The sequence below is a fragment of the Helianthus annuus genome, chromosome 11 (genome assembly GCF_002127325.2).
Source record: "Helianthus annuus cultivar XRQ/B chromosome 11, HanXRQr2.0-SUNRISE, whole genome shotgun sequence".
In the NCBI taxonomy this organism is placed as follows: domain Eukaryota; kingdom Viridiplantae; phylum Streptophyta; class Magnoliopsida; order Asterales; family Asteraceae; genus Helianthus; species Helianthus annuus.
The window spans coordinates 41,529,745-41,601,833 of record NC_035443.2 but is presented as its reverse complement, the minus strand read 5'-3'; the positions used below and the strand labels follow the sequence as shown (position 1 = coordinate 41,601,833).

At 37.6% G+C, this 72,089-nt stretch overlaps 1 protein-coding gene and 3 long non-coding RNA genes across 48 annotated transcripts; 3 read left to right on the top strand and 1 right to left on the bottom strand.

Annotated features, from left to right (window-relative positions):
* Positions 1-20,956: 20,956 nt before the first annotated feature.
* Positions 20,957-22,438, top strand: LOC110890138. Its single transcript, XR_004871552.1, has 3 exons — positions 20,957-21,110; positions 21,659-21,892; positions 22,234-22,438. It is a non-coding gene; the product is annotated as an uncharacterized LOC110890138 (long non-coding RNA).
* Positions 22,439-23,222: 784 nt separating this feature from the next.
* On the top strand, positions 23,223-24,155 carry LOC118479276. Its single transcript, XR_002564232.2, has 3 exons — positions 23,223-23,445; positions 23,588-23,797; positions 23,956-24,155. It is a non-coding gene; the product is annotated as an uncharacterized LOC118479276 (long non-coding RNA).
* Positions 24,156-24,998: 843 nt separating this feature from the next.
* LOC110890139 lies at positions 24,999-34,992 on the top strand. 44 transcript variants are annotated; one of them, XR_004871518.1, is made up of 26 exons: positions 25,001-25,335; positions 25,433-25,518; positions 25,614-25,704; positions 25,962-26,056; positions 26,177-26,374; positions 26,455-26,775; positions 26,883-26,975; positions 27,217-27,369; positions 27,496-27,604; positions 27,694-27,820; positions 27,907-27,963; positions 28,247-28,320; positions 28,717-29,026; positions 29,149-29,352; positions 29,601-29,760; positions 29,851-30,560; positions 30,645-30,808; positions 30,907-30,990; positions 31,062-31,251; positions 31,341-31,374; positions 31,486-31,561; positions 32,108-32,341; positions 32,683-32,731; positions 33,870-34,011; positions 34,139-34,287; positions 34,428-34,992. It is a non-coding gene; the product is annotated as an uncharacterized LOC110890139 (long non-coding RNA). The 44 variants fall into 44 exon arrangements; XR_004871515.1 differs by having other exon boundaries at positions 25,000-25,335; positions 25,614-26,056; XR_004871528.1 differs by lacking the exon at positions 25,614-25,704.
* Positions 34,993-35,668: 676 nt separating this feature from the next.
* Positions 35,669-38,089, bottom strand: LOC110890140 (putative 4-hydroxy-4-methyl-2-oxoglutarate aldolase 3). 2 transcript variants are annotated; one of them, XM_022137707.2, is made up of 3 exons: positions 37,831-38,085; positions 37,382-37,384; positions 35,669-36,311 (listed from the first exon to the last, which is right to left on the bottom strand). In XM_022137707.2, the coding sequence occupies exon 3, from the start codon at positions 36,302-36,304 to the stop codon at positions 35,804-35,806; it is 501 nt and encodes a 166-aa protein (XP_021993399.1). In that variant the 5' UTR covers positions 36,305-36,311; positions 37,382-37,384; positions 37,831-38,085; the 3' UTR covers positions 35,669-35,803. The 2 variants fall into 2 exon arrangements, with proteins under 2 accessions (XP_021993399.1, XP_021993400.1); XM_022137708.2 differs by lacking the exon at positions 37,382-37,384 and having other exon boundaries at positions 37,831-38,089.
* Positions 38,090-72,089: the final 34,000 nt, after the last annotated feature.

Below are 72,089 nucleotides of genomic sequence, written 5' to 3'. Positions count from 1 at the left end.
AAACTTCTTAATAAAAAGTTAAACGAGTCAGTTTTTACTAATAAATTCATAACTAATAATACAGAAGTTATGGAACATGTTTTAACACTTAAATAACTTGGTAATTACTATAATAACATGTTTAAACATGTTCAACCCGACGATTTTGTTAGAGCTTATGAGATCGTTGATACTTGTGCTGGATTAGTTTAAATAGTAGTTTGTAGGTATTTTGAATGTTAAGGGGCTTATTATGTAATTGTCTAGAAGTAGTAATCCTGACTTGGTGTAGTTAAGATTCCAGCAAATTTATAAATTTGCTGGCAAGTCAGGAGTCCACTATAAATACCCCAAGCATTGTAACCTAGCTAAGCTTTTGGCTCTTTGATGAATATTAGTGTTGTTACCTTCTCTTGTTGATCTAGTGCTCAAATCTGATATCCAAGGTTGTTTATTGTTATATCTTATTGTTTGGATTCAATACAACACTTGTTGTATTCATTAATCCATTAGCTTCACCTTCATCTTTGTTTCTTCTTGACTTTACATAACTCAAACACCTAATCAATAGGTGTTGTGGGTTAAAACAACCAACCACTGTGATCCGGATACGTTTTGGGATCTACAATTTGGTATCAGAGCCTTTGTGCTCTTGGTTGTTGTGTTCTTGTTGAGATTTTTTCATTGTTTTGAAGGTTTTTCAAAGTTTCAAGGTTTTTCAAATTTTTGAGCTTAAAATGGATTGATTTGGTGTGTTTAATCGATAGGTTGTTGTTAATACTTGATTAGGGAGTCATTTTGGACATTTTGTTGCATCAAAACATGGTTTTTGAGCTGTTTTCGAGTGATTAGAGGGTTTTTGTTCGTGTTAAACCCTCTGTCCAGCGAACATAACTTGAAGACAGCAAAGAATATTTGAATACAGCGAAATTATTTTTTGAAGACAGCGAACTCAGCGTTGAATATAGCGAAATAAACCAAATCGTTGAGGATCTTATCGATAATCATTAATTTCGCCGACCACTATTCGAGCGAAATTGTTGATCATTAGCGAAATAGTGTCAATCGTCCCTTGAGCGATATTATCGAAGGCGACTTCGAGAACCGTGATAGCGAACCACAGCGTTCTTATCACGGTTATCGGTGAAATTAACCTAACATCTGTCTGTGTTTTGATTTGTCAGCGAAGTTACGTGATCGCTCGTGCAGGATTACATAACTCTCCAGCGAAGGTAGCGGATTAGCTAGCGAAGGTCTTCAATCATCATTGATCATCGGCGAAATTAAGTCTCCTGTCAGCGGATTTAAGATCTGATCAGCTCACATTTGTCTAAAACAAGCAAAGATGTCGCTAAATCAACTAAGTCCAATTGCTCAAGCGGAACTTGAAACTGGAACTACCACTCGCCCACCAAAGTTGAAAGGGGCGGAAGACTTTAGCACTTGGAAAACTCGCATTCAATCGTTCTTCGAGTACACGGACTGCAATCTGTGGCTCTCTGTTACCGCTGGACCTCACATTCCAACGGTAGTTCGAGGAGATGCAGTAGTTGCTAACAATGATGCTACTACCTTCACTGATGAAGATAAGGCTCTCATTCAACGTGATCGTCGCGCACACGCTGCTCTAACCATGGCTCTATCAACCAACGATTGCAACATGTTTAAAGAACACCGAACTGCAAATGCACTCTGGAATGCATTAATCGAGTACTATGAAGGAAATGAAGAACTGATCGAAAGCAAGAGAGATATGGTGCAGAAACAATACGACATGTTTTGCGGAGTTCGTGGAGAAAGTCTTTCTGATCACATTAGTCGCTTCTTGAACATGATGACCAAAATGAAGAAGGCAGGAAATCCTGTTACAAATCATGCTGCAATAAAGAAGCTGCTTGATTCACTCCCCAAGGAATGGAGTCTACAATGCATGATGATCAAGAAGGATTTCCTCAACAATCCTAATCCTGTCACTCTGTCAGATCTGATCAACACCCTAAGAGCCTTTGAAATGGATGTTAACAAAAGAGAAATGAACACTGCTGGATATCAACCTAAGTCAACTCAACCTTCAGCTGGATTGAAGAATGTGGCATTTCTCGCTTCAGGGGGCATCACTCCACAAGCTTCTGACTTAATTTACGCGAACGCTTCCGCAAGCGCATCAAAAGCCCCACAACTTGTTGAGAAGACCATCACTGTTGACACTCAAGCGTTGAAAGTATCCACTGAAAATGTGGCACTCTTCAACACATTTCTGAGCAGCTACGAAGCCCTAATGTCTGGGGAACTGAAAAAGGAGATGTTCACTGCTGAAGACATGTATCAGGTTGATCCAGATGATATGGAAGAAATGGATCTGAAATGGCAAATGGCCATGATCACTTTGAGGTTAAAGAAATTTCAAGACAAGACAGGCAAGCGTTTGGGTCTTGGAAAAGCTGGCTTTGACAAATCTAAGCTGAGGTGCTACAACTGCAAGAATCTAGGACACTTCAAGCGCGATTGTCCTCTGTTGAAAGAAGGAAACAGTGAAACTACTCCTGCTGTTAAGCAAATCACAGTTGAAGAGAACAAAAACAATGCGTCTCCCAGCACGCCAAAAGCTTTAGTCGTTGAAGACTATGATTGGAGTGAAGAAATCACTGAAGCAAAGGAGCAAGTTAACAAAGCCCTGATGGCCAAGATCTCAGGTGGATCATCTGCCAGGCAGTTTGAGAAGCAGACAGCTGGAATTCCGACTGGAGACAATGCTGCTGACAAGGGATTGAAAAGCATTCTTACTTCTGTGGAGAATTGTGATCAAGCAGAAAAGCATGTTGCTAAAGAAACATCTGAGAAAGGCAAGGATAAGGTCCAAGCAGCAGCCATGAAAGCAGACTCATCAAAAGAAAAGGCTGACAAGGACTTGGTAAATAGTATTCCACTTAGTTTTAAAGAAAAATTATGCTCACCAGCATGCGTTGATGTCGTGGCACATTACAAATTCTTAAACCTGGAATTTGAAAGGCAAAAAGACAAAGCTTTAAAATTTAACAACGAGCTTAAACAGAACGAGGCTGCATATCAAAGAAAGTTAAACTCAACTTTGGCTGAAATGCAAACCCTTAAAGAATTTGTGTTTAGAAAAGATTTTATCATTAATGATCTTACAGAAAGGTTAGAAAAAGCTTTGAACGAAAAGAACAAACTTCAAATTATAATAGATAAATGGAATGTCAGTCAAAAGGCCTTTACTGACATTAAAAATTGCCAACGACCAACGTTTGTGAAAGACGGGATTGGATATAAGGATAGGCACGGAAATGAAAGAAAACTCTTCTTTCCACCTCACAGTAAAAACTACGTGCCTATGCCGACTCCTCATCCCGAAAATAATCTCATAAATGAAAAGGCCTCAATTGAACAAAATGAATTTTATGAAAATGAGACAACCGCTAACTGTTAAAAGCAATGCAGATCCCATTGAGTGTAAAGAAGATGTGTGCGATGAGGATGGGGACTGCGGCGGGTCAAAAATAGGAATTGGATATTCAGGCGACAGTTATTCCACCGTTAACTGGTTCGTCTGGAATTGTTCTAAGAAAAACAATGTTAAGGATGAATGTAATAATTTAAGTAGGATGGATGACTGTAATGGCCAAGTGCCTAAATTTAAATCCTTGGATGACTGTAAGGGCCATGTGCCTACATTTGAGACCTGTGATCGTGAACCTTATGTGTCTGATTGTCATGATTTGAATTATGCGTGTTGTGATGATAAAGTTGCTTGTGAATCTCCTGTATTTGTGCCAGAATTAAAAAGGAATAGCTTTGGAAAATTCCTTACAAAGGAAATTCCCGAATTTATTCCTTCTAGAACAGGTATGACAGAATCAGAAAGGAGCGTCACTGAAAACCAAGATAAAGAAGATTCAAGCGTCACTACCACAGAAGACGAACAAACATCAGAAAGTTCAACTGAAGATCAAACAACTGGTGATGAAAGCTTCGAGTGTTCAAGTTATGAAGCAAGTGAAGAACAAAGTTCGAGCGAGGACAACACGTCTGAAAGCTCACTCGATTCAGACAGTGATGAAGAACATCAAGAAGATGAAAGCAGAGTGGACAAGAAAATGAAGAAAGCAGAAAGCTCAAGACTCTCATCACATACATCATCTTCTCACACCAAAAGACCCAGACATAAAAGATGCTTTCGCTGTGGTCATTTAGGACATACAGCGAAACATTGTAAAACCCAAAAGTTTCCTAAACCAGAGCATGATTTTATTACAAACGTCACACATCAACTAAATTATCTTAAGAAATCTGTTAAAAATCTGGTTGAGTCAACTGCGTATTTTTGGAAACAAAAAGAGGTCAAAGTTGGTCAAAACCACGATAGATTTGAAATGAAGCAGATCTGGGTTCCCAAATCAAACTAATTTGTATATTTGTATATTTGTGAATATCAGAATAAACTCCAGAAATGGCTTCGAATGCTCATGGAATACATCTGGCACGTCGACAGCGGATGCTCAAGACACATGACAGGGTTGAGGGAACTGTTGAAGAACTTCCGCTTTATTGATGGTGATTTCGTGTCTTTCGCTGGCGACGAAAAGGGAGGAAAGATTGTTGGAGCAGGAGATGTGGTGTCCGAAGCCCTCACGCTGGAAAATGTCAACTATGTTCCTGAGCTGTGCTATAATCTCATGAGTGTCTCTCAAGTGTGTGATAAAGGAATCTCGGTGCTGTTCAATGACATGGAATGCTTATTCCTGAAGCCCGGTTATGTTGTTCCTGCAGAAATGATCATGCTCACTGCTCCAAGACAGAACAACACATACGTGCTCAACATGAAAAATGCCAAGACAAATGACAACTTGACATGCTTAATTTCTAAAGCTTCAGAATCGGAGTCACTGCTTTGGCATAGACGACTAGGCCATGTTAATTTCAAAAATATGAATAAACTCTCTAAGTTGAACTTAGTTAGAGGTCTTCCAATTAAAGAATTTCCATTTTCTGAAAAATGTATTGCTTGCGCCCAGGGAAAGCAGCATAAGAAACCTCACAAGTCCAAAGCAGTGAACACGATTTCTGCACCACTTCAATTGTTGCACATGGATCTTTTCGGTCCTATCAGTGTTAAAAGTCTTGCTAAAAGCTCTTATTGTTTGGTTGTAACAGATGATTACTCTCGGTTTTCGTGGGTATATTTTCTTGAAGCAAAGAGCGAGACAGCTGAAGTGTTAAAATCATTCATTCCCCTGATTGAGAACGTGACCAAGCTGAAAGTGAAGTCTATAAGAAGCGACAACGGGTCTGAGTTCAAAAATCAGACCTTCATATCATTCTGTGCAGAAAAAGGAATTCATCTTCAATATAGTGCAGCCAGAACTCCCCAACAAAATGGAGTTGTTGAGCGCAAAAATAGAACGCTGATCGAAGCTTCCAATTATCTTCTGGGCAGAAGCAGTTAATACGACATGCTACGTTCTAAACAGGGTGCTCATCGTGAAACCTCATGGAAAGACAGCATATGAGCTTCTCTTCAAAAGAAAACCACTTATAGATTTCTTCAGACCATTCGGCTGTTCATGCACTCTTCTAAACACTCAAGAAAATCTCATCAAATTTGAAGCAGTGGGTGATATCTGCTACTTTATGGGGTATTCATCCACACAGAAGGCCTACCGTGTTTATAACAAACGAACAAAGATGGTGATTGAATCTTACTACGTGGACTTTCAAGAAGGAAATTACACCAACACTGGTAGTACTCCTGATTGGTTCTATGATGTGGGTGTGATCTTCAACAACTTTGAAATTCCGAAGATTGTACCAGACCCTGAGCCAGTCGAAGACACTCAAGTTGAACCATTGTTTGACTCATCTGACATTGGTTTGACTCCTTTCACCACCCACTTATCTCCATCATCCGCTGATCCGATTCTGGCTGTAAATGAAACATCTGGTGACACTTCGCCTGAGAACACCCAAGACAATGGTGCTTCTTCTTCACAGGCGAATGTGAATGAGCCAACTCAAGAAGATGATCCACCAGTGATTTACGTAGATGAACACTTCACCAACCTTCCGCAGCAGATTGAATCTCTGACAAATGCCGGATACAAGACAAATAGAAATCATCCTCTTGAAAACGTCATCGGCGCCGTAGAAGAAGGAGTACGTACACGCGGGCAGTCGTCAAGCATCAACAAAGGTCTCTTCGCAGCTTTTCTATCACAATCAGTTCCACGTGACATCGAAGACGCTATTCAAGACTCCAGCTGGGTTCAGGCAATGCAAGAAGAATTATCTCAATTCAGGAAGCTCAAAGTGTGGGAACTTGTAGATCTACCTGAAGGAAAGTTTCCAATTGGCACTAAATGGGTCTTTCGAAATAAGATGGATGATCGTGGGGTGGTTATCAAGAACAAGGCTCGATTAGTAGTGCAGGGTTTTCGACAAGAAGAAGGGATTGACTACGAAGAAGTCTTTGCTCCAGTCGCACGATTGGAGGCAATCAGAATATTCCTGGCATACGCCTCATATAGAAAGTTCAAAGTTTTTCAAATGGATGTTAAAAGTGCGTTTCTGTACGGGAAAGTAAAGGAAGAAGTTTACGTATGTCAGCCCCCAGGGTTCGAAGATCCACACTTTCCAGGTCGCCACTTCAAGCTAGATAAAGCACTCTATGGTCTTTATCAAGCTCCACGCGCGTGGTACGAGACTTTGTCCACTTATTTGTTGGAATGTGGATATACCAGAGGGAAGATCGACATGACCTTATTTACCAAGAAGATCGGAGAGGATGTAATGCTTGTGCAAATCTATGTCGACGATATCATCTTTGGGTCAACCAACGAGGCACTGTGCAGAGAATTCGAAACGGTGATGAAGGCGAAATTCGAGATGAGCATGATGGGAGAGCTGAATTTCTTCTTGGGGCTAGAAGTGAAACAAAAGGAGGATGGGATTCTTATTCATCAAGCAAAGTACATTCGAGATATTCTCATAAAGTACAACATGAACGACTGCAAAGTTGCAAGCACGCCATTCGCCTCTCAGACAGAACTCACTCTAGATCCTCAGGGAAAGCCAGTAAACAAATTCTTTTATCGCTCAATGATCGGTTCCCTGATGTACTTGACGGCCAGTAGACCAGACATCATGTGGGCAGTTTGTCTTTGTGCTCGTTTCCAAACAAATCCCAAGGAATCTCATGAAATTGCTGTAAAGCGCATCTTCCGCTATCTCAAAGGAACTCCGAAACTAGGTCTTTGGTATCCTAAAGATAGTAATTTTGATTTAATTGCATATTCTGACAGTGATCATGCAGGTTGCAAAGTAGATCGCAGGTCTGTATCAGGAGGATGTCAATTTCTGGGAAACCGTTTGATTTCATGGCAGAGCAAGAAGCAAACAACAGTATCCACCTCAACCGCTCAAGCAGAATACACCGCGGCCTACAGTTGCTGTTCACAAGTTCTTTGGATACAAAATCAGTTGCTGGATTACGGAATCAACATCATGAAGACTCCTATATTCATCGATAATGAAGCGTGTCTAGGAATTGTGAAGAATCCCATACACCACTCAAGAACAAAGCACATCGAAATTCGTATTCACGCAATTCGAGATGCTTATGAAAAGGGATACATTCAAGTGGTGCCAGTGGATACAACACAGCAACGGGCCGACATCTTCACGAAAGCCTTCGACAAAACTCGTTTCAACCAGTTGGTAACCTGGTTGGAGATGGTCAATTTCCTTGACTGGAAATGAATCTTGTGTTGATAAAAAAAAAAAAAAAAAAAAAACGTTTGTTGAAAGTAAAACAAGTATCGGAAAGCGTTGCTCACCAAAAAGATTTTCTTATTAAAATTTTATTTTCGGGAAAATGGACTCACAAAAATAAAGATTTTAGGGGGGGATATATTCAGAAAATCCAAACGATTGCTTATATCTGACTCCTGCGAGAGGAAGTGATAGAAAATTGCTAACACTCTGTCATTTCTTGCTATCACAGAAAACAAAAAGAAATCGGGGTACCAAGCAACGACATGTCGGTAGATTCAGCAACACCAACGAGTAAACTGCTGTTAGGGGGCAAAACATAATGTCTACACAAGAATTCTGGCTTTTCTCAGACATTACGCATCTCAGTGGGTAACACGTTGCGGCATATGGCTTAATGGTCTTGAATCTTGCGTTGATAGATTGCCAAAATCTGAGATTTCGGGTCTTTATATTGGTATTTCATTCGGGGGATATCATAGTTGTTCTTCTGTTGCATCCAGATACATGCTGACCTAGACGCTATGATATTCTTTTAATAATAAGTGCCTTAAAAAAAAAAGGGGCCAAACCCTTCCTAATAAGCGCCATTTTTGGCCAAAATCCATAATAAGCGTCATTTTTGGCCAGAATCCTTTGATAGATTAGTTTGGCAACTCTGCTGTACGGTGGTACTGACCTGTTAGCCGAACTGTCTGTCTCAGCCCTCGATAGCTCTTGGGATCTCTGTTGTACGGAAGTACAGACCTGATCTCCGTTCTATCGTTGAAGAGAATGAAGCCAATATACTCACCCGTTATGAGGAATCTTTGTGCATACCTTGATCGCGGGGGTATGTCCTGATGTGGGACTCACGAGGGCGTAATGATTCTATTTTCAATAGCTTGTGTGGGGGCCATCGAAGACTTGTCAATATTACCGAAAACATGATAAACACGCTCTCCGAAGGTATGTTGAAAGAAGGATGCATGGATTTAAGCGGACAAACATACTGATAGTCTTTCTTGTGCCCTGGTTAGTAACATAATAATAATAATATATAAAGAATTTGGCAAGTGTTGGCAATGTGATCTTCTGCAGGTAAGTTCGGTAAGCATCAGATATTTCAAGAAAATCTGAGTTAAATGGAGCCTCCCAGAGCAAGAATTTTGAAGTTCGGAGTCAAAATGGCCCAATTTTTAGCATTGTTGTAAATATCTCGAAATAAACAGCTCTTTAAATCAAAAATGGGCACGTTTTTCGAGAAAGTTGGAAATCATCAAGCTAAATTAGAAACGGTTTGAAAAAGGTACCATAGCGGCGGAATTAAGATACCAGCGAAATTACTATTTCGCTGGTTATCTGAATCCGTACATATATATACCTCTTTTAACCGCTTGTAAATTTTTCAAACTTTTCACCCAAACACTTTCGGTTTTTCATCTTCTCTGATTCAACATCAAACATCATCTCAAATCAACATAAGATTCACTTTCACTCAAGATCATCAGGTATGTGTCTCTCCATTATTCTGTTGGTGATTTCATGTTCTTATCGTTTGATCATCGGTTAAAGATTCAGCCTTTGTGTGGGTAATGAATGGGTTTTCGGTTGATTCTTGGGTTAATATAGAATTCTTCGGTTGGGTTAAAAAAAAATTCTCAAGTTGTTAGATAAGGTTAATGTTCATATCAGTGTTAAAATTCGACATATTTTGATTGTATAAAGTTTAGATTTGGGCAAAATCCACTAGCAATCAGTCGTTCTTGACCTGTTAGGAGGATTTTGAAAAAGGGTTTATCAAGAAATTTTTGAATACAGCGAATTTGCTGATGAATATGGCGAAGTCAGCGATTTTAGGTGGGAGAAGATCAAAAGCCTCGAACGCGAGTTCGAGCAACCAGCGGACGATCTATTTCGCTCGAGTAGCGATCTAGATCGATACCTTCGCTGGTAAATCCTTTTCGGACGACAAGAACTTGTACATCGTTTAAATTCGCCAGCGAAATAAAACCCTAATCAGAATGTGACTAACCGGATAGCTGGCGAATTTGGCGAAGACACGAGCTCGGTGCTTGAGCGATGATAGCGAAAATCACAAGTCTCGAATGCGAGTTCGAGCATCCAGCCACATAATCTAAATCGCCCGGATGTCGATACAGGTTATGGTCTTCGCTGGCAAGTCGTTTCCGAAACAAGACCTTGTCATCGCTATGTTCGCTAGCGAACTTAGACAATGATCTGGTATGTTGTCTCGATGACTAGGGTCAGCGAAGACATCTCTTGACCTGGTAGCGAAATTATCATGCATTTGATTTTTTTTAATTCTTTTAATTCTTTTAATATAATTATGTATATTTCTTGTAAATTCTATTCTATGCATAGTTTATCGGGTAATTACCCATTCTAACTTGCCTCGTTTTCCGTGTACTATGCAGTATGGTGAAGAATCTGGAATGGGATAAAACGCTAAAGCACAATCAAAGCATAAATCTAGATGAAGTGCCTACTGATTTTGAAGACGTAACCAGATGGGTACGTATCAGCAGGATCGGATACGCTGTGGAGACATCTGTTACAGTCTACCCCATACACATTCAAGACTTCTGGCAAAACGTGAAGCTGGAATCCATCAACAACAAACCAGGAATAGTTTCAACCGTTCGTAACAAGAGAGTGGAGGTGACTGAAGACAGAATTCGTCAGGTTCTAAGGTTTCAAGACAACAGTGAAGATCCGTTAAGTCTTAGTCAAGATGATGTCCTTGATGGTTTTAGAGGAATGGGCTATGTTGGAGACTTCCGCAATAAGAAAGAAATCAAGAGAGGTGGACTCACCCGAGATTGGAGATTTATCGTTCATGTGATCTCTATGAGTCTAGCTCATCGAAAAGGGGGATTTGATGGGTTAAACCTGGAATGGTCGGCGGCCATGTTGAATTTATGCCTCAATCAGAAGTTCAACTTCTCTGGCTTAATATTCAACTACATGCGCGAAAATGCAAACGGAGCTACGTGGGCGATGTACCCTAGATTCATTCAAATGCTTATCAACGATTAACACAAGGATCTTCCGAATGATGGAAACGTTTACAAGTTTCATGTCCCCACCAGCCGACAGTATACTGAAATAAAAACAAATGAATGGGTGCTGCTGCACGATTGGATGTACCGAGCTGAAAGAATACCAATTGTAAAGGCAGCTTATCAGAAGTACAAAGAGGGAGTTAAAGCAAAACAGCAGAGAGCTGCTCAGGCTCAGGCCAAAGCAGCTGCTAGAGAAGAACGAGGTAAAGGGAAAAGAAAAGAAAAACAACCTGCTGAAGGGGAACCGCCCAAGAAGAAAAAGACAACAGAAAGCTCTGAACGTTTAATGGGTGCAAGCATAAAGGCAGCTGAATCTGAAGAGCACCGTCAACACATCAAAGATTTAAAAGCAATTCATGCTATGCAAGAGAAGGAGAAAAGAGAGAAAAGTTTGAAGCGTAAAGAAATATCTCCCACTGAAAGGCCAGAAACGATACCTGAAGAGATTCAAACAATGAATGATTTTGTTGACACCATACTTGTTGATCCCGATGAAGCTCAAGCAAGTCAAGGCCCATCAAATGTGTCACCAGTAAAACCTACAAGGATTTCAAGGCCTCCGGTTGCTCCGCAAAGGCTCCGTCCCTTCCAAGACCTGTACGAGAAGTTAATCAAAGACTCCGGGCCTTCAGTGGCAAAAGAAATCTGCTTATTGAAAAATCAAGTGAATGATACCAACATCCTCAGGGAAAAGCTTAAAGACCAGAGGAAGAAAAACAAAGATATGACTGCGTACATGGCTAAGCAGTCCAAATTTATCAGATTCCAGCAAGCAGGGCTGGAGAAAATGTACAGGATGATGCGAGGGATGTGTGAGAAAATGAAAATAGAGCCAATGTTCATGTTCGACGAAATCTTTGACTTTGATGCTTTTATTGAAGAAGAAACTTCTCGAAAAGAAAAAGAAGCTGAAGCAAAGAAGAGGCGGTTAGAGTCAGTTGACAAAGTATCGGAAGGTGATGAAAGTGAGGAAGAAGCGATAGATCGGGACGATATGCCATCAAAGTTCCTTGAATGGGGGCTCGAGGATGAAGTTCTATACGAGCAAGCTAATGGAAAAACATTCGCTCCCGAGCATCCTGAATGGTTCAAAAAGGAACGAGAACGACTTCCTGATTTCCATCAAGTTATAAAAGTTGAAAAATCTGAGGCTACTGATAAGATTATCAGTTGGATGTATGATAATCTTAGAGGAATGTTCGTGGTAAAGAGACGCGGTGGAGTAATTCAGTACTTTGAAACTGGATTTGATCTTTTCTCTCTTCCAAGGTGGGATCTACGAGAACTTGGGCGTCTAGACTTACTAAACCATGAAGACAGAGGAATCAGGAGGGATTTTGAACGGATAATCGCCAAAGAATGTAACAAAGGTTCTCAGAATCACACTCCGCAGCGCCCTAGACGCAGAGTATCAAAAACCACCATCGATCCTGTTACTGGCAAAGGAAAAGTGACGTGGGTAATCAACCCAGCTAAAGTTGTCACTAGAGTTAAGCTTCCAGAAGAAATCCCTGTCGCTCTCAAGGATTTCAAGAAATGGTTTTACGATAGCAAAACCGGTGAAGCTGTGATCAGGTCGAATGAAAATGTAGATATTCGCATTCTGGATCCGATGGATGTGTTTAAGTTCGGGCTCTCAGATCTAACCATGTTGAACGCTAGCCATATTAATGTTGGAGCAGGCAATGCTAACCTGGAAGAGGCAGCGTTATTTCAACGAGCGGTAGAACGCGCCTGGAGATTGAAGAGAGAAATGCTTGATGTGGTAGATAAAATGGAGAAAAGAAAGGAAAAGGAACAAAAGAAGAAAGAATCGAGGAAGAAAAAGAAGCACGAGCAAACGAAGGAAGGAAGTTCTGTTTCAACAGCTGATCCAAGCACCACAACCTCACAAACAACACCAACACCTCCGGCCTCATCCACATATGAGGCCACTAAGGAGGACCAACCATCATGTGAAGCTAATGTTACTCAAGAAATTCCGGAAGCACCGACAGAGACCGTGGCACCACCAGAAATAATAGTTATTGAAGAAAATCAAACAGAGCCCAAAAAGCAAGCTACTGAGAATCCAGCGGTTACTACCGAAGAATGAGAAGACAAGTACGCAACGATCTAGGGGGGATATTGTTAGAGCTTATGAGATCGTTGATACTTGTGCTGGATTAGTTTAAATAGTAGTTTGTAGGTATTTTGAATGTTAAGGGGCTTATTATGTAATTGTCTAGAAGTAGTAATCCTGACTTGGTGTAGTTAAGATTCCAGCAAATTTATAAATTTGTTGGCAAGTCAGGAGTCCACTATAAATACCCCAAGCATTGTAACCTAGCTAAGCTTTTGGCTCTTTGATGAATATTAGTGTTGTTACCTTCTCTTGTTGATCTAGTGCTCAAATCTGATATCCAAGGTTGTTTATTGTTATATCTTATTGTTTGGATTCAATACAACACTTGTTGTATTCATTAATCCATTAGCTTCACCTTCATCTTTGTTTCTTCTTGACTTTACATAACTCAAACACCTAATCAATAGGTGTTGTGGGTTAAAACAACCAACCACTGTGATCCGGATACGTTTTGGGATCTACAGATTTGAGTATAGGCTCGATTCGGAACCGAAAGTCGTAAAAGTAGACTTTTGCTTTGACTTTCAGTTCTGACCCGATTTAGCTTAGTTTAGATATGCCTTAGGATTCCTTTAGGACCATGTTATAGGTTAGTATAACCCTCTGAGGTTATACAACTTGGATCCTTAGTTGTCCTATTCATTTACATGTTTCCGTTGTATGCCTAATTATTGACCGTTATGCCCTTTTGACCTTAAAACAAGAATTTTGAAAATGTGAGAGGACAATAATCTTTATTACTGATTTATAAACCTGTCCTTAAATTTTGACATTAGCTTGAGGTCTAGATTAGGAGTTATGCTCAATAGCGTAATTAGAAAGCTTTTTATTAATTAAACAGCGTAATTAGCATAAAGCCTATCTAAACCCAATTTTTGATACCAAACTTTGTACCTACTGATATAAAATAATATTTTAGGAATTTTGAAGATTTTTATTTATTTTTAGGCTGGGCATAACATAGGGTTCTAGCTTTGATTCGGTAATTGTCGGTTTTGCCCTTTTGGCCTATAAAATGAGTTTTACAAATCATTTTGATACCAAACCTTTTTCTACTAATCCTATATGATAAATAAAATATTTTAAGCCTTCTGGAATGATAAAAATAACAGCTTTTCTTACAAAACCCGGAAATCGCTTAAAACCGTCTTTTTACGCGTTTTAAACGCATAGTATGTATTAAAACTAATTTATTCATATAAGACTTTATACCTACTGATATTTTTAGTAAATTTTTATACGCTAACTGTAAGCAAAAGTTTTAAACTCGGATTTCCAGATTTGACCATTAAACCTTATGTGAAATTACCAAATTGCCCCTTAGGTGCATAGTTTGGTTATAAACAATAAATTTCACATATATGTAATACCCTACTGATATAACTTATTAAATTAAGTATTTCTACTGATCAAATCAGACCTGAACCTCAGATTTATATTTAATCTCTTTTATAGCCTTTAAAATGAACAAAATACCCCTACGGGGCATAATTTGAGTTTAAATCCAAATTGAGCATAATGGAAGGTATCTTACTGATATCACAACATATTTAAGGCATATTAACTTAGGAAACCTGTATATGACTCTTATGGTTACCCATTACGCATATTTCACATTCGGATCGGCTTATGTAACTAGTTTGCATAAATTGACCGAAACGGGTCAAACCTTATCATTTTTGCTTCAAAATCCAGAATGTGTTTAGTTTACCCATATTATATAAGTCTCCAAACTTGTCGGGTCTAAATCACATTCTATTCCGGTCTTCGCTTAATCATGCGTTTTGAACTGTAAACCTTTCCTTAAAACTAACCGATCTAAGTTACCACTTAAATAAGACCCGTTAGGAATCTAACAGGTTAATAAAACCTTCGTTCCAGATTAAGAGCCCCAATAGAGGTACTTGTGCTTGCTGATTAGGATATACGGCTGAGTATAAATTGCATTTTAAGCTCAGGTAAATACTCTTAACTTATTTTCCCTATACGGGCTTGGGATACGGTATTATAATAATACCGCTTGGTCGGGTATTGAATGTTTAATCGTATTGTGATTAGATTATTGAGGTAACCCGTTTTAATCTGTATTGTTTGAAATAAAAGCATTAGGGGTTAATGACTATGTCCCTGATATCCTTGGCATCATTATAATAAAATGGCCACGTCTTAAGCACGGGGTGTAGGCATACACCTGACAGTTGCATAAGGGAAACGGTATCTCACTCTCTTGTGGGCCTATACTTGTGGCGTGTCTGTTAATCTTGACTCGGTTTCTAACATCGGGCCCTGAACGTACAACGAACATGTAAATCTGTATACAAGATTATTTTAAGTTATTGTCCCAAGTTATAAAAAGATATTTGTGCCTTGTGCATTCAAATCAATTTTCTAAAACATTTTCAAAATGAGTCAGTTAATTGTATTTACCAGTATAAACTGACGTATTTTCCAAAAAGATTAAGTGACAGGTATTGTTCGTAATTGGCTGGGAGCTCAGGGCGTTAATAGGGAATCTTGCAAGTTCTAGATGCGTAAAGTCTGTTAAACAGTGTTTTCTTTCTGTTTTAAGATCCGCCTGTGGATCCATCTTACATTCCGTTGTAATATTTGATATTACTTTTGAATCGGTTTGTAATATATTTATCTTTTGCTTCCGCTGCGCATTAAATTGTGTTGTTTGACTATGACGATATCAACTACGTCACGATACTCCCCACCGGGCCCACCGGTAATACGTGGAAATATCGGGGGGTGACATAAGCTTTTGTAGTCATTGCTTTGCTTCGTTATTTTAACAATTTCAGTTATATATCAACATTTTATAAAATTCACTATTCAATTTTCTGTTTTTAGCATCTGCCATCAGATGTATCTTCTGCGTTGGATCTGCATACTGATAATCCTAAGCCTATCAATATCCAGAATCTCAAATGTGAAGTCAAGGAACTGTTTATAACATCTCAAAAAACCAATACTGGATTCAACTACGATGTTGTTGGATGGTCTTCTTGTCTGAGATTTTGCAATATTGCTTTTGGTGATAAACTTTCGTTAGAGTTTCACAAGTTTACTCAATTTCTGAAGTTAAAAAAAGTTGTGCATACCGTGACAAAGATTAAGTCCTCTTAGTTTCATGTCATGATTGTTTGTGGTTGTACATCTGGTTCGTCAGTGGTACTAGTTTTGCTTCTTAGACATGTTCTATATGTAGTTATGTCTATAAACAGCTTTCATTGTCAATGGGTGGGTGCTACTTTTCTTTGTGGATAGGACAATGGAAATACTCATATGTATTTTCTATATTAACTGATGATACATATTTATAGTTGTCTTTTACTTATAATAGATAACACGTTTTAGTACAATATCTATACATATATCTATATGTTCTATCAATCTGTTTTATGCATGGTTTTCTAACATCTGATACTTACTATCTATGCATCTGGCAAGTTCTGTTGGAGATAATTGATGACACTTTTTAGGAAAGTCTGTTGGAAAGCAACAGAAGTTTTTAACAGTTAATAGACAACAGTGGTTTGCTATCAACATAATGGAATTGCTGTTGAATAAATCTATTGACCATTAGTGCATATCAATTTTATAAGTCTGCACTAATTATTTTTTTACTCTCTGTTGAATACTAAATGAGATGTTGACCAAAAGTCTAACAGATGTTTACGAAAAGTCAAACAGTTGTTGACCAAAAATCAAACAGATGTTGACCAACAGTTAAATAGATGTTGACCAAAAGTCAAACAGATTTTGAACCACTAAGAATCATAGTTTTACCAACAGTGGTTTGACTTTGGTCAAACAGACTTTTTGAAAACAGTGGTTTCACTTTAAGCAATCATCAATGGAATTGGTCAACTTTATTTGCAAAAATTGGTTTTAACTTTATTTGAATTTAAATTACAAGTACTGTATATTTCTCATTCTTATTGCAAGAATTGCCTTTGATCTAAAGTTAATAAAATATAGTATCTCAGATGGTTTTGAAAACAGTGTTTTCACTTTAAGCTATCAATCTGGTAAGCTCTGTTGGAGATAATGGATAACATTTTTTAGGAAAGTCTGTTAGAAAGCAACTGAAGTTTTTAACAGTTAATAGACAACAGTAGTTTGCTATTAACATAATGGAATTGCTGTTGAATAAACCTATTGACCATTAGTGTATATAAATTTTATAAGTCTGCATGGTTTTCTAAGAAACGACCCGTGTTTGCACACAGGTCTTACCGCTAGTACTATATAATAAAAGAAACCAATTTTGGGACACTTGTCATTATATTAGGCAATGTATCTTATGGATAATTATTATTTAGTTTAATCTATTCTAATTTAATAGAGATAACCAACCTATTAAATATTATTTAGTTTAATCTCTTATGGATAATTATTATTTAGTTTAATTTTAATTTAATATAATTCATATTAATATAGCTTCAATATTTGTAGATGTAAATGTCTCACTAAGTGATATATATCTTAAATAATTCATATGAATATAGCTTTAATACTTGTAGATGTATATCTCGCTAAGTGATAGATAATTTATAATTCATGTAATTGTAGATAAGTAAGATGATTATTAGTTTAGTTATATTAATAAATTCTTGGCAAGATATACATGGAACAAGAATTACTTTTTTTTGTTAGTGGAACATACACAAATAATCATGTAACATGTCATTTTTTTTATAAAATAATCGTTTCATACTTATCTTATATAAACTAATATTAAATCTTAGCCTACTTTGAATTCGAAGTGTAATAAACGAGATTTTTAAAGATATAATATTTTATTATTTGGTATATAAAATTAGATTTATTCAAGCCGTGTAATACACATGGTTTTTTAGGGATATAAAATTTTAATTATTTACTATAAAGATTACATTCATTCAACCCGTATAATACACAGAGTTTTAAAAGATATAACTTTTTTATAATTTGGTATATGAAATTCGATTTAGTTAAGTATTCAACCCGTACAATACATGGTTTTTTAAAGATATAACTTTTATATTTAGTGTACAAAATTACATTTATCTAATCCGTGTAATACATAGGGTTCTTAAAGATATAATGTTTTTATTACTTAATATATAAAATTACTTTTATTCAACACGTGTAATAAATGAGATTTTAAAGATATATTATTTTATTATTTAGTATAAAAAATTACATTTATTTAATCTGTGTAATACACGGGGTTCTAACCTAGTTAATACATAAAACAATTTATACATACATATACTCTTTATCTTTCTCGCCCCTTTCTCTATCTCTCTTTTTCTAGATGTTCTCCACCACTGGATCAATGGGTCGTCAACCACCGAGAAGAGATGGAGCATCCACACTTGTCATATTCACCCCCCCCCCCAAACACACACACTACAACCTCTGACAACCACCAAAAGATCAGACCCTAACTCCACTTTTCAAAATAACATTAATTCGCAAAAAAACTCGAACAGATTACTTTTCAAAACCGAAAAAACATAAAGGTAACACACCTGCTTAACCTCTCCATGGCTTCATTACTCTGACCTTGGAATCAAAATCTCTAGATTTTATCTAAAAATTTTGAAACATATTGTTCATATCTTGATCAAAATCTGTTAAAATTCGAAAAAGAAAAAATCACACCATTGGTCCTTGTGGTTTCTGTCAAATTTCAATGTCGGGTACTAATAGTTTTTTTGTTGCAAAATCAGGTATTAACGTTTTAGTTTGTCACAATATTGAGTACTAAGGCCAAACCATGTTAAATTTTTTGTTAAGTCTTACTAAAATGTCCTCCGTGTTTGTGATTAATTATATTTGATCACATGGGACATTGTTAGAATTCTCAAATGTTGTTTTGTGAGTATTAAAAGTTTGATTTTTTTTTTAAATTCATACATAAACTCAGGGACTAAATTGTCAAGTTTTGGTAATTGTTTAAGAGCAAAAAACTCGCCCAGACTTTCTCCGTTTCCTCCGATCGTCCAAATCCGACAATTTCTGAATTTTTTAGCAACTCCCAAATCATTGAGATCTTCACGCTCTTTGACCCCGTTTGATATCGATTATCATTTGTTCAATCATTCCATAAATTGTTCGCGTATCATTCAACCCATATACAGTAGAAACTTGATAAATTAATACTCGATTATTTAATAAACTCTCTAAGATAATATTTTTTGCCGGTCCCGACTCGGGGATAGGGTGCTAAATTAAGAATTCGCTAAAATTATAAGATAATACATTTTTGATAATTTCTTTAGACCCCATATAAAATATAAATTAATAATTCCTTATATATAGCATATTACATGAATGATTTATGAAGGTTTCTTTAAAAATGACTCAATTGTCTTTTGTTTTTTGTTGAAATCAATTTCCCCTTGAATCTCGTCTCTAATTTTCCTTAGCATGGTAAGAACTTCTGGTGTTGTTTTCTCATAGCTCAACAAGAAATTGTTCAATGTGATTGCCGCTTTAATAGCTTCGTTTCGCGAAGGGGGCTCTTTTGTTTTTTGTTGAAATCAATTCCCCCTTGAATCTCGTCTCTAATTTTCCATAGTCCATGCTGAAATTGCAAGATTCATTGCATCTAATACATTTATTTTTGCTGGATTTGTAAACTAAGTATTCTACTATAAATTAATAAAATATTAATCTATATATATATATATAAACATGATAAATAAGGGGTGATGTGTCATGATATAAGGGCTTGGAAAATGATGTGGCATCACCATAGCACTCTAGAATTTGGTTTTGCCTCCAAAATTTCGGGTCTTTTTTTCTTTATATGGGCAGACAAGGGATCCGGATTTTGACCCGGGTATATATTGTTTCTAAACTCACGGCTTCTTCCCCACCACACAAACCCTAATTTCATTTTCAATTAGATTCCTCTCTGCCGTTTCTTCTCTACCTCTCTATTACGCTTCTGCATCTCTATCTCAAATCAATGACAAGATTTCATCTTCTTCCCTAAGATTCATCGGTTTTCATCTCTCAATTTAGGGTTTCGACTATATATTTCTTATAATCCGAAGAACACACAACCTTCATTTGCATCTAGGGTTTCTGTTTCTTCCATCATACATCTCCTTCTCATCATCCCTAAATCTTATTCCTGAAAGATCATCAATACCAAGGTATGATTCAGTTTTTTATCTATTGATCATCTTTATTCTTGATTAGATCTCTTTTTTTTTTGCATTCCTTTGATCTTATCAGATCATAGGTACGAATCGCTCCTCACCTCTAAAGTCGGCATCCGCTTGGTTTTACGATAAAGGTGAAACCGTCTTGAATAGCTCAGTTAATCGGCATTAACTAATAGCACTGTGCCCCATAATTGAACAAGCCTCCAAGCATTGGCTAATGGAGAAGGGTGTCGGGTATCAATTTTGTAAAAATACGAAGACATTAATAATCAAAACATTGATAAATATTGTTTACGATACTAAAGCACCAATATTTTCCTTAACAAAATTAGGTTTATGGAGTGTTGGATGTTCAAAGAGTTGCTGGAAACTTCCATATTTCAGTTCATGTTTTGAACATATATGTTGCACAGATGGTAAGTAAAACATGACATTTGGTCTGGTTTATAAATCATCATATAGTTACTTACCGTATGCTTTTCTGCAGATTTTTGAAGGAGCTACACATGTTAATGTCAGCCATGTGATTCATGATTTGTCGTTATGTCCATGGCTGCAGATAGATAATACGATTTTGTACAAGTGGATGTCACTCATGTTTGTTATTGAGCTTTTACCGTTCTGGATTTGAAATTGATAGGAGAATCGAAGATATTGCAAGATACTAATTTTAACAGGTCAATAATTTCTATTTTGTAGATTAAGAAAAGGTGAATTCGTTTGATTATATTTAAATATTGAAACATAATTTTTACAATTTTAACAAGTTCATCGTCTTTTATTTTTTTCGGCTAGCAAAGGTGAGTTTGCATGTCCTAATCTTGCGTTTCTTTTGTGTTTTTTTGGTTTCGGTATTTCATATTAACCATTTATGTGTTGCTTGCTTGAGGTTTTTGGTTTCTTATTCTCAGTGGTGATGATGTCGAGAAGTAGGAGAGAATTTGTGATGGATTGATTCGTATATTTGATCTATGGTTTTTGCGAAAGGTACCCTATAGATGATCAATTTGATCTATGGTTTTTGCTTTCTTGGTGGTTTTCTTATGTTTTGCGTTGTTTGAGATCATAAGTGATCTTTTTTTTTTAATTTGTAGGGTAACAAGAACCAACACAAAAATTAGTCCTTTTGATCGAACATAAACAAATTTCAGTCCTATCAATTTTTATTTGGCTAAATTGACTTATTTCTTTCTTTCTTATTACTTCATCCTATTGAGGCTGATACATCAGTTAGTTGCTATAACTAGAAATTGAGGCATACTGTTATTTAAAATATTAAAAATCCCTACTTAATAATTGGGCAAAGTGAGTGAGTGAGTGAGTGGGTTGGGTAATGGCTCAAAATGGATTTCGGTCATATGGGTGATATTTTAGTTTAGGTTGGCTTGTGTTCGGTCATATGGGTGTATGGATTGTCAGCAATGATCGGGGTTTTAATAGAGTTAAGTTCCATTTCTACTAAAATTGAGTCACATTACCGAACTAACATCCTTTTCAATTGTCACTGAATACTTAACATACTTTTTAACATGTAGATATGGTGAGATTGTTGATGTGAACCTGGTTAGAGATAAAGGCACAGGAAAATCGAAAGTGGTTTGATTTCATTTCTCTAGGGTTCTTAATTAATATTATTCATGGTTTAACTTTTTTTTATTTAAATTGTGCTGAACGTGCTCGAATTGCTCTTAACAAGATTCCAGGTATATATGTTCGTCATTGCTATTTGCCTGATGGTTCCATTCAGGCAGGACATCTTACATTTCCAGGTGATTGGTAATGTGTCGTTCAGAGGGGATGGGTAATGGGTTAAATGGATAGAGTTTTGAAAGATGCACATGTTTGGTAATGGGTCAAAGTATATTTGGGTTAAAATAATTTTTCATTGTGGGTTGAATTATGTATAATGAAAAAATGATGTTGAAAAATGAGATTTCATTGCTGGAAAATGGTAGTTAAAGTGCTGAAAAGCATGCTACAAATTGATGATGATATTGTTGGTTGATCAAAGCAACGTTATGTGTTTACAAACGAGTGTGTTTGATTAAAGCTTCTAAGTAATCCTATTACGTTTATTTAATATAACTCCGGTATTTTTGTTCCTTTGCAGGCTAACAAGAGATCTGGGCACTCCAAATAAGTGAGACAGGCAAGAGTATGTAAGACATCCGCAAACATCTTTTTCCGTACCTTATTTATGTATTATTTTTAATTCCCACTCACCGGATAATATTGCATTTAATTGAAGGGTGAAAGGCTCTTCTATGCACGAGTGCATACCAGTAAATGCTTTATTCTCAAAATCAAGTTTTTTACTTTTGACATTTTACATGATCCATCATGATTTGACCTTCGCTTTAGCAAATTTGACCGGTTTACTTGTACATGATTGGTCTAGGTTATATTTTATATCTAATAGGTCAAATGGGTATATTAATAAACATGTTAATGTGCAGAGTATGTGAATGGGTCAAAAATTGCCAAAAGTGTTCAACATTAGAAATAACAGATGAGTAATGGAAAAATGTAAATAGAGTATTCATATTTCACACTTGGTATTTTAAAAGTTAACTTTTGAACAAATGTGATTAGGTCAATGCAACCTGTTTTGACATATTACAAAATTTTGAAGAAAATATCAGGGGAAGATGGTCTTATTGCATCACCATTGGTTGTTTATATATACAGTTTAGAATAAACATTTTAATTTCAGTGTTCAATTGTTTATAATTTTCTCTTTTTAGTTGAAAATGTAGTGATGAGTTTTTAAATTCTATTATTTGCGCTTTCTTATTGATGTCACAAGGCGTTCAAGGACGCAAAAGTGCTACGCTTATCGCTGATGTAATTTTATAGTTTGGGTATCATGATTGACATAAGTTTTTCTTTTATTATTTATAGTTTCTCGAGCATTATCGTGAAGTCAGTATGCTGGACATAAAAGGAGCAGATGCGAATAAGGTTATTCTTGTAATTGGAATCATGACGCTTCATTCTTTTGGGGAAGAATCTGGAGTCGGGGTGTCTTTTGCTGGCTCAAAAGGTCTTTCTCAGGGTCTTTTGGTAACTTTAGTTCATGTTTTTTTTTTTGCAGCCCATTGTAGCAGTACCTTCTTTTATATGTGCTGATGCCTTTAACAAACTGCTGCCTTTCTGTACGGGTTTTGCAGCAGGGTGTATGATCTGGATAGTTGTTGCTGAGGTTCTCCGAATCCTTTGAAGATCGCTGATGTAATTTTCGCACTTGGATCTTTTGTGATGGCAGCTGCACCCGATCCATACATGTCTATATTCGGTCGTTTATTAGTCGGGCTGGGTGTCGGTATAGCTTCATGACCCTTAACACTTATATCTCATGAATCGTTATTTATTCAGAATGTTAGAGATGCCCTTTTTCAAAATATCTTTTTTTTTAGTTTTTCATTAAATCCTACATTAATATTATTACCTCTTTATATTTGCAGGGAATTTAAAATTGAAATGCTCTTGCTGGGCTCATTCACAACTGGTGCCATTTGTTGGTAGTTATTTTTTGCCTTCATGTTCGTTGTGAAGAATTTTAAAACTAGCATGAAACATGATCAATATCTACAGGATGGACTCTCAGAGATTATATATTCAGGGCTATGTTTGATCCGTAACCATGTCACTAATAAACGGGCTATGTTTAATATGTAATATGACGCTTTATTTGTATTTTGTTATATTTTATTTATACACAAATTATTTATCTAAATTACTTTCTCGAGCCCGGGAAACAATCCCGGGTATCGACACTAAAGTTTATATTATATACATAAACACTTATAATTTGGTTGTTTTTTTTTTGTAGAGGGAACTCAATTTACTACGGGAAAGGTTTTGGTAACTCGAAGGATATGCATCTTCAAAGGGACTCGACTATCTTTAAATTGTGTATCCACTGTATCACTAATTTATGTAACATGAGACTTTGTATTTTATTTTATTTGTACACTTAATATTTATCTTAATAGTTTTCTCCAACCCGGGTAGCACCCGGGTGATAACCTAGTTAATATATAAATTAATAATTATTAATTTATCGATTAATTAATAACTCTTTTAATTAATAAATTTTGGTGGTCCCAAGTGTATTATTTTATAGAGTTTCTACTGTATCATCAAATCAATCCAATTTCAAAACCGAATACTTTAAAATCTGAAACATTCCAATTAACATTTGTCGGTCACAATTAGTATATAACAAAACCTCTAAACAACATTGCAAACCCTTACCACTCAATAATCACCTTCAATTTTCTCTCTGCCTTCACCAAAATCAGACCCGCAATCATCAAAATCTAGGACTCTCCGGACACCGTTCATTCTTCGTTAATTACTACGCAACCCTTAAGTCTTTTGCACGTTTCTATTGGGATACTAGTAAGTAGGGATGGTAAAGTGATGAGTTTGTGACGGGTTTAGATAATCTTAACCTCTTAGAAAATTAAGTTTGTATAAAACCAACTATTATGGCATCTAGCCAAAGACACACAACCAACTGCGATCTACCAACACTTTAACCAATTCAAATGTAATACGAGAATCATGGTTCTCAAGCTATAATATTAAGATAGTAAAAATCATTTTCTTAATATTAACATATTGAAAATCATAGTTTTCACATAAAAGAAAACTATAAACATACGTCTCATGTGAAGATTCCAACTTTTAAAACAAATCATGGAATTCCCTAATTTATAAATTATTGAAATACTCATTTGAGGTTCATTGCTATCTTATTAAAACTTTTATATATATATATCTACCTATTATACTAAAAAAATACACTTAATGCTACATGTCCTTTTCTTAGGCAATCAATTGGGTGATGTGGAGACCCTCTTAGGCCAGAGAATTCCCCTTGGGCGGGATTTTCTTTTCTCTTATTTCACTTCACACCGTCGCTCTCTCTCTCTTCAATCATTCCAACCTTGCCAATTACACGCTCTCACAAACCCTAAATCTATCCAATCGGCGGCTGTTCCGAGCTCAATCTTTCTCTCCCCGTCTTCGAATACCTCGGCTAAGCAACTGTTCCGAGGAAGCCCGTCGTTGCCGGCGGTCTTTTGACGCTGTATCTGGCGGCAACGGCTATTCGAATTTCCGCCGGTTGAAATCAAAGCAAACGACGTCTGTGTTAAAGTGCTCGCGTCTCCCTTCAACCTGTCCGATATTAACAGAATTGAAGGTTTGTATTTTAATCTATTAATCTGTTATTTGGTTGTTAGATGTTTGTTGTTAGCATATGTTGTTGTTGTATGAAATTCAAGTTGATCACCATTCAGGCAACTAGATTCTTTATCTCATCATTTACATGTACTCCACGTGTTTGTGGAAATGTCTATGTGAACAAAGACACAGCAATGTTGAGGTATGTACACTTATTCATACTTTTTCTTTTTCGATTCGTTAGGCTGTAGTGATTTCAGTTTGTATATTGCATTATATCGTTATGTGCACTTGAAGGTACCGCCTTTGGGTCCTTTTTGGCGCACACCATTTAGGGGTTTCAATTCTTTCAAGAATAGTTACCTCCTTGTGGACTCTCTCATGATGGGTAAATGTTTTGTACTTTTATTTGGTGGTTCATTTTTGTTCATGTTATATGTAATGGGTTGTTGTCAATTGTTGTTGATTTGTGTTGATTCTTGTGATTTGAGGGTTATTATGATGAATTGGATCTGGGTTGTTCAAGATTTGTTGTGAATGTTGATAGCTTTTTTAGATCTAGGTTATTAAGAGGTTGATTTTAAAGATTTGCTTGATTTTGTTGAGTGTGATAGTTTGATGGGTTTTTTGATTTATAATGTGTAGGTAGAGGTGCACAAAATAACCGGTTATTAACTGAAACTGTAGCGGGTTAATAGTTGATCGAGGAGTAATCGATTAGTGGATGTTTTTAACCGTAGGTCAGTAATTGCTTAGGGATCTTTTAAAACTAACCGGTTATTTTTAACTGGTTGTTAACTGATGTACTGGTTAATCGTGAATATTTTTTTTTTGAAAATAACCGGTTATTAACCGAACAGGTTAAAGTGAATAACCAAACCAGTTAAAGCAATATCCAGCTAGCAAAAATGTGAAAACAAACGGCGGATGAAATTGAGCTTGATCTTGCGGTTCTTGATAATGAGACGATGTGGAAGCTGCACAGTTTCATCGGTAGCGTGGCCAAAAAGGAGGCTGCAGCGACTTGTAACATGGTTTTTTCTGTACAGACTGAAAATGTAAGTGTTTTGTAGTTAGTACTCTGCATTTGTTGATTGATATTGACTGTTGATTATTGTTAAATGAATTGGATGTTTAGGTGGAAGAACAGTTTAGGTAAAAGGATGCTGGAGAATAATATGTGGATATTGTTTGAAGGCGGAAAGGCACTTAAAAAACGAAGGCTTTTATAAGCGAGGTTTATAGTATAAAAAGACAGTTTTAGGTTGATTCAGGATTGTTTAGGACGGGTATAATGGTGTCGGACCTGTTCAAGCCGTTGAAGACGGCTTCATATAAGGTAGGATTCGGTGGTTTCGGTTTTCTTTTTGCGCCGGTGTTGGAGTCTGGAAGACCTAGCTGCTGCTTCTGGCAATGGCGGCTACAGTTCTGGTGAATGAAAAATGAAAAAAAAATACAGGTAAATCTATTACCCGTTGAGACACAACATAAATACATAAATATGATTATGCGAACCTTACACTAAATTTTTCATGATTCAAACTTCAACTCAAACGGTTGAACAAGGTGGACATTATCTTCATTTTACCTCAGCCATTAAACAGTTGGGTTTGGAGTTTACTGCTGATGACATATGACTTGAATATTTGAAAGAAAAAGGTATTTCTTGAGCTTTGAATGTTATGCAATATGGTCCAACTGAATGAAAAATTGTGTAGGTGCTTTCTTAAAAAACAAAGACAATCACCTATTTGGATGCAGAGCAAGAACATGTATAATCTATATTGACTTCTATCAACTATTTTAGTTATGATGTGTTTTCTTTTTTATTAATTTTTATTTGTGATCAACGATTTTGAAAGCTATACAATATGGTCTAACTTAATAGAAAAATGTGTAGGCGCAGGTGGTCGAAAATGGAAGATGCGGAAATATCAACCCTGAGGTTAGAGGGAACTATACCACCGGTATAAGTACATGTTGTACGCAGGTGGATTCCATCTTATATGGATCACGAGACACACTACGTGCTGGGCCGCTGGTCAACCGAGAGGTACACCCATAAACCTCGAATGTTTAGGCATAGACGATAAACAAAATCATCATTGCCACCAATTTATTTGCATCTTAATGCGTTAGTATACATTTGGTTGAGGCTTATAATCAATTATTAACTTAGGTTTTCTTAGGCGGCATGGTTGAGTGGTTCATGGCTTCAAAAACATATCATAAACTTCATTCGGCGGGGTTTACGGAGACATTCGACAACCAGGGCTTCTAAGATTCCGGTGAGTTCACTTTTTATTGGGGCATACCCTTTTTTTAGTCGTTAATGATATGAAAATTTGCTAAACTTCATTTTTTTCATGGTAATTAGGAGCTTAAGAGGGGCTTGTGTCAGATCACAATCTAAGTGATGCTGCTAAAAATTGGAGTAATGCACTACCCTTCTGTTGCATTGCATTCTATCAAATGTGATTAGAATCAATCAAAAAGTTTAAAAGGTCTCAAGTTAATCATCAATCATAGCTTAGTGGGATTTGGAATTATAACATGGTTTGATTCAGTTTTTGCTATTTATTTGTATTAGGTATATGCAGGGATGGGCACTTCTTACGAATACCGGTACTGTACCGATAATTTACCGGTAACGTACCTTACCGAACCAATACTGACCGAAAAAATGTTGTAATCCCGATTTAAGTACTGAATATATGAAAGAAGCGAAAGAGAATGGTCGATATATAAATATTAAGTACACTTGATTCACTTAGATAAAGTTTAAGAAATGAATTTTTTTGAAAACTAAGTCAACCATGGTTTTTTATTCTTTAACCTCCTCCAACTCAGTATATATCATGTGTTTTTTAAACCACCCTAATCTGGCTGCTACACCTGACCTGTTGAGTTTGATCATTTATTTGTTGCAGATTTCGGATTTCGGTGTTACAAGGACTGATGTTGGAACTTATTGCTATAAGCAAGCGAGCATAATTTTATCCAGGTTAAAAGATACATGCTTATTTATCTTATTTTGAATATTATTAAACAGTGAGTACATTAAGGAGCACCGATTTCATTATTGTCATTGTTATGATTAATCATTTAATATATTTGTTAATACTCTTTTGTGTTGTTTGACTTTTGATGTCAATCCTACCAAATCTTTTTTTTCCAAATTCATCTTCATCCATTTAAATACACAACATTAAGACCTTTATATATGTAGCAAATAGCTTATGGCAAACTGGGTTGTCAAAAAAAAGTTTGAAAATTTTCATCACTCTTGGTCTAATTTGGAGTTATAATTTAGTCTTTTTGACCTCATAAGTCAACATTTACTTTTTGACTCATTTCAGTGTGAACTAAAAATTATCTAAATTTGGGAACTATTATATAGACGAATAAAGCTTCGATGTTGGATGAAGTGATAGATTATTTAAAGAAGCTACAAACACAAGTGAAGTTAATGAATAGCATGTCAATTCCACCACCACAAATGATGATACCAGTACCCCTACAATTGCAACAACAAGAAAACCACCTTCACATGTCAATGCTAGCCCAAATGGGAATGGGATAAGGCTTTCAGATGGGCATGCAGTATGCCCCTGCCACTGTATGATACTCTACAGTTGAGGCCAACCATTGACCATTGTCTTTTAGTTGAAACAATGTCAGTAAAGGGAAGACAGCCACTTGCCAGCGAGGTAACCATTTTTTGAAAGAGTGATCTATTAAAAGATGTAAATGTTCTCTTTGTCATTTAATGTATTCTTTTATAAATTGTGATACTGATGTTTATAGTTTTCTTTTTTAATTTGAAACAAAGGGATCTCTGTGTCATCAGCATTCATCGACGTCGATCAGTTTTGGGTTGCATGTACCAACTACCAACCCTAATCCCAATTGTTTATACGGGTTTCTTTCCACCTAATTACACCATATGTCTTGCGCTCCTAATACCTCCCACCTACTTACACCGTGCTTATGCTAATTCTGGTTCCTTCAGCCTCTTCAACGTGCGTCTACAAAGGTAATTTGTCGCTCAACTATGGTTTTTTTTTTTTGCTATATCGTCGCTCAAATTGATTATTGAATATTCCAGGGTTAGAGTCTGCATCTTAATTCTTGCTTTCTTTTAGTTAGTTTTATCTCGGATGAATAAAAAAACAGTGCAATTATATAACGATTAACGAAAAAAGAGTAACTGATGAATCGGTAGATAAATTGATGCGGGTAAAGTGGTTATGGTACTGCCTTTAATGCTCTGTTTTCATTCAGATGTAGGCATTGCTGTTGGAATGTAATGTTAATGTCAGAATCACGAAAACATTTATTTTGAGAATTCGGCTCCTGAGGTGTTTTTTTAGAAACATTCCCATATCCTAATTGATACGTGCTGATAGCCGTGAGTGGGGATTTAAGCCAACAATGGACCTGGGTAAGTTTTTGTTATTTCAGTTGTGTCTTTCTTTCTCTTTTATCTTTTTTTTGCTATTTCGTGTAATGGGAAATTAATATTACTATGTAGGAGAATTTGTGAACTAAGTGGACCAACTCAGAGATTCCGTTCGTTAGATAATGCTGTTGGTTTACTAAAACTGTATGTAGAAGGTTTTGTATTTCAAATTGTCGTTGTAATCTATTATATTGGTTTGTGTTTTAACGTGTATAAAATCATAATATTTATGTCAATGGTGATAATAAAGATATTTTCTTTTACCAACCCGCAAAGTTTGCGGGTTCTTAAGCTAGTCTATATATATATATAAACATGATAAATAAGGGCTGATGTGTCATGATATAAGGGCTTGGAAAATGATGTGGCATCACCATAGCACTCTAGAATTTGGTTTTGGCTCCAAAATTTCGGGTCTTTTTTTCTTTATATGGGCAGACAAGGGATCCGGATTTTGACCCGGGTATATATTGTTTCTAAACTCACGGCTTCTTCCCCACCACACAAACCCTAATTTCATTTTCAATTAGATTCCTCTCTGCCGTTTCTTCTCTACCTCTCTATTACGCTTCTGCATCTCTATCTCAAATCAATGACAAGATTTCATCTTCTTCCCTAAGATTCATCGGTTTTCATCTCTCAATTTAGGGTTTCGACTATATATTTCTTATAATCCGAAGAACACACAACCTTCATTCGCATCTAGGGTTTCTGTTTCTTCCATCATACATCTCCTTCTCATCATCCCTAAATCTCATTCCTGAAAGATCATCAATACCAAGGTATGATTCAGTTTTTTATCTATTGATCATCTTTATTCTTGATTAGATCTCTTTTTTTTTTTTGCATTCCTTTGATCTTATCAGATCATAGGTACGAATCGCTCCTCACCTCTAAAGTCGGCATCCGCTTGGTTTTACGATAAAGGTGAAACCGTCTTGAATAGCTCAGTTAATCGGCATTAACTAATAGCCCTGTGCCCCATAATTGAACAAGCCTCCAAGCATTGGCTAATGGAGAAGGGTGTCGGGTATCAATTTTGTAAAAATACGCAGACATTAATAATCAAAACATTGATAAATATTGTTTACGATACTAAAGCACCAATATTTTCCTTAACTGAATTAGGTTTATGGAGTGTTGGATGTTCAAAGAGTTGCTGGAAACTTCCATATTTCAGTTCATGGTTTGAACATATATGTTGCACAGATGGTAAGTAAAACATGACATTTGGTCTGGTTTATAAATCATCATATAGTTACTTACCGTATGCTTTTCTGCAGATTTTTGAAGGAGCTACACATGTTAATGTCAGCCATGTGATTCATGATTTGTCGTTATGTCCATGGCTGCAGATAGATAATACGATTTTGTACAAGTGGATGTCACTCATGTTTGTTATTGAGCTTTTACCGTTCTGGATTTGAAATTGATAGGAGAATCGAAGATATTGCAAGATACTAATTTTAACAGGTCAATAATTTCTATTTTGTAGATTAAGAAAAGGTGAATTCGTTTGATTATATTTAAATATTGAAACACAATTTTTACAATTTTAACAGGTTCATCGTCTTTTGTTTTTTTCGGCTAGCAAAGGTGAGTTTGCATGTCCTAATCTTGCCTTTCTTTTGTGTTTTTTTGGTTTCGGTATTTCATATTAACCATTTATGTGTTGCTTGCTTGAGGTTTTTGGTTTCTTATTCTCAGTGGTGATGATGTCGAGAAGTAGGAGAGAATTTGTGATGGACTGATTCGTATATATGATCTATGGTTTTTGCGAAAGGTACCCTATAGATGATCAATTTGATCTATGGTTTTTGCTTTCTTGGTGGTTTTCTTATGTTTTGCGTTGTTTGAGATCATAAGTGATCTTTTTTTTTTTTAATTTGTAGGGTAACAAGAACCAACACAAAAATTAGTCCTTTTGATCGAACATGAAAAAATTTCAGTCCTATGAATTTTTATTTGGCTAAATTGACTTATTTCTTTCTATCTTATTACTTCATCCTATTGAGGCCGATACATCAGTTAGTTGCTATAACTAGAAATTGAGGCATATTGTTATTTAAAATATTAAAAACCCCTACTTAATAATTGGGCAAAGTGAGTGAGTGAGTGGGTTGGGTAACGGGTCAAAATGGATTTCGGTCATATGGGTGATATTTTAGTTTAGGTTGGCTTGTGTTCGGTCATATGGGTGTATGGATTGTCAGCAATGATCGGGGTTTTAATAGAGTTAAGTTCCATTTCTACTAAAATTGAGTCACATTACCGAACTAACATCCTTTTCAATTGTCACTGAATACTTAACATACTTTTTAACATGTAGATATGGTGAGATTGTTGATGTGAACCTGGTTAGAGATAAAGGCACAGGAAAATCGAAAGTGGTTTGATTTCATTTCTCTAGGGTTCTTAATTAATATTATTCATGGTTTAACTTTTTTTTATTTAAATTGTGCTGAACGGGCTCGAATTGCTCTTAACAAGATTCCAGGTATATATGTTCGTCATTGCTATTTGCCTGATGGTTCCATTCAAGCAGGACATCTTACATTTCCAGGTGATTGGTAATGTGTCGTTCAGAGGGGATGGGTAATGGGTTAAATGGATAGAGTTTTGAAAGATGCACATGTTTGGTAATGGGTCAAAGTATATTTGGGTTAAAATAATTTTTCATTGTGGGTTGAATTATGTATAATGAAAAAATGATGTTGAAAAATGAGATTTCATTGCTGTAAAATGGTAGTTAAAGTGCTGAAAAGCATGCTACAAATTGATGATGATATTGTTGGTTGATCAAAGCAACGTTATGTGTTTACAAACGAGTGTGTTTGATTAAAGCTTCTAAGTAATCCTATTACGTTTATTTAATATAACTCCGGTATTTTTGTTCATTTGCAGGCTAACAAGAGATCTGGGCACTCCAAATAAGTGAGACAGGCAAGAGTATGTAAGGCATCCGCAAACATCTTTTTCCGTACCTTATTTATGTATTATTTTTAATTCCCACTCACCGGATAATATTGCATTTAATTGAAGGGTGAAAGGCTCTTCTATGCACGAGTGCATACCAGTAAATGCTTTATTCTCAAAATCAAGTTTTTTACTTTTGACATTTTACATGATCCATCATGATTTGATCTTCGCTTTAGCAAATTTGACCGGTTTACTTGTACATGATTGGTCTAGGTTATATTTTATATCTAATAGGTCAAATGGGTATATTAATAAACATGTTAATGTGCAGAGTATGTGAATGGGTCAAAAATTGCCAAAAGTGTTCAACATTAGAAATAACAGATGAGTAATGGAAAAATGTAAATAGAGTATTCATATTTCACACTTGGTATTTTAAAAGTTACCTTTTGAACAAATGTGATTAGGTCAATGCAACCTGTTTTGACATATTACAAAATTTTGACCCCTTTATATATCTATTCAGTCTTAACTACCATACTAACTACCATACTGTTATAAAAGTATAGTCTTTATATTTTTTATAACTATAACCATTGGTGTTCTTGGTCCGGCTTCATTAGTTTTTTGAAATTTGGGGCAAGCCACTAACTACGGTTTCGGGGTATGACAAGCCAAATTGTACGGGTTCGGTGGCTCGACCAGTTATGTATAAATTTATCAATTTTTCATTTACGCTTACTCTTCGAATTTGGAAGTTATGTAGATATTAGAAGTTAAAAAGACAAAAGTTCTGGTACACGTCTATATGAAATAAAACTGAATCTAATGGAGAATGAATGAGTTTTGTATGTACTTTAAGACGTTTGTTATATTATGAGGAACTTCCACTACATTTTCAAGAAAATATCAGGGGAAGATGGTCTTATTGCATCACCATTGGTTGTTTATATATACAGTTTAGAATAAACATTTTAATTTCAGTGTTCAATTGTTTATAATTTTCTCTTTTTAGTTGAAAATGTAGTGGTGAGTTTTTAAATTCTATTATTTGCGCTTTCTTATTGATGTCACAAGGCGTTCAAGGACGCAAAAGTGCTACGCTTATCGCTGATGTAATTTTATAGTTTGGGTATCATGATTGACATAAGTTTTTCTTTTATTATTTATAGTTTCTCGAGCATTATCGGGAAGTCAGTATGCTGGACATAAAAGGAGCAGATGCGAATAAGGTTATTCTTGTAATTGGAATCATGACGCTTCATTCTTTTGGGGAAGAATCTGGAGTCGGGGTGTCTTTTGCTGGCTCAAAAGGTCTTTCTCAGGGTCTTTTGGTAACTTTAGTTCATGTTTTTTTTGCAGCCCATTGTAGCATTACCTTCTTTTATATGTGCTGATGCCTTTAACAAACTGCTGCCTTTTTGTACGGGTTTTGCAACAGGGTGTATGATCTGGATAGTTGTTGCTGAGGTTCTCCAAATCCTTTGAAGATCGCTGATGTAATTTTCGCACTTGGATCTTTTGTGATGGCAGCTGCACCCGATCCATACATGTCTATATTCGGTCATTTATTAGTCGGGCTGGGTGTCGGTATAGCTTCATGACCCTTAACACTTATATCTCATGAATCGTTATTTATTCAGAATGTTAGAGATGCCCTTTTTCAAAATATCTTTTTTTAGTTTTTCATTAAATCCTACATTAATATTATTACCACTTTATATTTGCAGGGAATTTAAAATTGAAATGCTCTTGCTGGGCTCATTCACAACTGGTGCCATTTTGTTGGTAGTTATTTTTTGCCTTCATGTTCGTTGTGAAGAATTTTAAAACTAGCATGAAACATGATCAATATCTACAGGATGGACTCTCAGAGATTATATATTCAGGGCTATGTTTGATCCGTAACCATGTCACTAATAAACGGGCTATGTTTAATATGTAATATGACGCTTTATTTGTATTTTGTTATATTTTATTTATACACAAATTATTTATCTAAATTACTTTCTCGAGCCCGGGAAACAATCCCGGGTATCGACACTAAAGTTTATATTATATACATAAACACTTATAATTTGGTTGTTTTTTTTTTTTTAGAGGGAACTCAATTTACTACGGGAAAGGTTTTGGTAACTCGAAGGATATGCATCTTCAAAGGGACTCGACTATCTTTAAATTGTGTATCCACTGTATCACTAATTTATGTAAATGAGACTTTGTATTTTATTTTATTTGTACACTTAATATTTATCTTAATAGTTTTCTCCAACCCGGGTAGCACCCGGGTGATAACCTAGTTAATATATAAATTAATAATTATTAATTTATCGATTAATTAATAACTCTTTTAATTAATAAATTTTGGTGGTCCAAGTGTATTATTTTATAGAGTTTCTACTGTATCATCAAATCAATCCAATTTCAAAACCGAATATTTTAAAATCTGAAACATTCCAATTAACATTTGTCGGTCACAATTAGTATATAACAAAACCTCTAAACAACATTGCAAACCCTTACCACTCAATAATCACCTTCAATTTTCTCTTTGCCTTCACCAAAATCAGACCCGCAATCATCGAAATCTAGGACTCTCCGGACACCGTTCATTCTTCGTTAATTACTACGCAACCCTTAAGTCTTTTGCACGTTTCTATTGGGATACTAGTAAGTAGGGATGGTAAAGTGATGAGTTTGTGACGGGTTTAGATAATCTTAACCTCTTAGAAAATTAAGTTTGTATAAAACCAACTATTATAGCATCTAGCCAAAGACACACAACCAACTGCGATCTACCAACACTTTAACCAATTCAAATGTAATACGAGAATCATGGTTCTCAAGCTATAATATTAAGATGGTAAAAATCATTTTCTTAATATTAACATATTGAAAATCATAGTTTTCACATAAAAGAAAACTATAAACATACGTCTCATGTGAAGATTCCAACTTTTAAAACAAATCATGGAATTCCCTAATTTATAAATTATTGAAATACTCATTAGAGGTTCATTGCTATCTTATTAAAACTTTTATTAAAAGTACAAAAAACAAATTACTAAACACTTGCCAATTTATATATTATGAATGGCTAACTATTTCATAAAGACAACTCGTTTTTCGACACAAGGATCCCATCGCTATCCGCATACAACCATTCCCCATCATGGATCAAGGTTCCACCAATATGAACCGGCACATACTTTTCACCAACGCCTCTCTTATTCGACTTCTGAGGGTGCGACGCCAATGCTCGCACCCCTATATCACACCCATTGATCTCATCCACGTCGCGGATGCAACCGTTAACCACAATCCCAGCCCACCCATTGTTTTGAGCCAATTGACCAAGATTGCCACCCACAAGTGCACATCTCATGCTCCCTCCTCCATCAATCACTAGAACCCTTCCTTCCCCTTTGGTCTCAAGATGGTCCCTAACCAACACGTTATCTTCGAACACCTTGAGCGTGCATACCGGCCCTGAGAAAGCCCGGCATTGGCCGTAAGTCTTGAATACAGGCGCCAGGGCCCGGAGATCACCGTTTGCTAGGTGGGACGCGTGTGCATCACAAACTTCAGCTGTAGCAAAGGAAGACATGATCTTTCTGCCATAAATTCAAACATTTTTTTATTAATCTTCACAAAAAATTTACCTCAAAGACTACAAAAATCACCAAGGGATGTTAGATACTTAGATCCATTTCGATTACGAAAAAATCCCCGAAATAAACATATGACCAATCAACTTCCATAAAATAAACATCGACTTAAAAAGTTTTTTAAAACAAACATGTACTCTAAGGCGAAATTGGGTCCACGTGGACATCTTAGCGCTGGGCTTGTAAATGAAACAAATGAACATGAGCGAGACATGTTCGTTTTCGTTCGTTTATGTTTAACCGAACATATATATTCATGTATGTGTTCATTCTTTAAGAAAATGTGTGTTCATGTTCGTTTTTGTCCGTTTGCTAATGGTATAAAGGAACGGTTCACAAACCTAAACGTATAAACATAATTAAACATAGATGAATGATCCAACCAAGCGAAAACCAACTAAAGGTAAACGTGAACAACAATATGTTAGGCTAAAAAATTTAAAACTAGATTAAATTGAAAGAGGTGATAATATTTTAATCGAGTTAAATGCCATTTTAGTCCCCGTGGTTTGGGTCATTTTGCCAGTTTAGTCCAAAGGTTTGAAACGTTGCTATTTCAGTCCAAATAGTTTTAAAAGTTTGCATTTTAGTCCACTGGATTAATTTCATCCAATTTTTATGTTAACGAGAAGGGCAATTCGGTCATTTTATATGCACGAATTGCCCTTCTAATTAGCAGAATTACATAAAAAATGACCGAATTGCCCTTCTCGTTAACATAAAAAATGGATGGAGTTAACCCAGTAGACTAAAATGGCAACGTTTGAAAGTTGAAACTATTTGGACTAAAATGGCAACGTTTCAACCTTTGGACCAAACAGGCAAAATAACCCAAACCACATAGACTAAAATGGCATTTAATTCTATTTTAATTTCATAAAACTACACAAAATTGTAAGAGTAATATTCCAAATGGATATATAAACTAACGAACATAAACGAGCGAACGTTAGACATATGCGAACGTTAGACATATGTTCATGTCCGTTCTTTTAACTAAGAAAACGTAAACGGACTTTCTGTCAAACGATCCACTAAACAATACTAGGGATGTGACACGTAGCTTCTTTAGAGAAAATGCCGGCCACGTGGCATAAAATGTACCAGACGAGCTGCCGACAGCCGTACAAACGTTACATGTCTAAAAAATAAAAAAAAAAATGTTTAAAATAATAATTAGCATCCACCGACCACCGACAAAACGTCGGGTTACGATTAAGTGAAACGGGTCGGGTTGAATATGGCGATTCTGGCAGTAGTAATCTACCGAACATGAAACAAACAGCAAATTAATACACAATCAATCCTATGTATTGAACAGTAATTAACAGCCGAATGATTTGACTGAAACCGAAATGGTTAAAAGATTGATTGGCAGTCGAATCAAAGTATCAAACCCAAGAAAAGTAAAAGAAGAAGAACAGTATGATCATAATTGAAATTGGCAAAAGGGGCTTTGAATTACCTTTTAGCAAGTTAACCGGAACTGTAGAGAATCAGCGTGAGAGAGATTTGATGTATGATTGCAGCCTTATTCGATGATCAAAAGTCAAAAGTGGAAATTCTGATTTTGGAATTGAGGTTTCTAAGGTTGAAGATGATAAAAGGAGGAGAATATATTTGACAAAATTGATGGGTGGACACAATGCTTTATCTTCTTGGAATGTGTGCATTCTAAATAAACCACAAAGATTTTTTTTAAACAGCTAATTTCTTTAGTTCTCATTACAAATGGGTTGTAAATGTGTAATTTATTTGTGTTGATGATTTTAAACCTAACTTGCTTATACACAAATTCGGCTTAACTTGAACACGCTATGTTTAACCCACATTTTTAAACAAGTCATACATGTTGGTAAGTTATAAGCGGGTAGTAGGGTTGTAAATGGGTTATAAGAAACGTGTATAATGGGAGTATAAATGGGACAAGTATCTAATATGGTGTGACAAACCTAGTATTATTATGCAAACCATGTAAAATGAAAAATGGTAAAAACAAAAACAAAAATGTAAATTTTTAAATATATTTAAACAGGTTAATGGGTCAAACTGTTTTTATACGAGCCTAACCGAACCGACCTGTTTTTAATACGGGTCGATCCAAACTCGGTCCATTTTTGAACGGGGAATGTTAGTGACCAAAAACATATTGTTATTTCATGTCGGGTTCAGCTCAGGTTTCGGGTCGTATCAAAGTTGCCACCCATAGTAACAACCAATTCTAAAGTAAAAGTTATAAAATAATAACTACTTAACATTGCTAATATTGTTGTATAAAGGTAATGACATGTGATGACAAAGAAGTGGCAGATTTTGTAATAACGGTAAGGATGCTAGCATGTGATCTAAAGGTCAAAAGTTCGAGTAGTAAAAACAATTTCTTTCAAAAATGCAGTGTAAAGATACGTACATAGACCCAAGTTGGTCCAACAACCTCGGACTACGCGGATGGGGGAGGCTCGTGCACCATATATGTCATTTACATGTAATGAAAAAGAGAATGATAAAGAAGTAAAAGTTCATTTGGTATATCACATTTAAAGTAATATGTGAAAGTTTTTATATGGATATTGTGATTCTCGTAAGTTTTTACTTATAGTTTAGCATGACGATGAGATGGTTGTCACTAGTTGATTAGTAAAAAATATTATCATATATATAATTACGATTAAATAACTAAATAATATGTTATCAAAAAACTTTTTAGTTATAAATATATTAAAAAAATAATTAAAATGCATATAAGTTATTATTTAAGATGAGCTTAAGTTCCGATCGTCTCACCTTGTTTACACATGCATCTTTATATAATTTTAATTAAGAATATTATCTCCTGTTGAATGTCACATCAGTTGTGTTTTTTAATAATATATTATTTTGTTGCTTTTAAACATAAAAACCAAACTAATCATGATCTTTTTATCTTTACTAACTTGTGTAATGTGTTAATTTATCATGATAATGAAATAAGAAGTTAACTCATCATAGTTTTTAAGTAGTTATTCACAAATTATATTCACAAGGTAGAAAACTCAGACATAATGAATTAATTTGTGAGCTTAGATGGATCTATGTGGAAATTCCTATAAATATTTAAGATTTTTGTTTTCTGCTATACACATCTTTTATCTTTTGGTGGCACCTTAATATCATTTCTTTCATTTTCTATCTTCACCACTCAACTAATATTATATCTATCTCCGATCCCCCACTCTTTATTTTTTATGTTTGTTTAACACAATTAATTCTTAGAGTAAACTGCAATTTGTGTCCCTCTGGTAGGTTGTCGGAATCAACATGCGACCCTAAATCAAAATCATGGACATCTGAATACTTGTGGTTTGCAATTTCTTGCCATTTGTGTCCTTACGTTAGTCAACCATGTGTTTAACCGTTAGTTGAAAGGATATTTTGCTAATCTCGCAACCCACCACCACCACAAACACTACCAATTACACCGTCTGCAACACCATCACCATCACAACACCACCACCACAAACACCACCAATTACACCATCTTTAACAAATATCCGTCTCAATTTTAGCCAATTTATTGATTAACGACGAAGGAGGATTCATCCCCATCCACCTTTGTTGGGCTGATTGTCATTCTAACCACATAATCAGGATCAAAGGATGAATTATGAAGAAATAATTCATCACCAATATGGCTTGTAGGGGACGATTCTGTAGGATCGTATTCTGACCCGAACGAGTCGTTCAGAGGCTTTCTCCTTGGTTTCAGGTGCAGAATTACAAAAAACTAAGGTAGAAACAGCAGGCTAATCACTTTAACTACTTGTTTTATTGATTTGACGCTGATTACACTTCAAATCTCGTACCGGCAGAACTTCGGCACGTTTTCTCCAACTGTTCCAACCGTTCTAAATGGAATCGCTAATGAGGTATATATAGTGATTGGGAACCGCTTATTGGACATGTCCAATAAGCGGTCCAGACAAGTCATAAAAGCGGTCCATGACAACTGTCACTCGAGCGGTCCATGTCTTGTCGTATGAGCGATCCAAACACTAAATGTCCTAAAGAGCGATCCAGCATCTAAACCTATACAATCACACTTTCTCATATTTACAATCATTTACAATCATTCCTATTCTAAGACTTTAAGACTCGAACGAAGATGTAGTCGACAGACAACTGCACCAACAGACTCCCCCTTGAATGTTGACGGAATCTTCAGTGAGAGTCTTCAACAAGACATTCTCGGATATAGTTCGGTCTTCTTCAAGAATTCTGCCTGGATCTATCTTTCTTTGGCTATAACTTTCATCAGACTCCCCCTATCACTCTGCTAGGATAGTCGTCTGGGATTTTGTTACCACCATCGAAATTATCTCCTGGCTTCTCTCTGTTCAGTTCATCATCTCTGGTTCTGATATATCTCCTGGCTATCTGTAGCAACAGGATCAGAAACCTGCAAAACTCAACCACTCTATCACAAAACAGAATAATTGTGATTCAACTTAATGAATCAACTTAATCATGTGATACTGTTTTCAATTAACCACTGCTTCACAAATAACCTAATGAATCATTTTAAACATTTCAAACAACTTAACCAACCTGTCTGTTCATCAAGTTTAGCCTTTGAGATTTTGAAAATCAGCTCTTCACCATCAGTTGTCGAAAATCTTTTTTGGATTTTTAAAATATGATATGTAAACTCAAAGACAGAAATCAATAGCAGAAATGAAATATATACAAACATATTTTTGTGAGTTTGTGCAAGAGGATCATATCAGTTTTTGAGACATAACACAAGCACCGTTAAGCTTTTAATCGTTTTAAGTTCTAAACGATTCACGTAGATTGACGATATAATTGTCCTCTTAAATTTTCATACAATTTTCAATCTATTCAGGATCCTATTTAGGTATTTTATGAACTTAGTTCAATTCATGTGTCCCACCTCTTGAATATACTCCCGTATCCAGAATCCCAATATTCAGTCTTACAGGTATGAATACTACAATGATGTTTGTACATAAATTAGGGGAAAGATGCGAGAACTGAGGGATCTCAGGTCAGAACTTCCGTTCAGCAGAGAGATATCAGCTTCGACTTAGCAGTGTGTCCCCTTTAGAGGATCTTTTCAGCTACAACAGATGATTATCAATTTTATTGTCTAATCAACTGAGGGCTTTATGCTATATTTCAAGCATTTTGTGGAAAGTATTAGCCAAGGACTAGGTCAGAACTACCGTTCAGCAGAAGTCCCGGAATAATACCCCAGACATCATAGAGTATAAACACCTAGTATATCAGAATACGAGACCTTTCAAACGAGATTTCAGGGGTTACCTATATATCCAAGTAGTGTTCCCCACGAATTTCACAAGTTTGAAATTTTAGGTTTATATCCCGAATAAATCTACTAAATGTATAAAAACCTATCGTCACATCATTAGTGAGACCGTTTATCACATTTTACATTACATTTCTTTAGCATGCTGTGATAGTCCACTGATTTACTATCATTTCCTCTTTTTCACAACAAAACTCATTTTTAATTTTTCAATGTTTTTGACATTTTCAAATTTTCTATTTTTTTTTTAATTTTCTCCCCCTAAAATCAAAATATGTTTCAATTTTGATTTTCTGGGAAAATTTGAAACAAACTATACAAAGTTGACAACATGATGAGAATCACTTCAATTCTCCATCCATATGGCGTAAACAATCAGAACTCCCCCTCACAACAAACTATTTTCCCATTTAGATTTCAAAACACTTAAGTTTGTTTTAATCAAAATGGTTTTTCCGGAAAAAATTAGTTTGTTTACCAAACAGTTTAGGTACGGGGTTACTTCATCATCTTGTTTTCTACACAAAAGTAGGAAAATCCAAGTACAAGTTAATGTCCTTGATTTACCATATGCAGTCCAGAATCCTCTGTATCACTTGTAAAACATTCACAAACACAACCAAACCTCTTTACCGTTTGCATGATTGACGTTACCGAATAAAATTCAAGAAAGATGCCGATTCATGATCCACGATACCATCTTGGGATCTCCGGCAATTCCTGCAAAATCTTCAAACACAGATTTAAAAAGATGCCGATTCATGCTCCACGCTTACAAACCTGGGAGCTCCGGCAAGTCAGGTTTTTCATTTAAAAAGATCCACCCAAGCCCGACCAGCCTTGGGTGTTTTCGACAATTTTTCCTTAACCAATGGCTCTTCTGGCTTTGACGAACCAGAATCATTGCCTGAATGTGGCTTGTCTGACTTTGACCTGTCAGATTCATTGCCGACATGTGGCTCCTTTGTTTCCGAAGAAACAGATTCATCGCCAGGAAGTGAAAACTTCACTTTCTTCTTCTTCTTCTTATCCTCTTTAGTCCTCAGATTTGTATCTGAAGAATTCATCTTGCTTGACTTTGCAGCCGAGGAAGTTGATTCATCAGAACTCTTCTTCGAGCTGTCGGGTGAACCCGAGGACAAAATCTTTTCGAGATATTCTCTCGCTTTCTTTCTCTTTTTCCTCAGTCGGTCTTTCTGCCCCTGTGAAAGCTTGACTTTCTTTTCTTGAATTTTCTGTTCTTGAACTTTAGGTTTCAGAACCTTCTGTTCCTGGGGCTTGACTTTGACTGGAATCTTTGCCGATTTCTGAGAATTAGCCCTCAATCTTTCATTCGATCTCCTTGGGCAATCTCTGGCAATGTGACCTTTGATATTGCAATTATAGCACCTCCTGGTCTCATAACTCCAGTATTGGCAGTTAACAACAATGTGTCCGTGATATCCGCAGCTGTAACACACTCTGTTATCGTACCTATCACCATTTTCACACCAAACGCTCAGATCATAGCATTGTCTGGCTTGGTGATATTCCTTCCTCAAGTTTGCTGGTTTTGACGCTTTAGCACTGTAGTTCCTCGTGCACACAATAATTTTTGAATTTTCATTTTCTACTTTTTGTAATTTTTTCTTTTGATTGGATGATCGTACTGATGAGTTTTTTCTTTCATTTTTAAATTTTTGTTTCTGTTCTACAATCTTCTTCACAGGTTTTTGCTTAGAGCATTCACCTTTTTCAGTTGATTGCAGAACAGTTTTCTGAAAATTTTCTTTCAACTTTAAAAACAATTTTTGTTTTTCTTTTTTAACATTTTCATCATCAGACTCTGTCTCAGACTCATCTGCTGAATAAAATTTCTCATTTTCCTCATCAGTTTTATCATCACAATCTTTGACTTTGACTTTGTCAAAGTTTGTAGCATTTTCACTTATCGGAACTGAATTGATTTGTTTTGGACAGGGAAAATTCAAACTGTCAGATTTAGTCACAAAACCTATCAATTTCTTTTCAAGTTCTTCAATTTTGTTCCTTGAATTCTCAGCTTCACTTTCAAGTTGAGATATTCTCCCAAAATGAGACTTGATTGTTTTCTCATTATCATTCTTCAAATTTTCAAGAACAGACTTTTCATTTATCAAAACTTTTATCTGTTCCTGAAATTTTGATTCATTCGCTTTCAGATTCTTGTTTTCAAGCTTAATCCAGCAATCTAAATCTTCTAAAGATTTCTGTTTGCTTTCAAGCTCTTTTACCAACTCTTTGATTTTCTTTTGAGCGCGTTCACCTTCTTTTTCAAGTTCGATAATTTTCTGAAGAGGGAATTTATCATCTTCTGTTTTTCAATGTTGTTTTTACTGAACACATTTCTCCCATCTTCAAGAATTTTCACTTGCCCCTCAAATTCTTGATTTTTCAAAGTCAAACTGTTAAAACCAACCAACAGTTTGTCATTTTCAGCTTTCAACTTCTCACAATTTTCTTTCAGAATAAGAATCTGATTTTCAGCAACGTGCTTCTCGTCTTTCAACTTTTTGACTTCAGATGCCAAACTTGCCATGTCTTTCACGAGTTTGTCATTGTCAGTCTTAAAGTTGTCACACTTAGAGCACACTGTTTCATTCTTCACCGATTCTTCAGCTTTTGGAGTTTCTTCTTCCTTTGCTATCAATGTACCTGCACAAAACAATTTAACGAAATCAAAAGGATTTCCATTATTATCAATATAACAACCTTGTTTGAAATCGTATTTCAGCACATGTTTTGTCCTGATACATTTAGTGACCCTTTTGTGCATCTCTTCAATCACATCTGAACTTAGATCTAGCACATTATACTCCAAAACCTTGATCAAATCTTTCTTTTTCTTTCTATCTTCAAGTTCATGAGCTTGAAGTTTGCTGATGAATTGATTTAGAGGTAGTTTTGAAAAATTTGAGTTCTCCCTTAAATTCTTCAAACATTCACCCCATTCAATCGGTAATGCATCTGCAAATTTCTCCAATTTTTCAACATTTGATGGGTATATCTCATGATTTTTCATATAACTCAGTAAAACACTATATCTGTCTTTAAGATCATCCAACGTTTCGTCTTTCAGACACACGAAATATTTGAACCTTTTTGCCCAACCATCTTTGCTCACTTTTCTATACCCCTCATCTAGAAATCCGTTATTCCAGTTATTAAATCTTTCGAAAATAATAGTTCTCATGTTCATCAAACATCATTGCCATGTTTCGCAAAACAGAACGACACGTGTTTGTTGACGAATAAGCGATCAAAATGTGACAGAAAAGCGAACCAAACAGCAATTGAGCCAAATAAGCGGTCCAGATAAGCAAACCGGATGACAAATAAGCGATCCAAAAATTGTCTGAATAAGCGATCCAGAAATGATCCAAATAGGCGATCCACAATCAGTGAATTTGGAGCGGTCCAAATCAGTTCGAATAAGCGATCCAAGAACAATCCGACCGAATGAGCGATTCACAATGGTCCGGATAAGCGGTTCCTGATCGTTCGGATAAGCGGTTCCTGATCTTTCGAATGAGCGGTTCCTGATCTTTCGGATGAGCGATCCTCAACCGTCCGGATGAGCGGTTCAGAACTGTTCGGTCGAGCGGTTCAGGCTATGTTCGAACGAGCGGTCCACATTCAAATCCAATTTTGATCCACTTAGACTTTGAGTTTTGATCTGAAACTATCTAGGGTTTATCTCGATACTATTTCGCACAATCTGTGAAAAATTGAGCAAATTCCGACCGTGAAATCTTCTCGAATCAGAAAAAGAAGGTGTAGAAGTAAGAAAAAGTGACGAAATCCGGCTAATTTCTGCAGAGAACCTCCTCCTGAGCTCTGATACCACTTGTAGGATCGTATTCTGACCCGAACGAGTCGTTCAGAGGCTTTCTCCTTGGTTTCAGGTGCGGAATTACAAAAAACTAAGGTAGAAACAGCAGGCTAATCACTTTAACTACTTGTTTTATTGATTTGACGCTGATTACACTTCAAATCTCGTACCGGCAGAACTTCGGCACGTTTTCTCCAACTGTTCCAACCGTTCTAAATGGAATCGCTAATGAGGTATATATAGTGATTGGGAACCGCTTATTGGACATGTCCAATAAGCGGTCCAGACAAGTCATAAAAGCGGTCCATGACAACTGTCACTCGAGCGGTCCATGTCTTGTCGTATGAGCGGTCCAAACACTAAATGTCCTAAAGAGCGATCCAGCATCTAAACCTATACAATCACACTTTCTCATATTTACAATCATTTACAATCATTCCTATTCTAAGACTCTAAGACTCGAACGAAGATGTAGTCGACAGACAACTGCACCAACAGATTCATCCCCATCCAACTTCAAAGAGGTTGTTCCATCACAAGAAGGGGGTGTGGCACCAACATTAGGGTTCGGATTGGGAGCCGTATCTCCCAAATCAAGGGACGAATTTACAAAATTATTTTATTCCTAAATGAGTAGGAGTTGTAGACGATAGACGATCGAGTGGGATGGGGGGGAATCAGTGGTGAATGAGGAAGATTTAGACCTTCGCTTGAAGATTTCATGGGAAAACGGATGACGACTTGAGAGAGATTTTTTAGATAGGTTATCATCCTCCATTTGGTGCTTTTGTTCAACATTTAAAGCCCCCAAATCATGGTTAGTGTCCATTTGATGCGATTGGGGAACCTCAATACTGTCACACCCCAACCGATGGCGGGAACATCGAGACGAGACTTATAGATTGCTCAAAGACAACATAACACTAAATTTTGCAACACTAGATTAAAATTCAAAATTTCACTTCATTTCATCAAAACATGCATTACATTATTTAAAGAGAGAAATACAACAATCAAATTTCTAGGCTAAAAATATCAAAATGCATAATCTAACTAGGTGAGTATCTAAATCCACCTTAAGTCTTTTCTTGCGATATCATCATTAAATATTTCCTGCAACATGTATAAAGTATCCGTCAACACAAATTACGTCGGTGAGCATACTAGTTTGTTTACATAACATAAGCATGAATAAATCTCAAATACACATGTTTAAATTTGCTAAATTATGTATCATACTAGCTTGCAAAGACAAAATATCAATCCATCCTGGTGCTGATAAAATGTACCAAGACTTAAAGGCAAATTATTGGTGGATAGGCTTGAAAAAGTCTGTAGCCGCCCATGTAGCAAAGTGCTTGACTTGTGCTCAAGTCAAAGCCGAGCACCAAAAGCCATCTGGTTTGCTACAACAGCCTGAACTTCCCGAGTGGAAGTGGGAATGTGTAACTATGGACTTCATAACCAAGTTACCCAAGACCAGGAAAGGAAACGATACAATATGGGTCATGGTTGATAGGCTGACTAAATCAGCTCATTTTCTACCCATCAAGGAGACGTATAGCTCCGATATGTTAGCCCAACTTTATGTTGATAAGATTGTAGCCTTACACGGCATACCTGTGTCTATTATCTCCGACAGGGATACTAGATACACATCTCACTTCTGGAAAAGTTTCCAGCAATCTTTGGGCACGCGTTTAAACTTTAGTACGGCGTACCATCCACAGACGGACGGTCAAAGTGAGCGTACTATCCAAACGCTAGAAGACATGCTTCGTGCATGTGCGATCGATCTAGGTGGTAACTGGGATAAGAACCTACCCCTGATCGAATTCTCCTACAATAATAGCTACCACACCAGCATAAAGGCTGCGCCTTTTGAGGCATTATATGGTAGGAAATGTAGATCGCCTGTTTGTTGGGCGGAAGTAGGAGAGGTCCAATTATCGGGACCGGAGATTGTTTTCCAGACAACGGACAAGATTGTCCAGATCCGGGAACGTCTCAAGGCTGCCCGCGATAGGCAGAAGAGTTACGCTGATCCAAAGCGTAAGGATTTTCACTTCGAAGTAGGTGAAAAAGTATTACTTAAGGTGTCACCCTGGAAGGGGGTGATGCGTTTCGGCAAGAAGGGCAAGCTGAGTCCGAGATACATAGGGCCTTTTGAGGTCATTGAACGAGTCGGATCAGTTGCCTATAAACTGAACTTGCCTGAAGAGCTCAATGGAATTCACAATGTGTTCCACATCTGCAATCTCAAAAAGTGCTTCGCCGACGAGTCGTTGGTGATTCCACACACAGATGTGCATATAGATGAGAGCTTAAAGTTTATAGAAAAACCCTTGTCGATTGAAGATCGACAGGTGAAGAAGCTTCGCAGAAAGCACGTACCGATTGTAAAAGTCAAATGGGATGCTCGTAGAGGTCCTGAATATACGTGGGAAGTCGAAGCTACAATGAAAGAAAAATACCCCTATTTATTTGAGTAAATCTCGGGTCGAGATTTATTTTAAGGGGGTGAGGATGTAACACCTCGAAGTTTTGTGTCCAATGATGTGTTAACACGTGTCATTTGTTTACACGTGGCATCTATAATAAATAAAGGACTAATTTTGACAAACCTTGAAAGTATATAAATTCGAGGGTTATAAATGTCAACAAGGGTAAATATACTGTATAGTATCCCTAAATAATGCTTAAACCTTCAAACGAATAAATTATAGATCGTACAAAAAACAAAACGCGAAAGAAAGTGAGAGATTATAAACTACAGGGGTTAACTGTGTCAACATGTTTAATAATACCTCTGAGTGACCCTTTAACGTTCCAAAGACTTTGTAACGGTATTATACCCTCACTAAAATAATATATATGAATTTCGCGAAGTTTCGATATGAAACGAGAAAGTTACGATCGAATTCGTAGAAGAAGGGTTAAAAGCGTCAACAGTGAAAGTTAAGGCTTTCCAATATAATTAATAAATAAACCGGGGACTTAATAATGCGGGTAAATAACACGAGGCCCCTATCGGTAAATAACCGAGGGCCAAACCGCAAAGTTACCCCTTCAAATCCGAAAGGTCAGGCAAATCATTACGAAAGATTTCGTTATTAATGGCCCGATTCTGTAATCATTATAAAAGATTTGAAAAATTCAGAAAATATAACCCCACGCGACCCGCGTAAGGTTTAGACATAAGGCGAGGCGGGCCGCGAGCCTCCTCACTAACTCGCCTGATTTCTTAACCTTTAGGCGACCCGCATTAGAAAGCATGGGAACTCCCATGCGGGCCGCGTAAAGTGCCCAGATGCAGAAACCTTGTAGTTTCTTGACTTTTGGAGCTTGTGAACGATCATGCACATAATTATGGGGCGTGGGCACCTATGCTCGACCCATAACACTTAGGGGACACCTACCATCACCTCTGGTCTGATTGTAAGAGTTGTAATGATCAAAGATGCTTGGCATTGGCTATAAATAGCCACCTTAAGCTCATATCATTCACACAACTCAAACAACTTCCATCTGATTATTCTAAGTGCTCCCAAGTGTTCTTCTTTGCTCCATATTCAAGTCCTAACTTCTGTAAGTTGCCTTGATCATTCATACTTCAGTTTATGCTTAGTATTTAGCTAAAAACCAAACCGTCGTAAGTACGGTTTGACTTTAAAATAACTCAGTGATGGTTCAGTCTTATGACGAATCAAAAATGGTTATGAGTTGGTATTTATGTGGGTAATAAACCTCTAAAATGGTTCCCCCTGATCACCACTCTAACTATGTCAAATATCGAGTCAAACGCGCGATTAAAAAAGTCAACAGAAAGCTATTTTGGCGATTTATGCATAATCTGTAATATATATGTTATGGAACCTGTTTTGATAATCATAAAACATGATAATAAGTATATAAACATGTTTGCGCTCGTTTGAATCGATCATTTACTATATAGAACCGGTTCGGAGCCGAATGTCGCAAAAGTTTGACTTTTGCTTTGACTTCAGTTCTGACCCGTTTTAGTGAGGTATAAATATACCTTAGGACTCTCTTAGGACCAGGTCACATGTTGGTATACGCCTCTGTGGTCGGTTCATGAGTTATCCGAGTCTTTTACGCAATTCCGTCATTCGCCTAAAAGTTAACCGTAACGGCCTTTTAAAATTAAAACGAGTATTTCGGACACATGAACGGACCAAAACCTTGCTTATTAAATTATAAGCATGGCCCTGAAGTTTCACGTCAATCCGAGGCCTAGAATGAGAGTTATGCTAAAAGGCGCACTTTTAAGAAAGTTTTGTAATTAACGGCGCAATTAGCATAACGCTCATCTAACCCAAGTTTTCGGCACCAAAACTTTTACCCACTGTGGTAAAATAATATTTTGGGAATTTTAAAGAATTTTAATAATTTTTACCTTGCTCATAACCTGCGGTTATGGCTACGGTTCGGTAAATACCGAATATGCCCTTTTTGACCAAAACGGGAGTTCTACAAGGCCTTTTGACCCGATTCCAGTTGCTACTGGTTTTAAATAATAAATAAAGTGTTTTAAGCTTTATAAGCTGTTCGGGAAACTCAGATTTCCTGTAGAACTCGAAAAGCCTTTTTAAAGTCTTTAAAATGACCAAAAAGCCCCTACGGGGCATAAAATAAACTTAAACTCGTTACGGGCATTACGGAAGGTATCCTACTGATACCAAAATACTTTTAAGGCATATTGACTTAGGAAATAAGCGTACGACTCTCATAGTTAACCGTTTCGCCTATTTGCGCACACGGTACGGCTCATGGAACTAGTTTTCGTGCAATAGCCGATATGGGCCAAATTATATTATTTGAACCCCAAAACCCAGAGTATGAACTATAAACCCATATAAAACGAGTCGCTGAACTTGTTGGGGCCAAATCATACTCCATTCTCGGTTTTCGCCTTTTCGTGCGAATTAACCATATCTATATATCGGAATCAACCGGTTTAAGCTACGGCTAATACAAGGACCGTTAGGATTCTAAGAGGTTAATTAAAACCTTCGTTCCAGATTAGGAGCCCCAGTAAAAGCTATCGGTGACTTGATCTTAATTAAGGATTATACTTGCAAAGGTAAATACTTTAACTTATTTCCCCTATATGGGCTTGGGTTACGGTATATTAATACCGCTTGATTGAGCATTATATAATTCCATCGCTTAGGTGGTTAATTGATTAAATATGATTGGCTCATTTAAACAGTTTTGTTGCTTATAAGCCTTTGGGGGGTTTAATGACCGTTGTCCCGGATATCCTTGGCATCATTTTACGAAATGGCCACGACCATCGACATCCCGGTGTAGGCGTACACCCGGTATAAAGTGTCGACATTAAAACTAAAAGACGTAGCCGTTGGTTTTTATACTATGGTTTTACGCAAACGTGGTGTGTCTATAAATCTTTAACCCGGCACGACCCGGGCTACTGAACGCATAAAAGAACATGTAAAACGTTCACAAGATCATTATGAATTTTCCCAAGTTATAAAAGAGTTTGTGCCTTGTGCATTCAAATCAATTTTAATAAACATTTTTAAATGTGTCAGTTGAATGTATTTACCAGTGTAAACTGACGTATTTTCCCCAAAAAGATTAAGTGCAGGTACCTAAACGTAATTGGCTGGTATTAGCTCCCTAGCGTCGGGATAAGCCTCGCAAGCTTGATTGCAGTATCTAATGGAACAATACTTTATCTGTATTTACGATCCACTGTGGATATTCAACTTCTGTAATACATTTTGATATTACAATCAGAGGTCGAAATTATATATTTAAATTATGCTTCCGCTGTGCATTATATAATTGTGTGGTTTGACTATATTGTTGCCAACATCGTCACGGTAATCCCCCACCGGGCCCACCGGTGAGACACGTGGAAATCGGGGTGTGACAGGTTGGTATCAGAGCCAACATTGAGTGAATTAAACACTATCCTAATGTGTTTAATCTCAGTGACACAATTGCACATACTTGAGTCTAGACAATAACTTAGGACAAATTCGGATTTTTACTCCTTTTTGTCTTTATTTTTCGATTTGATTTTTAATAAGTTTTGGAGCAGGAAAATGCCACCTGTTATATTCCGAGGAAGAGGAAGGGGACGAAGAGGCCGAGGAGAAATCGTGACACATCACGATCAAGAAGCTGGACCATCTGGTACAAGACATCCTTCGATGACAAGGAGCGAAGAGCCACAACGACGAAGAGATCTTTACGAACCAGCGAGGCATTCCACTTCGCACAGCTCAACGCCATCCTACCGGCACTCCTTTGGGCCAGATTCAGAAAATAATCCCAACAACCCACAACCTTCCTTCATACCTCTAAAACGTTCGGTTTCGCACCGGAACTATGACGACCCTACTCCATACTACGTAGCTCAGTTTAATCCGGCTGACTACATACAGGAACCTTCAGGTTTTGTTCCACTAGGGCCACAAGACCATTTTTCTGAAGATCCCATGGAGGAAGATGAGGATCCAACTGAACCAGCTCGTGGTACGCCCACGCATCCGATAGAAGTATCTGATGGATCTTCATATCATGGTCCGCAGTATCAAGGCCCAGACAGCTTTATGGCCTTGTTTGACCGACATGAGTGGTACAACACACCATCTCATCAGACATCGCAACCGAGACATCCACAGGATCCCTCTGAGGATTCACGCTTTGAGGCAGTTACGCCACCACCTCCGCCACCGGCACAACCAGTAATACCTGATCCGCCGAGGCGTAGGAGGACCAATGCTCGTATGTCTACACGAGGAGGAGGGGGTAACCACTTCAGCACTCCTCGACATTCTAGTAGTAGCCACTATCCGCCACTACATGAAGAAGGACCTTCAAGTCCTATACAAGAAGCGAACTCCGCACCTACTGCACGAAATTCGCCACCATTTGGGTATGACCAACCCATACCAGCTTACACAGGTCCAACGGCTTACAACCCGTTCGAACCGTCACAGGCACAATACAACTACGGCTATGAGCGCGACCCATATGTGGTGTCGGCAAGATATAATGCGCGCTACCCTGACGGAGCACATGGAAACATGGGACCACCGGATTACTCAGCTCATGGGTATCCAATACCTCCCAGACCTCCCGTTCCGCATCAAGCGCAACAACCACGTTTTTTTCTCCTCCTGAACAGGAAGAAATACTCCATCGACTAGATCGTGTGGAGAGAGAGTTCGAGGAAGAAAAGAAAAGCCACCGAGGATTTCTCAAAGGCTTGGCGAACCTACTAAAGGGCAAAAAGAAGAAACGTGACCACTAGCCCTTAATAGTAGTACTACTGTAATTTCTACTTTGAAATAAGTCCCTGTGTGGACAACTTATCGTATTTCAGTCCCTACGTGGACTTATCTTTAGTCCTTGCATGGACACCTATCTTGTATTAGTCCCTGCGTGGACTTGTCACTTATTTTAAAACCTCTATGGAGGTATGTATTATTTGAAAGACCCGTTTAGGGCAATATGTAATTGTATTTGAGATTTTGGAATGTATGTTATGAGTTTTGTTTTAATATATATAAAAAAAAAAAAAAATCAAAACCATTCCTTTTATATTGATCTGCCTAAATAAAGAATCTTAAAAGGTGAAACCTAGCTTGGGGTCTTTTAAGATCTAGTCAAGATGGTACGACCTAATTGAAAAGATTCTAGATTCCCTGTTAACCTCTGTACGCATGTTAACATTCATGGCAGATGTGATTCGTTATAATCACGCACGTCATTCCTATACAATAATCCCTTAAGGATTTCAAAACCCAACTAAATGATTTATAAATCGCGGGTTAAATCACCAATGAAGGTGATCAATACTAAAACATCCATTAGTGATGTAGTGCCTACGGGCCAGCATTATAAAGACATCCATTAGTGATGCATTGCCTACGGGCCAACATATTAAAACATCCATTAGTGATGCAATGCCTACGGGCCAGTATTATAAAAAACATCCATTAGTGATGCAGTGCCTACGGGCCAGAACTATTAAGACATCCATTAGTGACGCAATGCCTACGGGCCAGTATTATAAAAACATCCATTAGTGATGCAGTGCCTACGGGCCAGAACTATTAAAACATCCATTAGTGATGTAGTGCCTACGGGCCAGTATTATTAAAACATCCATTAGTGATGTAGTGCCTACGGGCCAATATTATTAAAACATCCATTAGTGATGTAGTGCCTACGGGCCAACCATATTTAGACATCCATTAGAGGTATAGTGCCTATGGGCCATAATAATTGTCTTATAAAGACAAAAGGCAGTGGTAGTCTATGACTCTCTGTCAGAAAGAGATAAAAGAACTACGGTTCAACTCTCTATGCCTTTGATTCTCTGAAATCTCGGCTAATATTATAAAACATCATCATGATTAGGCTTTATGCCGCCAGTACTATTTATATAGTTAAAATAGGATATATTCAAATCCTAATATTTAATGTAATGAGATAATAAGTTAACCGAATATGGTCTCTATACCATGGTTGACAAATTGTCATAAAAGACAATCATATAATAATCTCCTAAATTAAAAAATTTTGTTATCTTCTGTAACAGATTCAAGTTACAATGGCGGATCCCAATGGAGAGAACAGCCACACAAACGAAGATGACTACGACAATGCGTCAGTACATTTGACAGGCGCACAGCTAAAGGCTCTGATCAACAATGCTGTCCAGGCAGCTATTGATCGTCAAAATACTGAGTCTCAAGGCAGATCTGTGTCAAAACCACCCTCTAAACCAAAGACACACTCCAAACCACCCTCTGAACCCAAGAAAGATGACGACAAGCATTCGTCTACTGAGCACAGCGTTCACCGCGATAGAGAATATACTGATGCGTCCAGTGCTAAGGGTTGCACCTACAAATACTTGTATCATGCAAGCCCCGTGAATTTACAGGGGAAAAAGGTGCGGTTGACTGTATCACCTGGCTGGACGAGATGGACACGATTGTGGACATCAGCGGGTGCGCTGAGAGGGACGTGGTTAAGTTTGTGTCCCAGTCATTCAAGGGCGAGGCCCTGGCATGGTGGAGAGCTCTGGTGCAGGCTTCAGGTAAGTCTGCCTTGTACAAAATGTCATGGGGGGAGTTTATTACCCTCATAAAAGAAAACTACTGCCCTCAGCACGAGGTCGAGAAGATTGAGGCAGATTTTGTCTCACTAGTGATGACAAACCTGGATTGTCAAGCTTATTTGACAAGCTTTAACACGATGTCACGCCTGGTGCCATATCTTGTGACACCAGAACCTAGAAGGATTGCCCGATTCATTGGGGGCTTAGAGCCGGCGATCAAGGCCAGCGTAAAGGCCTCTAGGCCGACGACCTTCAGGTCAGTTACTGACCTCTCCTTGTCTCTTACACTTGATGCTGTCCGTCTGAGGGCACAAAGAAGCAAGGAGGCTGAAAAGCGAAAACGTGAGGATGATACCTCACGAAAGTCTGGGAAAAAGCACCGTGGAAACGGTGAAGGCAAGAGAGGGTCGGAGGCAAAGAAGGAGGGGCAAGCTGATGGAAGACCCCACTGCAAGGTCTGCAAGAAACCTCACTCCGGGAAGTGTAGGTTTGCGTCTGGTTCGCAGTCGCAACAAAGGACTCCACCCTGTGGGCTATGCAAGTCTAAGGATCACAAGACAGTGGAGTGCAAAAAGATTAAGGATGCAACCTGCTTTAATTGTAATGAAAAGGGGCACATAAAGAGTAATTGCCCGAAGTATGCCAAGAAGGCGGAAGAAACGAAGAAATCAAATGCGAGAGTTTTTCGCTTGGATGCAAAGGAAGCGGTCAAGGACGACAATGTGCTTACAGGTACCTTTCTCGTAAATAATATATTTGCAAGAGTACTGTTCGATTCTGGCGCTGACAAGTCCTTTGTAGACCGGAAATTTTGCCAACTACTAAATATGCCAATCAAAACCCTTGACGTGAAATACGAAGTAGAGTTAGCAGACGGCACGATAGAAACCGTCTCTACCGTTCTAGAAGGATGTGAAATATCCATTAGGAACCATTCTTTTCCTTTATCTCTACTTCCTTTCAAACTTGCGGGTTTTGACATCGTGCTAGGCATGGACTGGTTATCCCATAACCAGGCCCAAATCATTTGTGGCAAGAGGCAAATAGTCTTAAAGACTCCGAGTGGTGAATCTCTTACCATTCGAGGGGATACGCACTACGGATTGCCAGAAGACGTATCTATGCTGAAAGCTTCAAGGTGTTTGAACAGAGGCTGTGTAATTTACATGGCTCAGGTGATAATTGAAGAACCAAAGCCGAAGATCGAGGATCTTCCAGTCATTTCTGAATACCCCGAGGTTTTTCCTGAAGAACTACCTGGTTTGCCACCAGATAGACAAGTGGAGTTCAGAATTGACATCATTCCTGGAGCAGCTCCGATAGCAAGAGCACCCTACAGATTAGCGCCGACGGAAATGAAAGAACTAAGGACCCAGTTGGATGAATTGCTGGCGAAAGGTTTTATCAGACCTAGTTCATCTCCCTGGGGAGCTCTTGTCCTATTTGTAAAGAAGAAGGACGGATCGATGCGGTTGTGCATCGACTATAGAGAGCTGAATAAAGTTACCATAAAGAATAGATATCCTTTACCAAGGATCGACGATCTATTCGATCAGCTGCAAGGAGCAAGTTACTTCTCCAAGATCGACTTAAGGTCGGGGTATCATCAACTAAAGGTCAGAGATGAAGATGTACACAAGACTGCATTTAGGACTCGCTATGGTCATTACGAGTTTCTAGTGATGCCTTTTGGGCTCACAAATGCACCGGCTGCGTTCATGGATCTCATGAATCGCGTGTGCAAGCCGTATTTAGATAAATTCGTCATAGTCTTCATAGACGATATCCTGATCTATTCTAAAAGCCAAGATGACCACGAGAAGCACCTCCGTTGCATTCTCGAATTACTACAACGTGAGAAACTCTACGCCAAATTCCCGAAATGTGAATTCTGGCTACGAGAGGTCCAGTTTTTAGGACACGTTGTGAGTGAGCGTGGTATCCAAGTGGATCCCGCTAAGGTGGAGGCAGTCACGAACTGGCAAGAGCCAAAGACGCCTACCGAAATCCGTAGCTTCCTGGGTTTAGCAGGATACTACCGAAGATTTATTGAAAATTTTTCAAGGATTGCTGCGCCTTTGACTTCCTTGACCAAGAAGAAAGAAAAGTACATTTGGGGCCCGAAGCAGCAAGAGTCCTTTGAAATACTGAAGCAAAAGCTAAGCAACGCACCTGTGTTAACCTTACTGGAAGGTACAGATGAATTCGTGGTTTACTGCGATGCATCACATACAGGCATGGGATGTGTGCTTATGCAGAAGGGCAAGGTGATTGCCTATGCTTCAAGGCAATTAAAGGTGCATGAAAAGAATTACACCACCCATGATTTGGAGTTGGGTGCCGTTGTATTTGCACTGAAGTTATGGAGGCACTACCTTTATGGTATTAAATTTGTGATTTATTCTGATCACAAAAGCCTCCAGCACCTGTTCAACCAGAAGGAGTTGAACATGAGACAACGCCGTTGGATGGAAACCCTGAATGATTATGACTGCGAGATCAGGTACCATCCCGGCAAGGCGAATGTAGTCGCCGATGCATTAAGCAGGAAAGAAAGGGTAAAACCCATTCGAATCAATGCCAAGAGCATTGAAGTTAAAAATAATTTGATTGAAAGGATTTTGGCTGCATAGCGAGAGGCTGTGTTGGGAGCTAATTATCCTAATGAAAAGCTGGGAGTAACTGCGGAGCAGTTGACTCTTAGCAAGGATGGAATTCTTAGGCTGAATGGACGTATATGGGTTCCGATTTATGGGGGACTACGAGATGTTGTTCTCCAGGAAGCCCATAGTTCCAAATACTCAGTCCATCCTGGTGCTGATAAAATGTACCAAGACTTAAAGGCAAATTATTGGTGGATAGGCTTGAAAAAGTCTGTAGCCGCCCATGTAGCAAAGTGCTTGACTTGTGCTCAAGTCAAAGCCGAGCACCAAAAGCCATCTGGTTTGCTACAACAGCCTGAACTTCCCGAGTGGAAGTGGGAATGTGTAACTATGGACTTCATAACCAAGTTACCCAAGACCAGGAAAGGAAACGATACAATATGGGTCATGGTTGATAGGCTGACTAAATCAGCTCATTTTCTACCCATCAAGGAGACGTATAGCTCCGATATGTTAGCCCAACTTTATGTTGATAAGATTGTAGCCTTACACGGCATACCTGTGTCTATTATCTCCGACAGGGATACTAGATACACATCTCACTTCTGGAAAAGTTTCCAGCAATCTTTGGGCACGCGTTTAAACTTTAGTACGGCGTACCATCCACAGACGGACGGTCAAAGTGAGCGTACTATCCAAACGCTAGAAGACATGCTTCGTGCATGTGCGATCGATCTAGGTGGTAACTGGGATAAGAACCTACCCCTGATCGAATTCTCCTACAATAATAGCTACCACACCAGCATAAAGGCTGCGCCTTTTGAGGCATTATATGGTAGGAAATGTAGATCGCCTGTTTGTTGGGCGGAAGTAGGAGAGGTCCAATTATCGGGACCGGAGATTGTTTTCCAGACAACGGACAAGATTGTCCAGATCCGGGAACGTCTCAAGGCTGCCCGCGATAGGCAGAAGAGTTACGCTGATCCAAAGCGTAAGGATTTTCACTTCGAAGTAGGTGAAAAAGTATTACTTAAGGTGTCACCCTGGAAGGGGGTGATGCGTTTCGGCAAGAAGGGCAAGCTGAGTCCGAGATACATAGGGCCTTTTGAGGTCATTGAACGAGTCGGATCAGTTGCCTATAAACTGAACTTGCCTGAAGAGCTCAATGGAATTCACAATGTGTTCCACATCTGCAATCTCAAAAAGTGCTTCGCCGACGAGTCGTTGGTGATTCCACACACAGATGTGCATATAGATGAGAGCTTAAAGTTTATAGAAAAACCCTTGTCGATTGAAGATCGACAGGTGAAGAAGCTTCGCAGAAAGCACGTACCGATTGTAAAAGTCAAATGGGATGCTCGTAGAGGTCCTGAATATACGTGGGAAGTCGAAGCTACAATGAAAGAAAAATACCCCTATTTATTTGAGTAAATCTCGGGTCGAGATTTATTTTAAGGGGGTGAGGATGTAACACCTCGAAGTTTTGTGTCCAATGATGTGTTAACACGTGTCATTTGTTTACACGTGGCATCTATAATAAATAAAGGACTAATTTTGACAAACCTTGAAAGTATATAAATTCGAGGGTTATAAATGTCAACAAGGGTAAATATACTGTATAGTATCCCTAAATAATGCTTAAACCTTCAAACGAATAAATTATAGATCGTACAAAAAACAAAACGCGAAAGAAAGTGAGAGATTATAAACTACAGGGGTTAACTGTGTCAACATGTTTAATAATACCTCTGAGTGACCCTTTAACGTTCCAAAGACTTTGTAACGGTATTATACCCTCACTAAAATAATATATATGAATTTCGCGAAGTTTCGATATGAAACGAGAAAGTTACGATCGAATTCGTAGAAGAAGGGTTAAAAGCGTCAACAGTGAAAGTTAAGGCTTTCCAATATAATTAATAAATAAACCGGGGACTTAATAATGCGGGTAAATAACACGAGGCCCCTATCGGTAAATAACCGAGGGCCAAACCGCAAAGTTACCCCTTCAAATCCGAAAGGTCAGGCAAATCATTACGAAAGATTTCGTTATTAATGGCCCGATTCTGTAATCATTATAAAAGATTTGAAAAATTCAGAAAATATAACCCCACGCGACCCGCGTAAGGTTTAGACATAAGGCGAGGCGGGCCGCGAGCCTCCTCACTAACTCGCCTGATTTCTTAACCTTTAGGCGACCCGCATTAGAAAGCATGGGAACTCCCATGCGGGCCGCGTAAAGTGCCCAGATGCAGAAACCTTGTAGTTTCTTGACTTTTGGAGCTTGTGAACGATCATGCACATAATTATGGGGCGTGGGCACCTATGCTCGACCCATAACACTTAGGGGACACCTACCATCACCTCTGGTCTGATTGTAAGAGTTGTAATGATCAAAGATGCTTGGCATTGGCTATAAATAGCCACCTTAAGCTCATATCATTCACACAACTCAAACAACTTCCATCTGATTATTCTAAGTGCTCCCAAGTGTTCTTCTTTGCTCCATATTCAAGTCCTAACTTCTGTAAGTTGCCTTGATCATTCATACTTCAGTTTATGCTTAGTATTTAGCTAAAAACCAAACCGTCGTAAGTACGGTTTGACTTTAAAATAACTCAGTGATGGTTCAGTCTTATGACGAATCAAAAATGGTTATGAGTTGGTATTTATGTGGGTAATAAACCTCTAAAATGGTTCCCCCTGATCACCACTCTAACTATGTCAAATATCGAGTCAAACGCGCGATTAAAAAAGTCAACAGAAAGCTATTTTGGCGATTTATGCATAATCTGTAATATATATGTTATGGAACCTGTTTTGATAATCATAAAACATGATAATAAGTATATAAACATGTTTGCGCTCGTTTGAATCGATCATTTACTATATAGAACCGGTTCGGAGCCGAATGTCGCAAAAGTTTGACTTTTGCTTTGACTTCAGTTCTGACCCGTTTTAGTGAGGTATAAATATACCTTAGGACTCTCTTAGGACCAGGTCACATGTTGGTATACGCCTCTGTGGTCGGTTCATGAGTTATCCGAGTCTTTTACGCAATTCCGTCATTCGCCTAAAAGTTAACCGTAACGGCCTTTTAAAATTAAAACGAGTATTTCGGACACATGAACGGACCAAAACCTTGCTTATTAAATTATAAGCATGGCCCTGAAGTTTCACGTCAATCCGAGGCCTAGAATGAGAGTTATGCTAAAAGGCGCACTTTTAAGAAAGTTTTGTAATTAACGGCGCAATTAGCATAACGCTCATCTAACCCAAGTTTTCGGCACCAAAACTTTTACCCACTGTGGTAAAATAATATTTTGGGAATTTTAAAGAATTTTAATAATTTTTACCTTGCTCATAACCTGCGGTTATGGCTACGGTTCGGTAAATACCGAATATGCCCTTTTTGACCAAAACGGGAGTTCTACAAGGCCTTTTGACCCGATTCCAGTTGCTACTGGTTTTAAATAATAAATAAAGTGTTTTAAGCTTTATAAGCTGTTCGGGAAACTCAGATTTCCTGTAGAACTCGAAAAGCCTTTTTAAAGTCTTTAAAATGACCAAAAAGCCCCTACGGGGCATAAAATAAACTTAAACTCGTTACGGGCATTACGGAAGGTATCCTACTGATACCAAAATACTTTTAAGGCATATTGACTTAGGAAATAAGCGTACGACTCTCATAGTTAACCGTTTCGCCTATTTGCGCACACGGTACGGCTCATGGAACTAGTTTTCGTGCAATAGCCGATATGGGCCAAATTATATTATTTGAACCCCAAAACCCAGAGTATGAACTATAAACCCATATAAAACGAGTCGCTGAACTTGTTGGGGCCAAATCATACTCCATTCTCGGTTTTCGCCTTTTCGTGCGAATTAACCATATCTATATATCGGAATCAACCGGTTTAAGCTACGGCTAATACAAGGACCGTTAGGATTCTAAGAGGTTAATTAAAACCTTCGTTCCAGATTAGGAGCCCCAGTAAAAGCTATCGGTGACTTGATCTTAATTAAGGATTATACTTGCAAAGGTAAATACTTTAACTTATTTCCCCTATATGGGCTTGGGTTACGGTATATTAATACCGCTTGATTGAGCATTATATAATTCCATCGCTTAGGTGGTTAATTGATTAAATATGATTGGCTCATTTAAACAGTTTTGTTGCTTATAAGCCTTTGGGGGGTTTAATGACCGTTGTCCCGGATATCCTTGGCATCATTTTACGAAATGGCCACGACCATCGACATCCCGGTGTAGGCGTACACCCGGTATAAAGTGTCGACATTAAAACTAAAAGACGTAGCCGTTGGTTTTTATACTATGGTTTTACGCAAACGTGGTGTGTCTATAAATCTTTAACCCGGCACGACCCGGGCTACTGAACGCATAAAAGAACATGTAAAACGTTCACAAGATCATTATGAATTTTCCCAAGTTATAAAAGAGTTTGTGCCTTGTGCATTCAAATCAATTTTAATAAACATTTTTAAATGTGTCAGTTGAATGTATTTACCAGTGTAAACTGACGTATTTTCCCCAAAAAGATTAAGTGCAGGTACCTAAACGTAATTGGCTGGTATTAGCTCCCTAGCGTCGGGATAAGCCTCGCAAGCTTGATTGCAGTATCTAATGGAACAATACTTTATCTGTATTTACGATCCACTGTGGATATTCAACTTCTGTAATACATTTTGATATTACAATCAGAGGTCGAAATTATATATTTAAATTATGCTTCCGCTGTGCATTATATAATTGTGTGGTTTGACTATATTGTTGCCAACATCGTCACGGTAATCCCCCACCGGGCCCACCGGTGAGACACGTGGAAATCGGGGTGTGACAGAATATAAATGAATTTACGAGTATTAAATTACATAAAACATATCTTGCTTTAGACACTATTTTTAGTTTGTGTTTTTAATGAGTGGTAAACACTCATTAGGCTAAGGGGTGTGGGGATCATGGTTGGGACATAATTAGCCATGTAGGAACATGAATGGAAGGCTATACCACTCCCTTCCCTAATCCACCATGGTTTGCATGGATTAAACCATGACAAGCATGGTCCTCCTTTCCATTTTTCAAGTAATCATTTCCTTTTTTTTAGACAAAGATAAATTAAAATAAATAAGGGGATAGTGGTTTGGGTCATGACCACACCCTTAGGGTAGTGGTTTTGGATTGTTAATTAGGCTATAGGGTGTGGTCATGATCCTCATGGTTACCATGACCCGCCACATCAGCGTCATGTCACCCACTTCTAATCCATCATCCAAAACCACTACCGTAAGGGGTGGTCATGACCCAAATCACTATTTTCTTATTTTAAGTAATAAAATACATAATTAACCTATCTATTTTTCTAGGTAACCAAGTGAGGTATATCTAGACGAGTGCTTCCAACATTGTGCTTCCAACGAATTACAATAAAATGGAAAAAAGAATGAAAAATACGGAACGCTACAAATACTCATATAATGGACATCGTTCAACTAGTTTTGGGAAGAACTGGGAGGATCACTTCTGTTTTTTGCAATAATCGATCCAGATTCCTGGATAAACTCATTAGTATGAAGATTACCGGAGCAAGCAACGGTTGCCGGAAGTGGCTGGTGGATGCCGGTGCTCAAGGTTGTTTGCAGCGACATAGCGAAATGGACAGTGTTGAGGATGTAGGTGGTTGATGTGAAGATAATAATAATAAGAGTAACATGCCAAAATAGTCCTTGAATTTTGTTGGTACACTACATCTATTGATTTCGTCTTGAATCGAGTCCTATATTGTATTGTATAGATTAGGGCGCGTTTTACGAGAAAACTGGAGATTGTATGTGTGTAATAGGGAGGTTTCGCTTATAGGGTAATAGCCTAGAGGTTTCGCTTAAATGGTCCTAGGTGGTTTCGCTTTTGTGTTCACATAAGGTTTCGCTTATGTGAACATGTCACTTGAAGCGAAACCTAAACACTATATAAACCCTTAAAGCGAAATCATTTGTAACTTTGTCTAATTCCATACCGAGGTGCTGCCGGTGTGACGATTGAGCTGTAAACGTTGATAAATCAATAAAACAGTAGATTAAAGTGAAGTGCAAGCTATTTCTACCTACGTTTCTTGTTATTCCGCACCTGAAACATAGAAGAACACCTCTGAATGACTCATTCGGGTCAAGTACACGATCCTACAAGTGGTATCAGAGCTTGGGAGGAGGTTTTCTACAGAATTTAGCTGGATTTCATCATTGTTTCTTCCCTCTTACACCTTTTATTTTCAATTCGGAAAGTTGTAACGGTCAGAATTGGCTCAAAATTTCTCAGATTGTGCGCAATAGATCAAAGACAAATCCTGGAAAGTTTCGGACCATAATACAAACTAAAAATGGATACCTTCGGACTTGATTTCGCTTCAAGGGACACTTGAGTAGTTCCGCTTCAAATTACCAGCTAGTTTCGCTTGTGCGTCACAAAGTTTAAAGGTTCCGTTTCAAATTGTCACTTGGTTCCGTTTTTGTGTCATCAGTAAGTGAGATTTCGCTTCAAACATCAAGGGTTCCGCTTGAAAGGTTACGCTTCAAGGAACATATTTGTGGTTTCGCTTGTTGTTACATTAGTAGTTCTGCTTATTTGAACTCAGAGGTTTCGCTTCAGTGATCAATCATTGTTTCGCTTATTCAGACAACCTAGTTTCGCTTGAGTGAACAACCAGTTTCGCTTATTTGTCATTTTTCTTGGAAAACGTGCAAAATCATCATGGATACTGAATTTTACAACGCGTTCACTACTCTGTCTGGTCCAGCTGCGATTGCTCAGGCTATGAACTTAGAAAACAAGACGGGAACAACCCAAAATCCCCCGAAATTGATGAGTATCGAAGAATATTACGGGTGGAAAGATCGGTTTGAGAACTGGGTTCAGGCGAATCATCTTAGATCATGGGAGTGTATATTAAAGAAATATGTGTTACCCCGAACAGAATTGCAGGTCATCAAACAGTTATCCGAATTCACGGATCAGGAACGGGTGATGTACAAAGCCGAGAAGATGATGATCAGTTTATTGCAGCAAGCGATCAAAGAAGATATATTCATTCTGCTACAGCACGACAAAACTTCAAAGTCGATATGGGATGCTCTTAAAGTTAAATTTGAGGGAAGTGAGAACATGATAAAGAGCAAGAAGGCGCTGCTTAAGAAAGAGTTTGATCTATTCAGCAGCTTACCGGGAGAGGATACAAAGAAGCTGATTGAGAGATACTGTCACTTAGTGCGATCATTGTCAATGTTGGGTGTTGAAAAAGATCGTGAAGAGTGGGTAGACAAGCTAGCCGATGCACTACCGCAAAAAGAGTGGGGAACTTATCTGATGATTCTGAAAAACACGGGTGTTTATGATGGATTGACTATTTCCCAGTTCATCGAAAAGATCAAGAGTCAGGATCTGGAACAACAGAAGATCGCTAGGATGAATAGTCCAAGTGGTCAACAGGATGTGAAGATGTACTATAAAGGTAGTATTCCAGTTCCTGAAACTGAGAGAAGTCCAAAAATCCAAACTGCTTTCAGTGCTGGTGATTCAACGGAAAAAGCTGATCAGAGTTCAACAAAAAGCAGCAACGGATTCTCATCATTTCCGAGTGTCAATCCTAAAGAATCAAACTCAAGCTTTCAGTCTCAGGGCACAAAGACAGGAAATGGATACGTGATTCAGTGCAACATAGCTCTAAATCTTCCAGAAGGTCAAAGTTTTTCTGAGGATACTGCTAAAGACCACATGGCACTTCTTGGTTCTGTATTGTTATCCTATGAGGGTCTTGTTGATGGTCGGATCCGAAATCCTATGCTTACAAAGGAGGATTACGATTAGATAGATGCCGAAGAGATGGAACTCATGGACATCAAATGGTGTCTTGCTAGTGTTCTTAGACGTGCTGAGAAGTTCAAAACAATCACCGGGAGAAATGACTTTCTTGATGCTCATGTATCTACTTTAGGTTTTGATAAATCTAAAGTTACTTGTTTTCGATGCAGGGAGAAAGGCCATTTCAAACGGGAGTGCAAGGGTAGAGAAGCTAGCGGTGCTCAGAATCCGTTCGGAAAAGACGACTACTATCAGAAAGCCATTTATCAGCAGGTTGGTCAATCACAAGACTCACAAACAGCTCATGGTAGAAAGATTGAAGATTCTAAGAGAGCATGTTTAGTGAACTTCAACTGGAGCAACTACATATCTCCTGATAGCAAAGCCTGTATAGTTGATCAAGATAATGAGAAACTACCGGAAGGCTTAAGCTTGGATATGTTCGTTGATGAGAAAGGAGAGTTCAAAGCTTTCATTGCCAAGATTGTCAGAGAGCCAGACATGTTTGCTACCTGGACGAAGTCTATTGGAGTGAATGTGATGAGTGAAGATGAAAAATCTGTTACTTCTGATGAAAGTTCAGAAAGTTCTGATGAAAAGTCACAAAGTTCAGATGAGAATGAACAAAATTCTGTTGATTTAGAAAAAGAAGTTGTATTTGATCAAACACCATCTGATTCTGGTTCATCAGATGCTGATTCTGAAAAATCTGTACAGTTTGATCAGTCACCAGTTGATAGTAACAGTGATAATGAGGAAGAGAAACATATAAATGTTGCAAAATCTCATCTTTCTCCTGAAAGTTTTCATTTCTATTTTGCAGATCGCTTGGAAAAGTTGAAGGCAAAAAGAGCTGAAAAAGAACACATGGAAATGAAGACTGAAAGTGTTGCTGTGGAGAATGACAAGACTGAGCTGGTGAGTGAAGAAAAGATGTCTGAAGGTGAAAAGGTGAAAGAAGAAGAAAAAATGATTGAAGTTGTAAAAACAATCGAAGTAGAGAAGATTGTTGAAGTTGTAAAGCCTTGCGAGAAGTGTTTGGAATCTTGCAAGAAATGTGCAGCAAAGGATGATATAATTGCTGAGTATGAGAAGGAGCAGTTATTGTTCAACCTCAACTATGTGAAAGAGTCATACGATGTCTTGAACAAAACAGTAACTTGTCTTCAAAAGACAAACTCAGAAAGAGAACAAGCACTAACGATGATGAATGCAGTCATGATGTCAAAGCAAAAAGCCATCAACTTCTACATCGAAGAGAGTGCCAAGTGGAAACAAGAGTTGGAGACCGAGAAGATCGAAAATGAGAGGATTAGACGTTTACTTCAAAGTTATTCATTGATCGTATTTACCCAACTGTTGCAGGAATGGAAGCTTTTCAAGACGAGAAGCCAAAGAAGAAGAAAGATTGTGGTAAGAAACCGACTGTTAGCTATAACAAGTGTCCGCCTCCAATTTGGGAAGGGTACTCTCCTAGAAAACCAAACGAGGAGCAATTGGAAAAAGCAGTCAATATAAAGCTAAAAACCGACACAAATGACGTTTTACCAGATAACATTGATGTCACGTTTACCTCGTCCGATACTGATCATGAGTCTGAGTTGATCAAAAAGATGGTCGATCAGGTGTTAGATACTGATGAGGAGTCTGAGTCAAAGTCTGAGTCTGGAGGGTTACATTCGTCAGTCAACAGTGAAAATTCGTCGGTTAAACGGTCTTATAGTAAAGAGTTTTTGTTATCAAAGGCAAATTTGAATGATGAAACATTCAAAGTTGTTTATACTTTGAATGGTTCGGACAAATTATATTACAATAAAGAGTTTCTTATAATGAGTATTAAAACAGAATTGATTAACAAAACTTTTAAACTAATAGAAATTAATATTCCTGAATTGAAAGTTTTGAAAAGTTTTGAAAAATCTAAAAAATATACTTCAAGAGTTCAACAACGGTTAAACAAGAAAAAAGGTTATAATTCTGGTTTTGGTTTTCAAAAGAAACCTAACAAAAATTGTAGCTTCAAAAAGAAAGGTCTTGGTTTTATTCCACCAGAAAATTATAAAAATGATAAAAATTCTAAAACAAAAACAGAATTTGTGTCAGGTGGAAGCTCAGATGAGGAACAGAAGAAACCATTTTGGAGACAGTCAAACCAAGAGTTTCTTGCTGAGAAGAGAAAGAATGGAACTGAAGTGGTATATCAAAGAGAGACTAGAACCTGTTACAAGTGCAATGAAGCTGGTCACATTGCATGGAATTGTTCAAAGAATGCAAAAACAAAACAGGGAGTTTCTCAGAAATTGAAGAAAAAATTGTTGATATTGAACCACCAACCGAAAACCTTAAAGTTTTTGAAAATTCAACTTATGAGGATGGTGAATGTTCGAAGAAAAATATGTATGAAAAGAAAGGAAAAAACAACCAAATGTGGGTAGCTAAAAGGGTTGATGTGAATGTCGGCGATGAATATGGTTCCACAAAGCCAGAAGAGCCACAGGCTGAGGAGAAAATTTCGGTGAATGATGATGACTTTCCATCACTGAAATTTGAAGAGATTAAAAAGAAAGTTGGTAAAACAGAGATTTCAGATCAGTTTTACAATGAGAAAAAAGATTTTGATGTCGAGAAAACATTTAACGGGAATGTTAAAAAGATTTTTGGGAAAATGTTAAACGGGAAAGCAAAGGGGGTTAAAGACTTCTATGCGACTAAAAAGGCAACATACAACCCCACTGCGCAAGAGTTGAAAGCCATCAAGTCTGAGAAGACTTGGATGGAAGTTTGTTTTCCATGATAGTCAAAGGACTACGCCGGAGATCCCAAGTTTATATCGTGGATCAGGATTCGGCATCATTCTAGTGTTTGTAAAGTTTGTTTGAAAATTTTTGATAATGTTTGAATTTTACAGGTTGAAAGGACTACGCCGGAGCTTCCAGGTTGGTAAGTGCGAAGCAGGAATCGGCACTTTGATAGATAACATGTAGACGTAACATTCCTACATGTGGTATTGGTTTACCGTACCTACAATTGGTATTGATTGGTTGCGCCTACAAGGGGTAATTCTTACAAGTGGTATTTTTTTTCTACAAGTGGTACAGGTTGCTTAATTGAAAACAGTGAATCAAGGACATTAAGTTGTACTTGATTTACTGCATTGGATAAAACTAACATGATGATGAACCATAACCCCGATTTTAACACATGTTTAACCTTCAAATGGTTAAAAACAAACTCATTTTTCGAAAAAAAACATTTCGATTAAAACAAACTTAAGTGTTTTGAGATCTAAATGAGAAAATGGTTTGTTGATAGGGGGAGTTCAGATTGTTTATGCCGAGTGAATGGCGATTTGATGTGATTCGATGTCGGTTGTCAAGTTTCTGTACAGTTTTTGTTTTACTTTGTAGTTTTCAAGTGGGTCAAGAGTCTAGTAGTTTTCAAATTTTCTTTGAAATGTGTTTGCATTTTAGGGGGAGTAGGAAAATTTCAGAAAATCCAAAAACATTAGAAAATTTGAAAAAGACAAAAACATGATAAAATTCAAATATAAGTTTCGTTGTGAAAAGAGGAAATGATAGTACATCAGTAGGCTGTCACAACATGCTAAAGACATGTAAAAATAAAATGTGATAAACAATCTCACTGAGGATGTGCCAGTAGGTTTTTACACATTTAGTAGATTGTAATGAGATATAAACTAAATTTCAAACTTGCTTGTTCTGTGGGTTAACACAAACTTGGATATATAGGTCACCCCTGAAATCTTGTTTGAAAGGTCCCTTATTCTGAGATACTAGGTCTTTATGCTCAGTGATATCTGGGGCATTATCCCGGGATTTCTGCTGTATGGAAGTACTGACCTAGTCCCCGAATAATGCTTTCTGCAAAAAGCTTGAAACATAGCTTCACCCTCAGCATGCTAATGAAATAATAAAATTGATAGTCGCTGCTGTTGAAATTAAAAGATCCTCTAAAGGGGACACACCAAAAGTCGAAGCCGTCATCTCTCTGCGTATACGGAAGTATCGACCTGAGCTCTCACGGCCCTCGCATCTAGCCCTGAACAGACATCAGCTGTGGTATACTCACCTGTAAGACTGAATATTGGGATCTGGATATGGGAGTATATTCAAGTAGTGAGACACACGAATAAGCTAGTATCTAAGACATTAACATTGTATCCCTGATCAATTGAACTTTGTGTGAAAATTTCAATGGACCGATATACTGACAATCTAGGTGAATTGTTTAGAACTGAAAATGTAATCAAGCTTAACGGTGTTGGTGGCATGTCTCATAAACTGATATGATCCTCTTACACGAACTCTCAAAAATATTGTCTGTAAATATTTCTTTACTGCATTACATGTTTCTTTATTACAAAATCCAAAAAGATTTTCAGTGTGTTTTAGCATAAACTTTTGGAAAACTCAAAAAGATTTTTGACAACTGATATTGGAAAGCTGTTTTTCAAAATTCCGAGTGCTAAACATGATGACATTGTTGTGAGGGGGAGTGCTTCAAATTATCAAAATATAAGTTTTCAAATCTACAAGTGGTTCATTATAATTTGAGGAAGAGTAGTAGTTGGTGCACATGAATGTTAGTGCACGAATGTCTACCGCCTTCGTCAATCCGAGTCGTAGTGAAAAGCCAGAAGAAATCAAGTCTTTATAATTGTCATATCTAGTTAAAAGGCAAGGTGGCAAACTTGTAATTAATGAGAAATCTCATTAAAATGCCTTGACCTATAAATAGGAGATTAGGTCCGCTTTTGTGGCATGTGTCCACAAAAGCGAACCAGCTTTGTTGTCTGGTCCGCTCTTGTGGACATGTCACATGAGCGGACCGTGTAGCCTATATATACCCCCTGTTGTCATTTCACTTGTAACGTTGTCTGAGATCCCACGTCGAACTGCTGTCCGTACGGCAAGCATTATAAAGTGAAGAAAAAGTATTTTAAGTGTGAATTCTCTGTTTCTACTCCATTCTTTTACGGTTTTCTTTGTATCATGCTGAAAATGTGTTTCCGCCACATTTTCAGTAAGCACTAGCTCTGATTAGTTAGAAATAGCAAGGTGGCGTTTTGGTAATTAATGAGAATCCTCATTAATTCCAAGGCCTATAAATAGGATGTTGCTGACATAAGTTTAGAAGTTAGAAAGGTTTTTGGAAGACTTTCCTCCATTTTAGAGATCTAGGAGATTCAAGTTTAGAGAGAGAAAATCTAGAGAGAGAAAGTGGTTGTAAACGTGAATCTTGTACCAAAATTGTCATATTTCTCAATGGAATCACATTTCTAGTACGTTATTGTGTGTTCGGTCACGCACGTTCACGGATTCCGCACGTCGAACGTTCGTTACGCAATCGAACGGCGTCAAAACCGGTCCTACAATTGGTATCAGAGCCAGTTGCGAGTTAGTTTGCTAGATACGAAGCTTTTTACACGGACTTTGTAGATTTGGACTGTTTGAACGGTGGAAATGGACTGAAATTTGGACAACAGGTGTAAAATACTCTAATAACAAACCCTTGAAAGATTCAGATCAAAATACGGCCTAAAAGTGACATAAAAACCCTCGTGAAGTAGGTCCGTGTATTTGTCAGTCTTTTGGTTCGCTTTTCTGGTCCGCTCCAACGTACAAGTTGTGCTGGTTCGCTCCTGATTTTTGTTCTGGTCCGCTCGAAATGTCTGTTTTGGTTGCTGGTTCGCTCGTCTGGTCCGCTTGAACGACAATTTTTCTGGTCCGCTCGAAGTACAAATTCTGGTCCGCTCCAGAATTTATTTGTGGTTCGCTCGAAAGTAAGTTGCCTGGTCCGCTCTTAGTGCACTTTCTGGTTCGCTCAAAGTTCATTTGGTGGGTTCGCTCATTGTTACATCTGTTGGTTCGCTCATAAGTGCAAAGTCTGGTCCGCTCAAAGATCAGTTTCTGGTCCGCTCCAGTGTACACTTCCTGGTTCGCTTATTCAGACTGTGTGGAAATTTCTTCGTTACGACTGAAAATGGAAAGCCAAGATTTTTATAACATGTTTGCGGGTAGTGGTGGAGTTACTCAGAGTCCTGCTAGCATCATGCAGAATGTAAATCTGGAAAACGAGCTTGGAACGATGCAGAAACCTCCAAAATTGATGAGTTTGGATGAATATTCAGGGTGGTCCGGGAGGTTCAAAAATTGGGTGCAGGCCAACCATCTAGAGTGCTGGATAAAAATCGAATGGAAGTATGTTCCTCCGGTAGACGGGTTGAATATGTTGAAGACCATCGCAAGTCTTACAGATGCAGAGCAGATTGAATTCAAAGCAGAAAAGAAGATGGTTAGCATTTTGCAGCAAGCGATAAAAGAGGATATTCTAGTTCTGCTACAGCACGATGATAGTGCACAGTCAATATGGCAAGCTTTAGAACAGAAATTCAAAGGCAGTGCGTCGATGATCAAGAGTAAGAAAGCACTGATAAAGAAAGAATTTGATATATTCACGGGAATTAAAGATGAATCGACAAAGCAGCTTATCGAAAGGTATTGTCATCTGGTGGTAGAGATGAGAAGGTTGAAAATCGAAAAGACGAATGAGGAGTGTATAGACAAGTTATGTGATGCGCTTCCCTATGAGGAATGGGGAACGTATTTGATGATGTTGAAAAACAGTTCAGATTTTGTGAATTACAGTTTGAGCGTGTTTATAGAGAAAATTGAAGCTCATGAGTTGGAGTTGGTAAAGATCAAGAAGATGAATTCAGCGAATATGCCTTAGGATGTGTCTTTGTATTACAAGAGTAGTCCGGCAGCATTGAATGTTCGGAGTCCGAAGATTCAAACCGGTTTTAGTGCAGACAACACTTCACCTGCTGCTCCTAATGCCTAACAGTCAAATCAGTCGACTCCATTTGCCAACTACGAGCCGAATGTTAAAGTCTCAGAGCAGAATTCTCCTCAAAGTTCTACA

Coding starts and splice junctions, on each gene's coding strand:
- LOC110890140 (XM_022137708.2), bottom strand. CDS start 36,304: ATGTCTTCCTTTGCTACAGCTGAAGTTTGTGATGCACACGCGTCCCAC.